At 40.1% G+C, this 61,885-nt stretch overlaps 2 protein-coding genes across 2 annotated transcripts; both read left to right on the top strand.

Annotated features, from left to right (window-relative positions):
• The first annotated feature begins 17,866 nt into the window (after positions 1 to 17,866).
• On the top strand, positions 17,867 to 19,109 carry LOC116409538. Its single transcript, XM_031898208.1, has 2 exons — positions 17,867 to 18,147; positions 18,239 to 19,109. Exons 1-2 carry the CDS (start codon positions 18,104 to 18,106, stop codon positions 19,107 to 19,109), a joined length of 915 nt encoding a protein of 304 aa, XP_031754068.1. The 5' UTR covers positions 17,867 to 18,103.
• Positions 19,110 to 22,953: 3,844 nt separating this feature from the next.
• Positions 22,954 to 56,516, top strand: mkln1 (muskelin 1). The gene is made up of 18 exons (XM_002931849.5): positions 22,954 to 23,175; positions 27,299 to 27,368; positions 28,365 to 28,507; positions 28,965 to 29,053; positions 29,736 to 29,845; positions 33,865 to 34,057; positions 35,148 to 35,225; positions 37,449 to 37,514; positions 37,998 to 38,110; positions 38,896 to 39,108; positions 39,863 to 40,084; positions 40,506 to 40,635; positions 41,048 to 41,195; positions 47,965 to 48,079; positions 49,135 to 49,274; positions 51,156 to 51,258; positions 53,619 to 53,673; positions 54,071 to 56,516. The coding sequence occupies exons 1-18, from the start codon at positions 23,102 to 23,104 to the stop codon at positions 54,190 to 54,192; spliced, it is 2,184 nt and encodes a 727-aa protein (XP_002931895.1). The 5' UTR covers positions 22,954 to 23,101; the 3' UTR covers positions 54,193 to 56,516.
• Positions 56,517 to 61,885: the final 5,369 nt, after the last annotated feature.

Genomic DNA, 61,885 nt, shown 5'->3' on the forward strand with positions numbered 1-61,885 from the left:
TTATCTTAGGCTGAGATATGTAACTGTCCCTGCCCTGCAATGGTATCTTCCAGCCTTCTCCAGGCTGTGATATGTAACTGTCTCTAGGCTGCAATGGTATCATCTATCCATTTCCCATGCTTAGATATGTAACTGTCTCTGGCTGCAATGGTATCTTCCAGCCTTTGCTGCCTAGGCTGAGATATGTAACTGTCCCTGTACTGCAATGGTATCTTCCAGCCTTTGCCTAGGCTGAGATGTGTAACTGTCCTTGCACTGCAATGGTTATTTCCAGCTTTTGCCTAGGGCTGATCTATTTTTACTCATCCTATTTTTGGCAAAAATATGGGGGGTGTGTGGGGGGGCCTAGGCAAAGGCTGGAAGATACCATTGCAGCCTAGAGACAGTTACATATCTCAGCCTGGTCAATGGCTGGAAGATACCATTGCAGTGCAGGGACAGTTACAACATCTCAGCCTAGGCAAAGGCTGGAATATACCATTGCAGTGCAGGGGACAGTTAACATCTCAGCCTAGGCAAAGGCTGGAAGATACCATTGCAGTGCATGGACAGTTACACATCTCAGCCTAGGCAAAAGCTGGAAGATACCATTGCAGTGCAAGGACAGTTACACATCTCAGCCTAGGCAAAGGCTGGAAGATACCATTGCAGTACAGGGACAGTTACATATCTCAGACTAGGCAAAGGCTGGAAGATACCATTGCAGCCTAGAGACAGTTACATATCTAAGCATGGGAAAAGGATGGATGATACCATTGCAGCCTAGAGACAGTTACATATCACAGCCTGGGAAAATGCTGGAAGATACCATTGCAGGGCAGGGACAGTTACATATCTCAGCCTAAGAAAAGGCTGGAAGATACCATTGCAGCCTAGAGACAGTTACATATCACAGCCTGGTCAAAGGCTGGAAGATACCATTGCAGGGCAGGGACAGTTACATATCTCAGCCTAAGAAAAGGCTGGAAGATAACATTGCAGCCTAGAGACAGTTACATATCTCAGCCTGGTCAAAGGCTGGAAGATACCATTGCAGTGCAGGGACAGTTACATATCTCAGCCTAGGCAAAGGCTGGAAGATACCATTGCAGCCTAGAGACAGTTACATATCTCAGAGTGGTCAAAGGCTGGAAGATACCATTGCAGTGCAGGGACAGTTACACATCTCAGCCTAGGCAAAGGCTGGAATATACCATTGCAGTGCAGGGACAGTTACACATCTCAGCCTAGGCAAAGGCTAGAAGATACTATTGCAGTGCATGGACAGTTACACATCTCAGCCTAGGCAAAAGCTGAATATACCATTGCAGTGCAAGGACAGTTACACATCTCAGCCTAGGCAAAAGCTGGAATATACCATTGCAGTGCAAGGACAGTTACACATCTCAGCCTAGGCAAAGGCTGGAAGATACCATTGCAGTACAGGGACAGTTACATATCTCAGCCTAGGCAAAGGCTGGAAGATACCATTGCAGCCTAGAGACAGTTACATATCTAAGCATGGGAAAAGGATGGATGATACCATTGCAGCCTAGAGACAGTTACATATCACAGCCTGGGAGAAGGCTGGAAGATACCATTGCAGGGCAGGGACAGTTACATATCTCAGCCTAGGCAAAGGCTGGAAGATACCATTGCAGTGCAAGGACAGTTACACATCTCAGCCTAGGCAAAAGCTGGAATATACCATTGCAGTGCATGGACAGTTACACATCTCAGCCTAGGCAAAAGCTGGAATATACCATTGCAGTGCAAGGACAGTTACACATCTCAGCCTAGGCAAAGGCTGGAAGATACCATTGCAGTACAGGGACAGTTACATATCTCAGCCTAGGCAAAGGCTGGAAGATACCATTGCAGCCTAGAGACAGTTACATATCTAAGCATGGGAAAAGGATGGATGATACCATTGCAGCCTAGAGACAGTTACATATCACAGCCTGGGAGAAGGCTGGAAGATACCATTGCAGGGCAGGGACAGTTACATATCTCAGCCTGGTCAAAGGCTGGAAGATACCATTGCAGTGCAGGGACAGTTACACATCTCAGCCTAGGCAAAGGCTGGAATATACCATTGCAGTGCAGGGACAGTTACACATCTCAGCCTAGGCAAAGGCTGGAAGATACCATTGCAGTGCATGGACAGTTACACATCTCAGCCTAGGCAAAAGCTGGAAGATACCATTGCAGTGCAGGGACAGTTACACATCTCAGCCTAGGCAAAGGCTGGAAGATACCATTGCAGTGCAGGGACAGTTACATATCTCAGCCTAGGCAAAGGCTGGAAGATACCATTGCAGCCTAGAGACAGTTACATATCTAAGCATGGGAAAAGGATGGATGATACCATTGCAGCCTAGAGACAGTTACATATCACAGCCTGGGAAAAGGCTGGAAGATACCATTGCAGGGCAGGGACAGTTACATATCTCAGCCTAAGAAAAGGCTGGAAGATACCATTGCAGCCTAGAGACAGTTACATATCACAGCCTGGTCAAAGGCTGGAAGATACCATTGCAGTGCAGGGACAGTTACATATCTCAGCCTAGGCAAAGGCTGGAAGATACCATTGCAGCCTAGAGACAGTTACATATCTAAGCATGGGAAAAGGATGGATGATACCATTGCAGCCTAGAGACAGTTACATATCACAGCCTGGTCAAAGGCTGGAAGATACCATTGCAGTGCAAGGACAGTTACACATCTCAGCCTAGGCAAAGGCTGGAAGATACCATTGCAGTACAGGGACAGTTACATATCTCAGACTAGGCAAAGGCTGGAAGATACCATTGCAGCCTAGAGACAGTTACATATCTAAGCATGGGAAAAGGATGGATGATACCATTGCAGCCAAGAGACAGTTACATATCACAGCCTGGGAAAATGCTGGAAGATACCATTGCAGGGCAGGGACAGTTACATATCTCAGCCTAAGAAAAGGCTGGAAGATACCATTGCAGCCTAGAGACAGTTACATATCACAGCCTGGTCAAAGGCTGGAAGATACCATTGCAGGGCAGGGACAGTTACATATCTCAGCCTAAGAAAAGGCTGGAAGATACCATTGCAGCCTAGAGACAGTTACATATCTCAGCCTGGTCAAAGGCTGGAAGATACCATTGTAGTGCAGGGACAGTTACATATCTCCGCCTAGGCAAAGGCTGGAGGATACCATTGCAGCCTAGAGACAGTTACATATCTCAGCCTGGTCAAAGGCTGGAAGATACCATTGCAGTGCAGGGACAGTTACACATCTCAGCCTAGGCAAAGCCTGGAATATACCATTGCAGTGCAGGGACAGTTACACATCTCAGCCTAGGCAAAGGCTGGAATATACCATTGCAGTGCAGGGACAGTTACACATCTCAGCCTAGGCAAAGGCTGGAAGATACCATTGCAGTGCATGGACAGTTACACATCTCAGCCTAGGCAAAAGCTGGAAGATACCATTGCAGTGCAAGGACAGTTACACATCTCAGCCTAGGCAAAGGCTGGAAGATACCATTGCAGTACAGGGACAGTTACATATCTCAGACTAGGCAAAGGCTGGAAGATACCATTGCAGCCTAGAGACAGGTACATATCTAAGCATGGGAAAAGGATGGATGATACCATTGCAGCCTAGAGACAGTTACATATCACAGCCTAGAGACAGTTACATATCTAAGCATGGGAAAAGGATGGATGATACCATTGCAGCCTAGAGACAGTTACATATCACAGCCTGGTCAAAGGCTGGAAGATACCATTGCAGGGCAGGGACAGTTACATATCTCAGCCTAAGAAAAGGCTGGAAGATACCATTGCAGCCTAGAGACAGTTACATATCTCAGCCTGGTCAAAGGCTGGAAGATACCATTGCAGTGCAGGGACAGTTACATATCTCAGCCTAGGCAAAGGCTGGAAGATACCATTGCAGCCTAGAGACAGTTACACATCTCAGCCTGGTCAAAGGCTGGAAGATACCATTGCAGTGCAGGGACAGTTACACATCTCAGCCTAGGCAAAGGCTGGAATATACCATTGCAGTGCAGGGACAGTTACACATCTCAGCCTAGGCAAAGGCTGGAAGATACCATTGCAGTGCATGGACAGTTACACATCTCAGCCTAGGCAAAAGCTGGAATATACCATTGCAGTGCAAGGACAGTTACACATCTCAGCCTAGGCAAAGGCTGGAAGATACCATTGCAGTACAGGGACAGTTACATATCTCAGCCTAGGGCAGGCAAAGGCTGGAAGATACCATTGCAGCCTAGAGACAGTTACATATCTAGGCATGGGAAAAGGATGGATGATAACATTGCAGCCTAGAGACAGTTACATATCACAGCCTGGTCAAAGGCTGGAAGATACCATTGCAGGGCAGGGACAGTTACATATCTCAGCCTAAGAAAAGGCTGGAAGATACCATTGCAGCCTACAGACAGTTACATATGTCAGCCTGGTCAAAGGCTGGAAGATACCATTGCAGTGCAGGGACAGTTACATATCTCAGCCTAGGCAAAGGCTGGAAGATACCATTGCAGTGCAGGGACAGTTACATATCTAAGCCTAGGCAAAGGCTGGAAGATACCATTGCAGCCTAGAGACAGTTACATGTCTCAGCCTGGGCAAAGGCTGGAAGATACCATTGCAGATTAGGTACAGTTACATATCTAAGCCTGGGCAAAGGCTGGATCATACCATTGCAGCCTAGAGACAGTTACATATCTCAGCCTGGGCAAAGGCTGGAAGATACCATTGCAGCGCAGGGACAGTTACATATCTCAGCCTAGGCAAAGGCTGGAAGATACCATTGCAGCGCAGGGACAGTTACATATCTCAGCCTGGTCAAAGGCTGGAAGATACCATTGCAGTGCAGGGACAGTTACATATCTCAGCCTAGGCAAAGGCTGGAAGATACCATTGCAGTGCAGGGACAGTTACATATCGAAGCCTAGGCAAAGGCTGGAAGATACCATTGCAGTGCAGGGCCAGGTTACATATCTCAGCCTAGGAAAAGGCTGGAAGATTCCATTGCAGTACAGAGACAGTTACATATCTCAGCCTAGGCAAAGGCTGGAAGATACCATTGCAGCCTAGAGACAGTTACATATCTCAGCCTGGTCAAAGGCTGGAAGATACCATTGCAGTGCAGGGACAGTTACACATCTCAGCCTAGGCAAAGGCTGGAATATACCATTGCAGTGCAGGGACAGTTACACATCTCAGCCTAGGCAAAGGCTGGAAGATACCATTGCAGTGCATGGACAGTTACACATCTCAGCCTAGGCAAAGGCTGGAAGATACCATTGCAGCCTACAGACAGTTACATATCTCAGCCTAGGGCAGGCAAAGGCTGGAAGATACCTTTGCAGCCTAGAGACAGTTACATATCTAAGCATGGGAAAAGGATGGATGATACCATTGCAGCCTAGAGACAGTTACATATCACAGCCTGGGAGAAGGCTGGAAGATACCATTGCAGGGCAGGGATAGTTATATATCTCAGCCTGAGAAAATGCTGGAAGATACCATTGCAGCCTAGAGACAGTTACATATCTCAGCCTGGTCAAAGGCTGGAAGATACCATTGCAGTGCTGGGACAGTTACATATCTCAGCCTAGGCAAAGGCTGGAAGATACCATTGCAGCCTAGAGACAGTTACATATCTAAGCATGGGAAAAGGATGGATGATACCATTGCAGCCTAGAGACAGTTACATATCACAGCCTGGTCAAAGGCTGGAAGATACCATTGCAGTGCAGGGACAGTTACATATCTCAGCCTAGGCAAAGGCTGGAAGATACCATTGCAGTGCAGGGACAGTTACATATCAAAGCCTAGGCAAAGGCTGGAAGATACCATTGCAGCCTAGAGACAGTTACATGTCTCAGCCTGGGCAAAGGCTGGAAGATACCATTGCAGGGCAGGGACAGTTACATATCTCAGCCTAAGAAAAGGCTGGAAGATACCATTGCAGCCTACAGACAGTTACATGTCTCAGCCTAGGGCAGGCAAAGGATGGATGATACCATTGCAGCCTAGAGACAGTTACATATCACAGCCTGGGAGAAGGCTGGAAGATACCATTGCAGGGTAGGGACAGTTACATATCTCAGCCTAAGAAAATGCTGGAAGATACCATTGCAGCCTAGAGACAGTTACATATCTCAGCCTGGTCAAAGGCTGGAAGATACCATTGCAGTGCAGGGACAGTTACATATCTCAGCCTAGGCAAAGGCTGGAAGATACCATTGCAGCCTAGAGACAGTTACATATCTAAGCATGGGAAAAGGATGGATGATACCATTGCAGCCTAGAGACAGTTACATATCACAGCCTGGTCAAAGGCTGGAAGATACCATTGCAGTGCAGGGACAGTTACATATCTCAGCCTAGGCAAAGGCTGGAAGATACCATTGCAGTGAAGGGACAGTTACATATCAAAGCCTAGGCAAAGGCTGGAAGATACCATTGCAGCCTAGAGACAGTTACATGTCTCAGCCTGGGCAAAGGCTGGAAGATACCATTGCAGATTAGGGACAGTTACATATCTAAGCCTGGGCAAAGGCTGGATGATACCATTGCAGCCTAGAGACAGTTACATATCTCAGCCTGGACAAAGGCTGGAAGATACCATTGCAGCGCAGGGACAGTTACATATCTCAGCCTAGGCAAAGGCTGGAAGATACCATTGCAGCGCAGGGACAGTTACATATCTCAGCCTGGTCAAAGGCTGGAAGATACCATTGCAGTGCAGGGACAGTTACATATCGAAGCCTAGGCAAAGGCTGGAAGATACCATTGCAGTGCAGGGACAGTTACATATCGAAGCCTAGGCAAAGGCTGGAAGATACCATTGCAGTGCAGGGACAGGTTACATATCGAAGCCTAGGCAAAGGCTGGAAGATTCCATTGCAGTGCAGAGACAGTTACATATCTCAGCCTAGGCAAAGGCTGGAAGATACCATTGCAGCCTAGAGACAGTTACATATCTCAGCCTGGTCAAAGGCTGGAAGATACCATTGCAGTGCAGGGACAGTTACATATCTCAGCCTAGGCAAAGGCTGGAAAATACCATTGCAGTGCAGGGACAGTTACATATCTCAGCCTAGGCAAAGGCTGGAAGATACCATTGCAGCCTAGAGACAGTTACATATCTCAGCCTGGTCAAAGGCTGGAAGATACCATTGCAGTGCAGGGACAGTTACACATCTCAGCCTAGGCAAAGGCTGGAATATACCATTGCAGTGCAGGGACAGTTACACATCTAAGCCTAGGCAAAGGCTGGAAGATACCATTTCAGTGCATGGACAGTTACACATCTCAGCCTAGGCAAAAGCTGGAAGATACCATTGCAGTGCAGGGACAGTTACACATCTCAGCCTAGGCAAAGGCTGGAAGATACCATTGCAGTGCAGGGACAGTTACATATCTCAGCCTAGGCAAAGGCTGGAAGATACCATTGCAGCCTAGAGACAGTTACATATCTAAACATGGGAAAAGGATGGATGATACCATTGCAGCCTAGAGACAGTTACATATCACAGCCTGGGAAAAGGCTGGAAGATACCATTGCAGGGCAGGGACAGTTACATATCTCAGCCTAAGAAAAGGCTGGAAGATACCATTGTAGCCTAGAGACAGTTACATATCTCAGCCTGGTCAAAGGCTGGAAGATACCATTGCAGTGCAGGGACAGTTACATATATCAGCCTAGGCAAAGGCTGGAAGATACCATTGCAGCCTAGAGACAGTTACATATCTAAGCATGGTCAAAGGCTGGAAGATACCATTGCAGGGTAGGGACAGTTACATATCCCAGCCTAAGAAAAGGCTGGAAGATACCATTGCAGCCTACAGCCAGTTACATATCTCAGCCTGGTCAAAGGCTGGAAGATACCATTGCAGTGCAGGGACAGTTACATATCTCAGCCTAGGCAAAGGCTGGAAGATACCATTGCAGTGCAGGGACAGTTACATATCTAAGCCTAGGCAAAGGCTGGAAGATACCATTGCAGCCTAGAGACAGTTACATGTCTCAGCCTGGGCAAAGGCTGGAAGATACCATTGCAGATTAGGGACAGTTACATATCTAAGCCTGGGCAAAGGCTGGATGATACCATTGCAGCCTAGAGACAGTTACATATCTCAGCCTGGGCAAAGGCTGGAAGATACCATTGCAGCGCAGGGACAGTTACATATCTCAGCCTGGTCAAAGGCTGGAAGATACCATTGCAGTGCAGGGACAGTTACATATCGAAGCCTAGGCAAAGGCTGGAAGATACCATTGCATTGCAGGGACAGGTTACATATCTCAGCCTAGGCAAAGGCTGGAAGATTCCATTGCAGTGCAGAGACAGTTACATATCTCAGCCTAGGCAAAGGCTGGAAGATACCATTGCAGCCTAGAGACAGTTACATATCTCAGCCTGGTCAAAGGCTGGAAGATACCATTGCAGTGCAGGGACAGTTACATATCTCAGCCTAGGCAAAGGCTGGAAGATACCATTGCAGTGCAGGGACAGTTACATATCTCAGCCTAGGCAAAGGCTGGAAAATACCATTGCAGTGCAGGGACAGTTACATATCTCAGCCTAGGCAAAGGCTGGAAGATACCATTGCAGCCTAGAGACAGTTACATATCTCAGCCTGGTCAAAGGCTGGAAGATTCCATTGCAGTGCAGGGACAGTTACACATCTCAGCCTAGGCAAAGGCTGGAATATACCATTGCAGTGCAGGGACAGTTACACATCTAAGCCTAGGCAAAGGCTGGAAGATACCATTGCAGTGCATGGACAGTTACACATCTCAGCCTAGGCAAAAGCTGGAAGATACCATTGCAGTGCAGGGACAGTTACACATCTCAGCCTAGGGAAAGGCTGGAAGATTCCATTGCAGTGCAGGGACAGTTACATATCTCAGCCTAGGCAAAGGCTGGAAGATACCATTGCAGCCTAGAGACAGTTACATATCTAAGCATGGGAAAAGGATGGATGATACCATTGCAGCCTAGAGACAGTTACATATCACAGCCTGGGAAAAGGCTGGAAGATACCATTGCAGGGCAGGGACAGTTACATATCTCAGCCTAAGAAAAGGCTGGAAGATACCATTGCAGCCTAGAGACAGTTACATATCTCAGCCTGGTCAAAGGCTGGAAGATACCATTGCAGTGCAGGGACAGTTACATATCTCAGCCTAGGCAAAGGCTGGAAGATAACATTGCAGCCTAGAGACAGTTACATATCTAAGCATGGGAAAAGGATGGATGATACCATTGCAGCCTAGAGACAGTTACATATCACAGCCTGGTCAAACGCTGGAAGATACCATTGCAGGGTAGGGACAGTTACATATCCCAGCCTAAGAAAAGGCTGGAAGATACCATTGCAGCCTAGAGACAGTTACATATCTCAGCCTAGTCAAAGGCTGGAAGATACCATTGCAGTGCAGGGACAGTTACATATCTCAGCCTAGGCAAAGGCTGGAAGATACCATTGCAGTGCAGGGACAGTTACATATCTAAGCCTAGGCAAAGGCTGGAAGATACCATTGCAGCCTAGAGACAGTTACACGTCTCATCCTGGGCAAAGGCTGGAAGATACCATTGCAGATTAGGGACAGTTACATATCTAAGCCTGGGCAAAGGCTGGATGATACCATTGCAGCTTAGAGACAGTTACATATCTCAGCCTGGGCAAAGGCTGGAAGATACCATTGCAGCGCAGGGACAGTTACATATCTCAGCCTAGGCAAAGGCTGGAAGATACCATTGCAGCGCAGGGACAGTTACATATCTCAGCCTGGTCAAAGGCTGGAAGATACCATTGCAGTGCAGGGACAGTTACATATCTCAGCCTAGGCAAAGGCTGGAAGATACCATTGCAGTGCAGGGACAGTTACATATCGAAGCCTAGGCAAAGGCTGGAAGATACCATTGCAGTGCAGAGACAGTTACATATCTCAGCCTAGGCAAAGGCTGGAAGATACCATTGCAGTGCAGGGACAGGTTACATATCTCAGCCTAGGCTATAATGGGAGTCATTTGCCGACTCCCATTATAAACACCACATGAATTTGGGCAAGATAGTTCCTTTTAAATAACTAACAAGCTAAGTATTTTACAGTTTTCCTTAGTAAACTAGATCCTCACATCAGGGATTGTTGTTTGGGACAACATTGTTGCATTATTTTAATCGAATTGAAAAAAAAGAGAAACCTTATATTATTAATGTAAAGATATACTTAACAGGAACAGCAGCTAATGCAAGGCCATGCGAACACTTGGGAAAACAAAGCTTTGGATCAGAGTTCAAATGTGTTACGGAAAATCTTTCAAATCTACCAACCATTCTTTCTTCCATCTTCCTTCCCCCACGCCAAAGAGTCTCTGATACTCCAATGGACTAACTGAGGTGGCTGGAGAAACTGAAGGTCACCAACAAAGTGTAGGGGTGCCCAAACTTTGTCACCCTGTGATATACTCTTGCCACCTGGCCTCCATCATGAGATCTACCACAGTTAAAATAGTGTGACGTCTATCATTTGGCGCAATAAGCAAGAAAAAGTATCAATTGATGTTTAACAAATATACTTAGCAATATACAAGTGCTGTGCCAAATTCACATTTAATGCCCACATAACATTTTTCAAGTGCCAACTTCAAGTTTAATGTGAAAGGATTGTAGTAGTTTTTAATTCCCTTCTTCTATTGGGATCAAACTGGGGGGAATCTCATCCCACTGAATTCAACCTTGAGGTCTACCAGAAACTTTAAAGTGATCTACTGGTAGATGCATTCTAATTTGGGCACCCCTGCCTTAGAGGAAAAGTGGGAGACCAAAGTGAGCATATTGTGCGAGTGTTCTATCCTGCGTGTGGAATGTAAGAATAGTCTACACAGGAGGATGTAACTGAATAGCACTGACCCTGCTATGGGGCACAACACACTCTCCAGTAAAGTTAATTCTGGAATAAAAAGTATTAAATATATTTAAAAATAAAAAGAGAGAATTTGCCTTGTAAGTGTATCTTTCCCAATACATATAGTTACATAGTTACATAGTTAGAGCGGCTTCTTCAGTTCAACTGAGTAGCAGGGAATTCCCCAGCATTTAAACCATTAAAGATAATACAATCACCTGTGACTGAAGAAGCACTTGGATAAGCAGTGAAACACTTACAGAAAACCCATACAGTCCAGTTGCTTTTGACTTATTTCTGCTAGACACTGTGCATTTATAAAATGTTTATTACACTTCTAATTTTTTATTAGAGTTTGGCTGTGTTTAGATAAAGCAGGAAATGTCAGCAGGAGAGGCCAAATGGAATTGTGATGTTAGGGCTAGCTAAAGCCCTGCTTCTAATAAAAAATAATAATGTGTGCACTTAGCATTTACTGGAACACTAATTCAGTGTTAGAAGCTGAAAAAACAAGGTATTGTTATCCCAGGGCACGTCATGCTCAGCTAAAAAAGGTTTCATAATCACTCTACATAAGATACAGGAAACACCGAAACAGGACTCAGCATATTTTAACAATGGTTTTACAACTAAGGCTGCACCGAACCCAGTTTTTCGGGTTCGTCCAAACCCCCGAATACTGAACTGAATCCGACTCCTAATTAGCATATGCTAATAAGGATTTGGAATAATTAAATGCTGGCTAAAAATGTTATACTTCCTTGTTTATGCAGCGACATTAACACTTCCAAATCCTAACTAGCATATACTTATCCGAACCCTGCCGAAAAAAGCTGAATCCTGGTCAAATACCGAACCAAATCCTGGATTTGTTGTATCCCTAGTTACAACTCAATAGCAGCATCTTTTTTTTTTGTTTAGGTGAGTATACTAGAAGTTAGCATGCACACGTTACACAATAAACAAACATTCTACAACAGCAAATATATACAGTGGTGTAACAGTGTATATTACAGGTACATCTTTTATGGTTCCATCCAGATAGGGAATATTAAACGGATTCCAGAATCCACAATTGCCACATCTAATGTTGTTCGAAGGTACCATTATGCTTAGCTATTTGTTGTTCTACACTGATTGTACATTTCTTGAACTGATTTTTCCCAGGCGGAGTATGTGGGGGAATGGTCCAAGCTTGGAAAAGGATTTGTATAAATACCAGCATCTTATATGTGAATACATGTTTATAGATGTATTTTTGTGCGGCAAACAACCATTCATTCTAATATCTTTTCATAATTTAACTTTCTGTTCAAGCTGTTCCAATCCGCCATTCAAAACATTGCCTGATTGTTGGGTATGTGGGATCCTACCACCCAAACTAAAGAGCTGCAAAATAAAAAGTTAAATAATTCAAAGCTACAAAAAAAATCATATTGTCATAGGATATTATGTATTATACTAAAATGTAATTGCTGGGTAAACTGCTCCTTTAAATTTTTCATGTTAAATCTTGTAAAAAAGGGAGGCTGCCAATTTATTATCTACAAATCAAACTGTTTATATTTAAACTAAATATCACAACCTTTTAAACATGAATAAATTCCCCTGAATTTAACTTCCAATTATGGTTGTAGAGCTTTTGGCTAAAGTCAGATGGGACATGCAAGGAAACACAGTAGCATGTGTGCCTGTGCAATGACCTCAAATTAGAGTTGTATGGATTCAAAAGGTGTGGTTGTTGGAGGATTTTACAGCCACAACTACTTTAATAAATTTGGAAAATAACATTTAACCAATGCCCACCAACAGGGCCATATTTCTATACAAATGTCCAGGGGCCAGTGTTTAAAAGCAGCAGCTTAAGGGGGCTGCCCATGAGTGCCTATATATGAAAAAGCTTCACAAAGTCCCCCAACCCATTGCCAGACATATCTGGCTAAATCTGGTAGGGAGTGCCATTGTCCTGGGCATGTGTCCATCAGGAGTGGGCAAAGTTCTGGTACCTAAGGCAGCACCAGCCCAGAATACAGCCCTGCTCACCAGACCAAGGGGCCCTTTTATCTGCAATACATTTTGGATGGAGCATCACCTACTGGCTGCTAAAAGCTAAAACATTCTTTCTTTTACTTGAATCTATGGGTGGTGTTCTTCCTCTCATTGGCCAGCAGATCAGAGTTCCTTTCTCTGTTGTATGTAGAAACTACAGAATTATGTTGTCATACAAGCATGTGGAAGATTTTATCCTCTGCAGAATTATTATTTTACATGTATGGGCTCCCTAATCAGTTATCTGGAAAGCTCTGAATTACAGGATGGCTATAAACCAATAATTCCAGTTATTAAAAATACCTTACTTTTTCTCTGTAATAATAAAACAGTTCCTTGTAATTGATGGTAAGTATTCTGCATGAATCCATATTGGTGGCAAAACAATACTGTTGGGTTTATAAGTTTTAGCAGGTTTAATATATCGTGGTTTAAATCATCTAAGGAGCATAGGGCTCAGTTCAAAAAAGGGGGCTGTAAAACTAATTAAAATTCTAGGGATTAAGATGGATTATAGAAACCTATTAAGGTTTCTATATTCCATCCTCCTGTGATGCATCAGATGGCCACAGGGTGGTGATCTCTCCCCTTCATAAAAAATATAATATTCAAATCATCTCATCTGCCGTTTTAACCATTATTTCCTTAAGTCAGTTTTATTTTTACCCCTTTATTCCTTTTAATTTCTGACCTCCGTATTGCTGAAGTTTTCTCTGACTTCTTCATTCCTCTCTCTCTCTTTATTTGTTTCCTTTTTTGATCCTAAGAACAAATGATCTCTTCTTTCCCTTGCCATTATGATTTTCCCTTTTAGGTGGCAAATGGGGTGATTTCTTGTGTTTTGTTACTCTAACATTTTGTCAATACATAAGCGGGGGGGGACAAAAATGCTAGAAATAGCCTTCTGTTCAAAGTCAAAGAGAATTGTCACCAAGTGCATGGTCCTGTCTAGTGACAGGTGCATACTGCTAGAAAATGAAGCACTGGGCAGTTTCTAGTATTTTGTTTCCATTTCATGGGGGATTTGCATAAACTATTTGGCAGGAGAAATATGCCACATCAGCAGCTTTGCGAGTGATCATTTTTGCCATTTAAAAAATGGTGCTTGGATGCAGAATTAAACAGGGCCAATAAGTAATTTTTTTATTCACTTTGCATGCATTTGCCAGAATAAGGGGAGGAATTAGGCAGTGGGCCAAGCCCTGTTGTATATGCATTACCTTAACTGGTGCACAACATTGCAATAGATGGTAACCTGATTTGTTTTTCATGGCGTACAAAGTAGATACTATAAGAATTTTGTGGGGAAAAAAGCAGAGTAAGTAACATTTGCTTATGGTATGTAAGTGCTGAGGGATGTAGAACCCAATATAATGGTGCTAATCCATATACATGCCACTTATAAGATTTGCAGGTTGCACACTGCCCTATTATAAAGAGAAATCTTAAGGAAAAATATATCTTTATCTAAGCACACTAACCATATAAACATATTTTCACATTTGTGTCAAAGCACATGATTTACTTTTTATACCAGCATGTTTGGAATTTTTTAATCATAGCACATTGCACGCTCTGTAAAATATTAATATGCAACAAATGTAATGCACTCTAACACTGGCAGTTGAGCATGTTTATCTGTAATGTGAGCAGTGTGCTGTGATACAAAAACATGGCAATATTGGAATTATAACACTAAATAATATGCTATGAAAAACAGACATTTCCATTTCACATAGTGGAGTATCTCTTTATCTTAACAAATGTTATACTGTTCATATTCAACTCTTGTTTATTTGTCTCACAGCACATTTTCTAGATAAATATATTGTAGATTTTTTTTAATTAATAAACAGATGTAGTGATGATAGAATTTGTCCTGTTTTGGTGAAAAATGTGGGTACCCTTGTAATTTTGCTAATTTGAATGCATGCAACTGCTCAATACTGATTACTGGCAATACCAAATTGGTGGATTAGCTCGTTAAGCCTTGAACTTCATAGGCAGGTGTGTCCAATCATGAGAAAAGGTATTTTAGGTGGCCAATTGCAAGTTGTGCTTCTGTTTGACTCTCCTCTGAAGAGTAACAGCATGGGATCCTCAAAGCAACGCTCAAAAGATCTGAAAACAAAGATTGTTCAGTATCATGGTTTAGGGGAAGGCTACAAAAAGCTATTCCAGAGGTTTAAACTTTAATAATCAGGAAATGGAAGGCCATAGGCACAGTTGCTGTAAAACCCAGGTCTGGCAGGCCAAGAAAAATACAGGAGTGGCATATGCGGAGGATTGTGAGAATGGTTACAGAAAAGCCAAAAATCACCTCCAAAGACCTACAAGAACATCTTGCTGCAGATAGTATATATCTGTACGTCGGTCTACAATTCAGCATAATTTGCACAAAAAACATCTGTATGGCAAGGTGATGAGAAAGAAGCCCTTTTTGCACTCACGCCACAAACAGAGTCGCTTGTTGATGCAAAAGCTCATTTAGACAAGCCACAGTCATTTTGGAACAAAGTGCTTCATGTTGTGGGGCTGTGGGGCTAGTTCAGGGACTGGGGCCATTGATAAAGTCGAGGGTCAGCATCAGTCACAAAGTTACACAGGGTTTGGATATTCCAACAAGACAATGACCCTAAACACAGTTGGAAATCTACATAGGCATTTATGCAGAGGGAGAAGTACAATATTCTGGAATGGCCATCACAGTCCCCCGACTTGAATATAATTGAAATACTATGGGATGATTTGAAGCAGGCTGTCCATGCACGACAGCCATCGAATTTAACTGAATTGGAGAGATTTTGTATGGACGAATGATAAAAATACCGCCATCCAGAATCCAGACACTCATCAAAGGCTATAGGAGGCGTTTAGAGGCTGTTACATTTGTAAAAGAAAGCTCAACTAAGTATTGACGTGATATCTCTGTTGGGGTGCCCAAATTTATGCACCTTTATCACTGCTGAAATACTACTGATCCGTAAGGCATGTTTTATATTAAAAGGAAGTTGCTACACTGAAAGCTCAGCCAATGATAAACAAAACTCCAAAGAATTAAGAGGGGTTCCCAAACTTTTTCATATGACTGTATATCATGTTCTATATGATACAGCTATTATGCAGAAATCACAGCATTCAAAGCAAGCAAAGCTGTGTTCAAATTAATGAGCATTTTCAAACTTTATAACATTTATGAAAAAAATCCCTGACATTCAGTAAAAGTAAATGCTTTTGATCATTTGTCATTTGTTGGGTTGTCTTGATGCCTATTCTATTTAATGGAAAAAAAAACCTTACCAGCAGTTGTGTAACTACCACATAGCCCTTTTACCTAGCCTCTTGCCTGCACCCATGTCATCGGTCTATAATGCAACTGGTTTGTCCAAAAAATAAGCAGAAAAAGACTATGGGGCACTGGTTTAGAAAGTAAAAAATCCATTTTGCAACATAATTTCACTGTTCTAGTGTTATTCAGAGAGGGGTCAGCCTAGTTCCAAAAGTGGCAAAATATTTGGAATGTGAGAATTTAGATTTATAAGCATCAAAATCGATGCATCAGTAATTCTGAAGCAATGATTTTGCAGCAAGTTTCCACAGTGATATTACAGGTTTACTCAGAGGTGGGTCAGCTTGGTACCTGCAGCAGATGATTTTACAGAGAATATTATTATTTGGTGCTCTTAGTACTATCAACAACTGTTTTGCAATGTCTGATGCTGTTTTGGGACAAAGTTCCACAGTGAAATAGTACATAATTTGCATAGTTTACTAGGAAGAGTCATTTTCATGCCAAAAATAAAGACAGATTCATTTCCTTGTTATAAGCATCAGAGTGACAAAATGTTGCTTTTTTTAATGTTTTTCCCGGTGTTTATGCCAAATTTCTCAGTGAGCTTGCGCATTTGCATTGTTTAATGAATGTGGAGAATTTGGTATTATAAGCAGCATATTTGATGCATCAGGATTATAAATTGCTGCCTTTGCAAAGTTTGTTGCAGTTTTAGGAAAAAATTCCACAGTAAAATTAATCAATATTTGCATAACTTGATACTCTTGATGCCAGCAGTGGAGGAATGTACAGAATATCAATACATCATGGCAATACATTTCTTTTGGCAAAGTTTGGCATGGATTTGGGGCAAGTTTCCAAAGTAAAACTGCACAAACTTTGTATAGTTTTCTAAAAAGGGTTAGCTTAAAGCAAGCAGTGAAGCAGTGTATGGATAATATTATAATTTGTTTTTAAAAGAAAACATCAGTGTGATGCGGCCAACTTAAAGAAATAGTTACATTTAAAAATGAAACTGGGTAAAATAGATAGACTGCGCAAACTAACTTTACTTTTCAATATTGTTAGTTAGGCAAAAATATAATCTATAAAGGCTGGAGAAAATGGATGTCTATTATGTTAGACATCTGCTTACTCCAGCCTTTATAGATTAAATTTTTGCCTAACTAATTATATTACAAATATTTTTTATTTTGTGCAGTTCCTTTAACATAGCTCCCAGCTGTCCCGATTTTCACTAGACAGTCCCTCTTTTTTTGTCAGCTCAACCCGCAGTCCCGGATTCTTACTGAAAATTCCCTTTGATCCCCTGCAGTGAATGCTAAAAAAGATACAAATTTAATCAAAAAGTAGCATTTGGCAGAGAGCCCAGAAATCTTAACAAACTTCACCCGCACTTAGAAACATTGTTTCCTGGCCTTCACCCATCAACATGAAAAACTGATGGGTTAATTCCCTGCTGTTCCCAGCCTGGACAGAGGAAACAGTTAATTTTCAGTGGCTATAAAGTCCACCCCCTTTGAATCCACAACAGTCTTTTTTTCTGTCCCAGCCTGGGCACAGCAGGGGAATGATTCCCCTTTTTTACTATTTTACATTAGCTGACACTTCCTCCATTTGATGACCGGGCATAGTTCTTAGGGGTTCTCTCTGCCCGTAGCCTGCTCCCTATATGGCAACTGCATTGTCTGGGAGAGGACCCTGTGCAGCCGGGGTATTGTTGCTGTGGCTCCTCTTCGCGCTGTGCGCACCTTCCCTCGTGCAACGACGTCATCTTGCGCCGTCTGGCAAATGTTTAAAAGTGTTTGCCGCCGATCCACTCTTGCCCTAGTTGCTGCCTGTTTGCGAGCATGGATCCGGCTACCACTAAGAGAGCCGCTCCCAAGTCAGCTAAGTGAGTACGTTTTTTCTCTTCTACGAAAAGAACCCTTGCTAATTTACAAGCGCTTCCTGTACTTATAGTTTCCTCTATCCCTTTATCTTAGTGGTTCTGCCCCTTCTGAGGAACCCGGCAGGAAGAAGGATAGACTGGAGGAGAAGTGCTGTAAGGCTTGCCATAAGCCAGCCATGAAAGATAAAGGAATCTGTGGGGATTATTTTTCTGAATACATGTCTAAGGAGCTGGATGCCTCTACCTCTAAGGAGCCCCTGCAGGAGTCAGCCACTCCATCTACCTCTGTTGCATTTCCATACAAGCAGTCCTTGATGCTTTGGATTAATAGTGCAGTGTCACAAACTCTTAAAGAGACAGTACTTTCTACTGCAGATTTGTCCATTTCTAATAAAGAATCCTCTATTCAGGAAATTTCATCCGAAGATCTCTCTTCATCTGACGACGAGGAGACAGGGGAGGAAGTCTCAGTGTTTGATCAGAAGCATCTGCATTTTCTTATGAGAGCTATTAAGCGCACCCTTAATGTGGAGGATACTGAGCAACCAACCACTTCTATTCTTTTTTCTAAAAAGAAGAAAACAGTGTTTCCTATTCACAAGGAGGTACAAGATTTGGTCCGGGAGGAATGGACCAAGGTGTCTAAAAGCATTCCAGTGGAGAAGCATGTAGAGAAGTTATATCCCTTCTCAGATGATATGCAGGAGATCTGGAATACTCCCCCTTCAGTGGATGCTCCAGTAGCAAGGCTGTCTAGGAAAACAGCTCTGCCGATAGATGACGTCTCGGCTTTGAAGCATCCTATGGATCGCCGCATAGAGACAGAGTTGAAAAAATGTTACATGTCATCTGGTGCAGCTGTAAGCCTGCTGTTGCTTTGGTGTCAGTTACTAAGGATCTTTCTCTATGGGCTGAAAATCTGGAACAAGCCATTAAGGATAGAGTTTCTAGTGAAGAAATCCTAGAGTGATTGGAGGACTTCAAATTAGCATCAAATTTCTGTCTCCAAGCCTCCTTAGACCTTGTTCAACTATCTGCTCGTTCTATGTCCTTTGGAGTCACAACCTGTAGGGCCCTTTGGCTGAGATCCTGGTTCGCCGATACAGCCTCCAATAATTTTCTGTGTAAGATCCCTTATGAAGGCAAGAGATTGTTTGGGAAGGCATTGGATGACATCATTTCCAAGTCCTCTGGGGGGAAAAGTACTTTCCTTCCTCAAACAAAACAATTTAGTGACGATTCCAAAAGACAGGGGGCAGATGCCACCTCCAGAAGAAGGGATGAACCAAGAACTTTCTGATTCGGAAGAGAGTACAGAACCTCTACCTGGCATTCAGGACAAAGCTCTTTTAAGCCTAGAGTTGAAGTGCCTAGATCTCCCAAACCTCAATGACGGTCACTCCGTCCATCCTTCTGTAGGAGCAAAATTGTTTTCCTTTCGAAAGGTTTGGGCAAAAGAGATTCACGATTCGTGGGTCGTCGCAACAATCCAAAGAGGCTACCGTTTGGAGTTTCAACAAAAACTATAGACCATTTCTTTTCTACTACCATACCTCGAGATTCAGGAAAAAGACAGGTTCTTTTTCAGTATGTTCAACAACTCCTGTTAAAGCAAGCAATTTCTATGGTTCCATCTCAGGAGGAAGGAAGAGGTTTTTATTCCCCCCTTTTCTTGGTTACAAAAGCTACAGGTGACCTGCGTCCCATTCTAGACCTCAGGAAGATAAACAAATTTTTGAAGCAGCTAACTTTCAAAATGGAGACCACATCCACCATAAAGGCTGTTATTCATCCAGGAGACTGGCTAGCGTCACTAGATTTAAAAGACGATTATTTTCACGTCCCCATAGCCTTGCAGCATCAAAAGTTTCTATGTTTCTCGCTTCAAAATCAACACTACCAATTTCGTTGTCTTCCTTTCGGCCTCACCACCTCGCCCAGAGCTTTTACCAAGGTTCTTGTTGTTTTGATGGGAGAACATAGAAATTTACCATTACTTGGACGGTTTACTCTTAGTAGCGAGAGATCCGATGACGTTGCAAGCCAGCCTCGAGAAAACCAAGGAGATGTTGGAAAGATTTGGTTGGATTATAAATATGGCAAAAAGTCAGATCTCTCCTTCGCAGAGAATGATATACCTCGGAGCCCAGATCAACACTCATCATATTGCTCACAAGGTCTCTCAGTTTCAGCAAATTCAGTCCACACCGGCCAGGAAATTTATGAGTCTTTTGGGCCTCCTAACATCGACTATAGGCCTAGTCAAATGGGCCAAATGGAGGATGAGGCCTATCCAGCTATCCTTCCTGAGGCAGTGGAACTTAGTGACTCAGAATTGGTCACAGAATATCCAAATTACCAGGGATTGCAGGAAGCATCTAGAATGGTGGAAAGTATCCAGAAATCTTGGGGAGCTCGTCTCCTAGATCTTTATGCTCAGGGAAGTTGGTCGGAAGATCTGTCCGAGACTCCTTCCAATGTTCTGGAGCTCAGAGCGGTTTTTCAAGCACTCCTGTCCTTCAGAGAGGCCCTTCTGGGTACTGCTGTGAGAGTCAGAATGGACAATGCTGCGGCTGTAGCGTATATCAGAGGCCAAGGGGGAACAAGGAGCAAGACCTTATTCAGGGAGACAGCCCCAATCATGGAAAGGGCACAGAATCACCTTTTAGACCTGACTGCTCACCATGTCCTGGGAGCTCAGAATGTAGAAGCGGACTATTTGAGCAGACATCTCCTACCCTATGGGGAGTGGGAGTTGGACCAGAAGATATTCAGCTGGCTAGTGTCTGTTTGGGGCTGCCCACAGGTGGACCTGATGGCAACAGATCTGAACTGCAAACTTCTGATCTTTTTCTCCAGAGCCCCTTGTCAAGGTGCAGCAGCGGTGGATGCCTTCTCTCAGGATTGGGAGGGCCTATTCGCGCATATCTTCCCTCCAATCTTGATTATCCTGAGAGTTCTGCAGAAGATCCTATTAACCAGGATGGAGGTCATCGATATTCTCCCAGATTGGCCGAGGAGACCTTGGTATCCACTCCTGAGGCATTTGCTAGTGGCAGACCCTCTGCCACTTCCGAATGTCAGGGACCTTCTTCTTCAGGGCAGATGGAGACACCAACATTTTTTCTAGTAGCTCTCACATTGGCCCGCCAGATCAGTGAGTTGCAAGCGCTTTCTGTTGACCCTCCTTATACTGTTTTTCATGGAAAAGAAAGTGGTTCTCAGACCTATCCTTAGTTTTCTACTGAAAGTAATTTCTAAGTTTCACAGCAGGAAATTAACCCATCCAAACCCCACCCAAATAAGTGGGCTTTTGGCAGAGAGCCCAGAAAGTTAACAAGCCACACCTGCACTGAGATACAGTTGTAACTAATAAGCTAAACAGGTCTCATGGGGGAACTAAGGCTGATGCCACACGAGGCGTAGGGCTGATATTTTCGGCAAGCGGAAAAACCCTTGGCGAAAATTCAGCCCTACGCCTGCTACTTGTGCCTGCACCCAAATGAATGGAATACGCTCGGGTGCAGGCACATGTAGCCGATATACGCATGAAAACGCGAGACTTTGCATTCTCACGCGTTTTCATGCGTATATCAGCTACATGTGCCTGCACCCGAGCGTATCTCATTCATTCGGGTGCAGGCACAAGTAGCAGGCGTAGGGCTGTATTTTCGCAAAGTGTTTTTCCGCTTGCCGAAAATATCAGCCCTACACCTCGTGTGGCATCAGCCTAAAGGACAAAGGGCAATTTCAGCTTTTTTTAACAAACCTCTAATAACACATAAAACAAGAAGCCAAAACCCCAAGAAATGTGTTCAAACTTTTAATAACCTGCCAAATTTAGTCAAATGGGAGTGGTATTTAGGGGGTGTGGTTGCAAAAATGGGTGTGGTCAAAAAAATTTGCTGCACTGCTTGGGGCATTTCTTTTTGTCTCTCTTTCCATTTTCAAAATGTTGGGAGGTATGCTTTAATGCCAACAGGGGGAAGTATAGAAAGTGTGAAAATTTGCTCATATATGCATCAGAATACAATGCGGCATATTTTTGCTATACTTAGCAATATTAAGCACGTTTGTGGCAAAAATGGTTGCCACATTTGCTATGGGAAAAATCAAAAATATTGGAAGCAAAATTGTGACATCTAGGGCAGACCAGGGTTGTTTGGGGATAGAGCCATGACAGGGAGGGGCTATGTCACTATTGGGCTGATGTTTGTGCAGGTACACAACACTTATACTGGGCCGGACAGCTGGCAACCCTATTTGCTTCTAGTTGTGTTTCAGTTCAGTAACGTATGGAGACTATGGCGCTATATGCCCAAAACAAATGCATCACGAGAAGAAATTGCTATTTTTGCAAAGCTTTCCTCAGTTTTGTGGGCAATTTCCACTGCAAATTGGAGAAAAGGTTTCATAGTTTACACAGCTCAGCACCAAAGGAGTAAACAAAACAAGAAACTAGTGGATCAGTTTTGCGCAAAACGCATAATTAGCAGCTTAGATTACTCCCTAAAGAAGAGGACAGTATGGAAAATATGAGACTCTGGTGTTATAAACGGCTTAATGCAAGCAGCAAATGTCTGTGTTTTACACTGTTACTTCCGTTTGCAATAAATTTCCACATAAATTGCTGTAATATGCATGGCGTTGCTTTGGCACCAGTGAATGTGCTTTTACGTACAGCCCCTGCTACTATTCAAGCAGAGCATGCCTGACTTCACTAACAAAAGCAACGTGGGGGAGTGGCTTTCGGCCATGTGTATTCACCGACGTAGACGCACAGTTGTCACTTGCTACGTACGTGGCGTGGTAAAATGACCCAGCCGTCACTATTGTCTCAGCTAAGCGAACAGACTGTGAGGCGGGCAGACGTCAGCTTTCTTCTTTCCCTTGCAATTGCCTTTGAGCACCTGTGTCTTTAAGAGACGCGCCCCGCCCCCGTCTTCCCGCTGACAAGATGGCGGCCGAGATTAGAGGATTACCTTATGCTGTATTTAAGTGGAGCTCGTTTTCTTCCAGTTATTTACCCGAGTAAGTACGAGAAGCTTCGTATGTTCACGTTATGCGGGCAGGCTTGCAGAGTGTAGTTGCTGTACGTCAAACATGACTTTGTGCATTAAAAGTTATGTTTACCGCTGGTATTCATGCATACACCGTATGTGTTTTGCCCCTATAGCCGTGTGTTATTTGTAAACAACCATAGCTTTAACATGTTAGTATTTATATGTCAGTAGCAGTTTATATATGTAGTTTATATTCTGTCTAAACATAAATAGCTTTTATGTTAGTTGTTTATTTGTATTATAAACAACCATATTTTATTCAAAGTACCAATTCTGTTTTACCTGTTAAGTGGCCTTCTAGAACTGTTAATTATTGTTAAAGTATATATAAAACCAACATATTCCTTAGTGTTGTACAGTAAATGGGTGTATATGTTACAACATACAATACGAATAATAACCAATTCAAGAGATAGAGCCCTGCCCAAAAGCGCTTGTAGTACATTTGTTAATGGTTAGTACATCCCATGTAGTTAGTTATTATTTCTTTTATATAACTTAGGCGTTTCCATCAGCATCATGCATAAGGGTGGGGACATGAAAACAAGTGCAGTACAGGCTTGTTTGTTAGGAACCTATCTGCAAGTTATACATCTGTTTAATAAGCACCGTTTTACTATTTATATAGCACCTATATATTAATAATAACTTTGTATATTGGACTTTACCATATGTGCAATGGTTAACCTTACCGGTATGTTTTTGGTTTGTGCCATGGTTAACCTGCCTGTGTTTTTCGACTGTGGGAGGAATCTAATGGAAGCAGAAGTAAGGAGAAACTTAATGCTGATAGTAGTTAGATAGTTAGAATTGAACCCAACTGCCATATCCACATCAGTATCAAATCTGGGCAATATTTAATGGGGGATAGAAATAGCTTGTATTACTGCTCATACATTCTGCAAGTTTTGTCTGGAGTTCCGACATGAAGCATGCACAGTTATTTACTTCTGAGTAGGTACACTATATGAACAAAGTGATCTCAACATCTGCCTGTCCAATATCTCTTTCCTAAATCAAATAGATTCTCCCTCTGTTCTTATAACATCCTCTACTCTTCTGGAAGACATTACACTAGATGTTGGAACATTGTTGGTGGGATTTGCTTTCATTCAGCTACAAGAGCATTAGTGAGGTTAGACATTATATCAAGGATCCCCAACCTTTTATACCCGTGAGCCACATTCAGATGGAAAAAGTTTTGGGGAGCAACACAAGCATGGAAAAAGTTCCTGGGGGTGCCAAATAAGAGCTATAATTGGCTATTTGGTAGCCTGTATGTAGACTGGCATTCTATAGAAGGTTCAAGGCCAGGGACAAAAGGATTGGGTTAGCCTGATATGGCAGCCAATGTGGCTCGCCAAATCGACAAAGATCATGTTGTTTGGTGGGTTCGCTAAAAGAGCTGAGTTCTCCTATTGCCAGCTTTTAGAATCCTTTACAAACCTCATGGTGTGGTCAAGGCACCTATATATTTAGTGTATGTATGTGTGTGTATGTGTATATATATATATATATATATATATATATCTCCTATCTATCTATCTATCTCAAATCAAACACAACCAGCACCAAGGGTCTTGTGGTTCAAACAAATATTAGTGTATTATACTTGCATGTACAACCGATGTTTCGGTCCCTTTTGGAGTATATTATATAGTAAAACACACAGACGCTAAATAAGTATTTTATTAAATGCAGTACATTAACTATTATCCTTTAGACACCCGAGTTAGTGCTGGAAGTTGAATTAAATAATTAACCCAGAATTTTTGGCTAGAATATCTTTGTGTTCTCAGTAAGATGCACAGACATCCCATTGGCACATCTGGCACTAACCCAGACCTGACCTTGTCAAAAGAACAAGAGTTAGATGAACTTCAATGGTTTGAAAAGTAAATAACCTCTGCAAACAGCAATGCTGAGAAGTTTTAATGCTCATTGAACAGAAATAACTTCTGTACTTTATTTCCTTGTGTGTTATGCAAATTAAATTTAATAACTGTAGTAATCGTTTGTGATAAACAAAAGGACTGGTGAAATTAGCATATATTGAGGGTTTTTTTGTGTATACAGTAAGTATTCTGTGTACTCACTCACTTGTGTAGCTTTAACCAGAAAGCTGCATGCTTTAGAATTTCAATACAGTAGTAGTTTTGTTTTGTTTTATTTTCCTACTTTTATAAAGAATACCAGCCTCTGTTGTGCACCTGTGTTCGTTTTTTGTGATTCTTCCATTAAATAAAAAACTTTGCATCAAGGTGACCACAGCATGCTTTTTTAAGTTCACCCTTATCCTTTATTTAATTAAAAAGAAAGTAATGCACTCAGAGGAAATCCACAAAAAATATTTGTAATAAGTGTTGTTAGTGATGCAGACTTTTCAGCCTTATGTCCCTACATGCCTAATTCTCAATGCGAATCTCAGAAATCCCAACTATGAGTTGAATCTCTGCTGTCTCAAGGTTGAAGACACACGGAGCTACTAGTAGCAGCTACTTTTTGTGGCTACTAATGCCAGAAAATATCCTGCCATAGACAATGCTAAGAATTGTCTCTGCTAAAACACGCTTAGAGACAATTATCAGTAAATGATCAGCATTGTCTATTTCAGTAGCCACGACAAGTAGCTGCTTTTAGTAGCTCCATGTGTCTTCACCCTAAGGGGGTATAATTAAAGATTTGTGGGCTGCTTCCTTGTTTTTTGTAGCAAGAAGTTGTATTGATTAAGTTACATTCAGCCTCAAAATATAAATACAAATAAAATATTGACAAGGTAACCAGTTTCCAGGTCCTGTTGTTGGAAATAGGATTTCTCAAATGCAGGACTGGTGCTACGCAGTTAGGTTTCTGTAAGGTGAATTATACTTGTGTTTTTTTTTTTTTTTTTTATATAGTCACACAATGGTTATTGGGGCATAGTATAGAGGCAGAGTCGGACTGGGAAACCGGAAAAAAACCCTTATGCGTGCTCAGGGAAGGACATCCGACAGGGGCCCTTGCAGGGGGGGGCGGGGGGTTAGGGAGGCTCGGGGGGGGGGACACCCTGTGGGGCTTAGGGGGTACAGCGGCAGCCCCTAGGGGGTACGGGGACGTGGCCAGTGGGGGCACCATGCCCTGCACCCCCCATTCCGGCCCTGTATAGAGGCATCTTTCCATATCCTTTGTCTTTATGACTTTTATTCTGTAGTGCAGCATTTCTGATGCATCTTGTGTTATGCATCCTCAGGCACACTGAATCCTTCCCTACACTGTAATAACAAAATCTACAGTGCTTTCAGTTGGTGCCACTGCAAGAGGCGATGTTTTTAATTTGACTTACATTTATTTTCTTACAGGTTTTAACTTGATAAAGAGCCAGACTTAGGCTACACCTTATAATACAGTGCCACAGATCACAGGCTAAAACTATATTTAACTCTGTAATATAAAACCCTCGTGCTTCATAGGTTTAATGCCAAATGCCCTATGATCTATCTATTTAATGAATAATCTGAGAAGTGCATGAAATATACTAAGCAGTTTAACATCTTACTTTATTCCACTGGCCATATACAAACTAAATTCTTTTAGTATGACTGTTATAAAATCAAACTTTATAATTTTTTTTCTGTTTCAGTCACACAAAAATGATGAGAAAAAATGATATACAGCTTTATTTAATAAAAGGCACTAACTTTGCCCAGTAGCAATAACCAATAGCAAATGTTTATGTTTAAACAGGTGAACAGTAAAATATACCTGATGCATATGTCTATACTGGTAATACAGATCATACCTAGAAGTGCACGTATGCCTGGGTGCGCACCACTTTGTAGTCATTAAATTTGTGATAAATGTCTAATGACTGAAGTTTTGGCTGATGCCCACACCCCTTATTAGAATACCAGCTGGAATGTCTGTGGAGGCAAATAAGTATCAAACTTTATCATCTTTTTAAAAGGGCACTATCCCTCGTTTGGTGTGAGATCAATGAAGTAACATACTTTTTGCCAAACAAAAAAACTTTTTTTTACCCACAATTGCCTTTTGTAGTTCTGTTTTTTTTTTATTTTTGCATGCTAAATTTATTTTTATTTCTACTTTCTCAGAAACATTCTAGTAGATAAGCCCAATGATCAGTCTTCAAGATGGTCATCAGAAAACAATAATCCACCTCAGGTAAGTGTTGGCTTCAAGCATTATCCTTTTTTACTTGACTTTTACTAGATGGCTACAGGGTATTGACCAATTGGAGCAAAAAAAGGAATCCTTAAAGGCATTGGTACATAAGGCAATTTCTTATGATTGCCTGCACCCCCCACCTGTCTGGCTGCTGTGACTGTTTATCTTTGTGTAAACTTTTAAATGGTTTGAGTACTGAGATTAACTGGCCCCCTGCATGGTTCACACCTCAGATTCAGACTGTAATCCTCTGTATTGTTTAAACATGTTATCCCCTGTACTGTTCACACCTTTTAATCCCTATATTCTTCACCCTCTGCATTGTTCACACCCAAGAGTATGGCACACATACACAGGGTAGGGCAGGCAGAGTATTGCGCACACACAGGCAGTACACTGCCTGCCCTATGCTGCCTGTGTGTGCCATAATCTGCCTGCCCTATGCTGCCTGTTTGTACCATACTTTGCCTTCCCTATGCTGCCTGTTTGTACCATACTTTGCCTGCCCTATGCTGCCTGTTTGTACCATACTTTGCCTGCCCTATGCTGCCTGTGTGTACCATACTTTGCCTGCCCTATGCTGCCTGTGTATGCCATACTCTGCCTGCCCTATGTTGCCTGTGTGTGCCTTACTCTGCCTGCCCTATGCTACCTGTGGGAGGTGAATCTGGCAAGGGTTTGTTTGAATGAAGGTTGATGACCCTACACTAACCATTTGTTTTTTTGCTGAGCTACCAACATTAATGTAGGTATGGTCTTTAAAAGCTCTTGTGATGTTGTGGGTGTGGTTTAAAAAAGGGAAGTGGTCAAAACTGGTTTCTATTATCGGCCCTCTACCATGTAGGCCAGAAAAATTCCCTCCCTCGTTACCACAGAAGTTGGACAGCACTGCTCTGCAGTATCAAAACAACACAGATATATTTAGAGGTGGAAAAAATATACAATAATGTTGCCTTTTTCTGTCTAGTTAATCTTTTTTTCTTTTCTTTACAGTATCTGATATTAAAACTGGAAAGGCCAGCAATTTTACAAAGCATAACGTTTGGAAAGTATGAAAAGACTCATGTTTGTAATTTAAAGAAATTTAAAGTCTTTGGTGGAATGAATGAAGAAAACATGACCGAGCTTTTATCTAGGTAAACCAAATAAAGGACGTGTGGCATGAATAAGAGCTTTGGGTGATAGATACTTTTATTTTAAGTGTCATTTGCAGTGAAATACCCTTTTGCACAACAGGCTTGTAGTTTTCCTCACCCTTAAAGGTGTTCAAAGTTAAAATATTTTCATAGTAACCTTAGCTAATTTGGGTTGAAAAATACATCTTATATTTCCCAGCATCACCGACCCACATAACTAATCACATTCACACACAAAGTCATGTGAAAAAGTAAGTACACCCCTATATATGTGTGTGTGATATAGACATAGCTGTTTTTAAAATTAATCTATTATTTAGTATAATATATATTGTAAAATGTCATATATCTTGTACTGTAGTGGTTACCCTTCAGGCTCACCATGTATAAATATAGTTGTAACTTATACTTCACTCTTGCAATATTGTTTTCATTTGTATCATTTTCTTTTATACAGTGGCCTGAAAAATGATTACAACAAAGAGACATTTACATTAAAACATAAAATAGATGAGCAGATGTTTCCCTGTCGATTTATTAAAATAGGTAAGCCCATTTTTCTACTTTAGCTTTCTTTGTTTAGCTGTCCTCGTAGATATTTTTTTATCTTGACTATAGAGGAGAGTAAATGTAGCAATATCTCTAGTTATCAACATTGCTGGGTTTTTCCTAGTTAAAAAAATAGAATTAGAAAATAACGGTAATTTTCCATTTATTTTATATGTGCGAAAATACAAAGTACATGTAATTGGCTGTAGCTGACATATCGTTCTGTTGATTGTTAAAGGAAAATTAACACTAAAAATTTTTAAGGAAAAAATCTATTCGACGATCAATTGATCGATCCTAGCCTTTCTTCTGTATTGGAAGGAGTCGGGCTAGGATTGATCAATCTATCCCCTGTATCGCCTTTTTTAAAATGACTGGAAGCCAAGTTTTAACAGGTATTTTCTAATAAAGCACTCAAAATAATAAATGGTTTGCAGGATAGGGCAATTATTGGGGCAGGGTAGAATAGATTTTTTACTTAAAGATTTTTAGTGTTACTTTTCCTTTAATAATAATGACAAGTGAACATAAGGATTTTCTTGCATATTGGTAACATGTATTACGCTTGTGTTTCCTGATTAAATCTGTTTTTATATAAGATGCAAACTTTTAGAACTCAAATATTTTGTTTCAGAATGCAACAATTATTTATTTTTATTTTTATTTTTTGTTTCCACAGTGCCACTCTTATCCTGGGGGCCAAGCTTTAACTTTAGCATCTGGTATGTTGAAATCAATGGCATTGATGAGCCAGATGTGGTACAGCCCTGTCTTCACTGGTACAGTAAGGTAAAAACACTATTTAATTAAGAATATAATGTAAAATTTGCTGCACATTTCCCATATTTACTTTATTAGGACATGGATGTAAAACTCTTGCAAAATAATTTTTTTTCTGGGTATTTCTATGTCTTTATGTTGCATTTTAGATAACTTTTTTGTATTTCTGGTAAACAGAACCAGTGCAGCTAGATGCCAGGCATTCCTTATTAATCTAGTGTATTTGTTTCACTGTGTGCATATACGTGTCAATTATAAAGAATGATGGCCCATTTACTGACAGTGTAGATAAATTACCAATCGCCAAAGCAATGATCTGATTGGCTGCTATTGGCAACGTCAAAGTTGGGTAATGTTAGGTAATGCTCCTAGGTCTCTATATTTTGCTTTAATTGCTTTACTGTGTGTAAGTTATATGGTGACCTTACTGCCATAGCTGTCCAGTCGTTAACACGCTACATCTAAAAGAAAAAAAAAATTACATGGTATAAAAAGAACTTAAAACCATAGGCCTAAGCCAGACATACCAACAGTAGGTCACATACTTGGTGCAGTTATTGTTTTAATAGGATTTGCTGTTTGATAAAATAATTTAATTTACAGTACTGTTCTTATGTCTCCATCTCTCTTTAAAGGAGAAGGAAAGGTAAAAACTAAGTAAGCTTTATCAGAAAGGTCTATGTAAATACAGCCATAAGCACTGATAGAAACGCTGCACTGACTTCTCTGTGAAAAGATTTCTTGTGTCTGTAATTCATGTGCCAGAGACATGCAGCTCTCTGTCTCCTCTCTCCTGCTCCCCCCTACCTCAAGAATGCTAAGAACTCCCCCCCCCCTTAGGAATGTGGATCTGAGCCAATCAGCAGGAAGCTGACTCATAGGGGCACATTCATGAAAACATGAGTTCGAATCCCGAATGGGATAAATTCGGATTGGATCAGAAAATTTCTGAAGATTGCAAATATCACAAATATGCTTACAAAAAAATCGTATTAGTCATGATATCATATTGGCGATCCGAAAGTCACGAAATTTTCGTACCAAACGATTGTAAACTGCGGGGAAAACCTTTCCGATTTTTTTTGCACAAGCGTACGAAAAAGTTGTGCAGGCGTTGAAAAAGTAAATTTAACGCTCCAAGCGTTCGTGTCTTAGTAAATCTGCCCCATAGTCTAACTAACTTAGCATGTTCACTTGGTCTAGGTGTCTGTGCATGAGTGAGGCATTATGGGAACTTTCTTTACACAGCTCAGCGTTTTTTCTTCCTGTTTGGCTTCTGATCTTCTGAACAGGTGAAATATGGGGAGACTTAAGGGCACTATTGTAACTGAAGGTATGCCTGCAGCTTGAGATGAACTCTTCATTAGCCTTTCCTTCTCCTTTTAATAAACTAATTGAACAAGTATTTACTTTATTAAAGGAGAAGGAAAAGGTAAACACTAAGTTGTCACAATCTCCCTGAGGAGACGCTGTGGAGTACCAGGAAGTTGGGAGCCTGAAGACTGGGTAACCCAGAGTGTAACCATATATTACAGGACTAGTGTCAGAGGCCATGATGATTAGAACTTTAATAAACGTAGTGAAGTAACAGTGCACACTTAGGATATACACACTTGAATATATGAATCGGCAGGCAGAGACGTAATCCAATTCAGGCTAAAGGTCAGGGCTAGCAGCAAACAAGCGAAGTTGAGGACAGGCCAAGGTCAGAACCAGGAAACGGATTAATGATCAAGCAAGGGGCAATGGTCAGGGACAGGTTTATAAAGGGTCAAGATTAGAAGATGGGAAACACATGAGGATAATGAGGTGGGCGGAGGAAAGGGAGCAGACAGAAAAGTAGAAAAAAAACAAGAGAATCAGACAGAACCGGACCAAAATGCCTCCAGTGGCTCAGGAGGTAAATGCAGTTTTCCAGAACCACATCAAACAGTGTTCGAAACCTGACTGATCCTGACATACTGTAAGTAAGCTTATGTAAATACAACCATAAGCACTTATGGTTATGCTGCGCTGAGTCCTCACAGGATTTTTTGCTTCCTTCTTTGTAAGCATGTTCTTACGGTATATGACCTTCTCTCAGATAAATCCTGGGGCCAAATTTCTGGGGCCAGAGTCTGCCCAGTTCTCTCCACTCTCTCCTCCCTTAAGAATTCATAAAACTCACTCCCCCCCCCCCCCCCCCCTTAGGAATGTGTGATCTGAGCTATAACTGTTAGACTGCAGACAGGAAGCTATGAACACCAAGCTAAAATGGCAGCTGCAATCAGAGAAAGCTTCTAGGGTATGATGATGTTTTCTGCAGAATAAATATAGTGTTCTTGGTGGCACTAATGTGGCGAATCTATTGGCAGTAAAATGCCAAAATGACTTTTCTTCTCCTTTAAATAGAATGAACATAAGAATTTTGCAATATGAATAGTAGATTTTTTCAATGTATGACTAAGTTCCCTAGAGGTTTGTTAATGTGGTTATTGAATTGACGCCATTCTCAAAGATCTAATCTTTAATGGTTATTTTGATTGGGACAGTGGTTATCCATAATGCTTTTTATTTATAATGATTGTAAATGTTCATGTACCAAGACTGAGGTATTTGTCAGTTGAAGAGTTAAAAGATGTGTACTTAAATATGGCATAGGTGCAACACCCCTTGACCTCCCCAGGAAGCCCTGATGGAGGATGAAACATGTTGAGGCTGAATGGGATATGATTTTACTATAAGCTTTTCAGGACTGGAATTTTTCTGGTCTACATGGTGGAGGGCCAATAAGGGTTAAAAACCACACCCACTTTAAACCACACCCATGTTATCATACAAACCTTAAATACATTTTTTAATATATATTCTACTGTTGCCCTGCACTGGTAAATGCTGTTTGTTTGCTAAAGTAACACTACTTTAGGTTATATAAATAAGCTGCTGTGTAGCCATGGGGGCAGCCATTCAAGATGAAAAAAGAAAAGGCACAGGTTACATAGCAGATAACAGATAAAACACTATTGTTTTCTACAGAGGTTATGTCTTATCTGCTATGTAACCTGTGCCTTTTCTCCTTTAAATGGCTGCTCCCATGGCTACACAGCAGCTTTCTTTATATAAACTTTCTGAGGCAAACACACAAGTTGTACTAGCACAGGGCAGCAGTATATTATAGTCTGATTACACTTTCATTTTTTGGTGTTACTTTTCCTTTAAGACCATACCCAAATTAAAGGTGGTAGCACATAAAAAAAGTCAGTGCTCACTGCAGGGATATCACCCTTCACTCGTATATGAAAGAAGTTTATTATGCCATTCCATATGGCTCCTCTTCCTCTGTGGATAGCACAGCAACCCCCAGCACATAGTTTTTAGGGGGTCCCTTAACTATTTCCAAAATGCTAAGAAACTCCCAGAAATATCCCCGCCAGGTTCACCCCCACAGGCACCATATGACAGGCAGAGAGTATGGCACACGCAGGCAGAGAGTATGGCACACGCAGGCAGACCTGTCATGTGTATTTAAGTATCTAATCATCACGACTAATCAGTTTGTACTGCAGTATATGCAATAACTCAGTGCCAGCATTGCTCCTGTAGTCTGCCTGAGGTGTGAATAGGTACCTACAGTCTGAGTCCAAGGTTGTACAGGTGTGAACAATTCAGGGGCTAGTAAATCTCAGTACTGATACCATTTAAAGTTTACACAATGGTAAGCAGTTACAGCAGCCAGACAGATGGGGAGGGCACCCATGGTAAGGGGGGCAAATTCAGCCTACGGGCAGCCGGTTGTACAGCACTGTTTTATTATATAACATGACCATATATTTAGTCAGCAGCATGGCTACATTTACAGAACAAAGCAAATGGAAAGTGATTGAGTTCAAATATGGACAAACTTTAAAAGAAAGGTGTGAGTATTTTATTTATAATAGTAACATTGTGCACACAGATTTTGCTGCACTACATTGTGTTTTCATAAATTATTGTGCCTGCAGTAATCCAGCATAGTAAATTTGCTCATCATTTTCCTTGTGTTCCAGTAGTACCGTGAACAAGAAGCCATACGCCTTTGTCTGAAGCACTTTCGTCAGCACAACTACACAGAAGCTTTTGAATCTTTGCAAAAGAAAACCAAAATTGCCTTAGAACACCCCATGTTAACAGAGTTACATGACAAACTGGTGCTGAAAGGAGACTTTGACAGTTGTGAGGCCTTGATTGAAAAGGCTGTCAATGGTGGGTATCCTTCTATTAAATACATTCTGTGATTCAAAGAAAAATACATATTAGCTGTTTTGGTGTCAGCTGCCTTGATGGTACTTATGTAAATTCTACAGTTGACATATGGTATATATTTTATTGTACACCATGCCTATTATTCTCCATGCCTATCGCTAACAAAACTGCATGTATTCTTTATTAGCAAATGAGTGCTGCAACAGTGAAATTTATGGTCCATGCTTTAGAATTCAGTGTTTTGAGTATACATACAAATAGGCAAATATAATAAAAGGAGAGTTAACTTTGCTAATTGTCTGATCACATATAGCACATCAGCAGGTAGCATGTACTGGTCACCTTTTTAAAAGCAAACATCTCATTTGTTTCCATGGGTTACTGCACCTGGAATATGTCAAAGTTATGGTTCATTTGTAATTTCATATTATACCTTCATACTTTTAGTCTCAATATACTGTACTATTTACTTCTCTCCAAAATTAAGTGGAGCTGGAAACTGAGGCAGGGAGTTCTGTCCATTCTGGATGCATAGTTGAAAATATAACCACTATGCCATCCCCCACTTCCTTTTTTTTTATTAGTGAAATAAATTGGTCTTCTACTGATGCAGTTGGGAAATTACAGACTTAACCCACAAATGGTCAGCTGTGATAGATTCTAATCATAGGTAGCAGCCTTCACAGGTGCTCAGATGTATCAGTGGCTTATTTGTTACCAAGTGGGAAAAACCCCAGGCAATGGGTTGGGTATTTGTCTACCTTGGGAAAGTGACAAGTCCCTTCCTACATCTACATGGTCTCTTCTTAGATAGAGAATATATTTGTGCCCAGTGTCGGACTGGAATGACAGTGGCACATCAGAAAACCCTAGACCTTGGGCCCTCTCTCCAAACTATTTTTCATCCTCTCATCTTTATTTTCACATACTAAAATCTAATCTTCTTTATATTTTGACTCTTTGGTCATTCCCTATTTCTCTATAGAAACAATTAGGCCAATGGTAAGAGGCAGGAAGTGAACATTTAGTGAATGACCTGTGTGCATACCGGTAGTTATAGCGCTTTGACAAAAAATGTGTTTTCTTTCAGACGGACTCTTCAGTCAGTACATCAGTCAGCAGGAATACAAACCACAGTGGAACCAGATAATACCTAAAATCACCAAAGGTAATATTTAGTTACATAATTGTTAAATTGCATTTACAATACTAATTGGAAACTAGAGCTGCCCACCCATTGATAAAGAGAGCTAACAGAATGTGGGGAGAGGTGTGCATTTATGTCCAAAAAATGTAATTCCAATTATATTTGGCAGCAGAAAGAGAAAAAAAAACCTCTATAATGACAATTAGTGTTGTACCATCAGTTTAAGTAGAACACGTGATCAACCAATAAAACCAAACCTTTATTGTTCTTTAAAAGAGAAGGAAAGGCTAATAAAGAAGTAATCTCAAGCTGCAGGTATACCTTCAGTTGTCTCAATAGTGCCCTTAAAGTGGACCCGTCACCCAGACATAAAAACCTGTATAATAAAAGCCCTTTTCAAATTAAACACGTAACCCAAAGTCATTTTGTTATTAACACATTCATACCCATTATATAAGCATTTAAAAGTCCCAGCTGTCAATCATATATTGCCTGACCCGCCTCTATGCCTTAGGCATAGGGGTGGGGCAGACAGTTACTTTCACTTTCAATTCAGAACTTCTTAGATATCAATGCACTCCTCACATTCCCCCTCCCTCCTCACCATTTAATTGTTTAACCAGTGCATGGATATGGGTATCAGGTCCCCCCATACTGGCACAGAAACAAGATTTTAGCAGGATACACAGCTTGCCTTAACAGTGTCCACAAATGGTGCCTGCCTGTTTTCTGCAATTGTGAATTCCAGTGCTGAAGGAAATGAGTTTAAAATAATTTATATAGTGTAAGTGAAGTTTATTTTGCTTGACAAACACAATAGAAAACAATTTGTAATTATTTGTTAGGGTGACAGGTCCCCTTTAACTCTCCACAAATATCACCTCTTCAGATGATCAGAAGCCAAACAGGAAGAAAAAACGCTAAGTGTGTAAAGAAAGTTCCCATAATGCCTTGCTTCTGCACAGACACCCAGACCAAGTGAACATGCTCAGTTAGTAAAACTGTGAGTCAGTGAGTTCTTAGCATTCTTGAGGGAGGGGGAGCAGGAGAGAGGAGACAGCAGAGAGCTGCTGTCTCTGGCACAGGAATTACAGACACATAGTTTTTACCTTTCTTTCTCCTTTAAAACCCCTAAAGTATAATTGGTAATCTTTAGTATCCTTAAAGAAGTAAAGTAAAATTTTTTCCCTTTGGGGAAAAAGTAAGGATGATTGCGAGATATGGGGTATGAATAAATGGAGTCACCTTAAAACAAGAATTCAAATATCTATACCAATATAGTAGACATTTTTGTTGCACCTTCCATTAACGGCCCACTATGAAGAGATTTGCATCCCAGTCTTTCTTATACCTAACCCCATGGTGATCAAGGTGGTTCACAGCAACCTGGCTAGACTGTACAAATTTTGCATGAGCAAAATTCTGGTCGGATGGGTTCCCTCATGGTCTTGATTTTAACTTGTTAGTTTTCTCAGACTTCATTAGTATATTTGCTTTTGGGTTGCTAGCAACATATTGCCAATGTTTCCTTGGTGTTTTTAGGTAGCTGTCAACCACTGGGGAGGAGGGTATTAAGTACACCGTCTATCTCAATCCATATGACCGGATATACAGTTTTAATTGCCTTTTACAATTGTGTGGTATACAATTACTTTCTTTTTAATTATTTATAAATAAAAGTATTAATCCTATACAATAGCAGCCAGTAACATATGTAAACAGACAAATATAAGGCTTACCGAATTAATTTCCTACGTAAGAACCTTGACAATTGAATTGCCATTGTGGCCACTTTACAGGCAGGTGCGTTCTTCAAAAGTGGGGGGCGCAGGATTGATTTCTTGTCTGTCTTTTTTCTTCTTCAACATATTGGTGTATACTGGAGTTGAAATCTGTTCATAATGGGCTGCTATACTCATTGTGGATGCAGCACCTATTAAAATCCTCTTGATGTTGCTATGAATTTTTGGCTTCTTGGATGTAGATGAGAATTTATGTCCCAAGTCTCCCAACCATCCTAATATTTTAGGAGGTAATGAGCGTTAATTCGTTAGTTTTTGTGTTTGGAGGCTAATTTAAATGTAGGATAATAAATATTTTATTGGTTGATAACTTGTCTCCTCTATCATGTTACATTTAAAGTGATAGATGTCAACATTTTATAATAAACTAGAAATAAGGATTTAGGAAACAATGTTTTTTGAAAAATTTATTTTTTAATTAATCTCTGGGATACCTTTTTAGGAGATGGAGAGGACAGTAGACCAGGAATGAGAGGGGGTCATCAAATGGTCATCGATGTACAGTCTGGTAAATATATTTTTATCTGTTTATTGCTTTCACATTTAGAGCTGTAAAAGTAAATGTAGTTTTGTGCTCAGTGAAAATGACACATTATAAAAAAGTATCATCCACAGGGCCCAAAGAATAGATTATCTCTCCTTGTACAATAGGTGTTTTTGTAAGCTGTTATATATAGGGAGAGGGAAGAGAAACAGATCATTTTGTTTTTTAGGTACTGTCAGCACAAGTCATTTAAAAAAAAAAAGTGTTTTCCCATATAACGCAGAGTAGCTTTTTTTACATCGACTAGTAGTATTTTATAGGTTTTTTTTTATATGTATATAACTTTATATGTTGTAGTGTGTGTAACATTCAGGATAAACTGACCGGCTACTTTCAGAATGTGTATTTCCAGTTGTAGCTTGTGCAATAAATTTTAGACTGTATGTTGTGTGAAAGGATTTTTCTGATTGCTCATGTCTTATGCAGTTATGTTTTGTCTTTTGGTAGAGATGGTGTATTTATTTGGCGGTTGGGATGGAACTCAAGATTTGGCAGATTTTTGGGCTTATAGTGTCGGAGAGAACCAGTGGATATGCATTTCAAGAGACACTGAAAAAGAGGTAAATATTTTTTTCCGTTGACACATCTGGCACACACGATATAATGTATTGCAGACAACAGATTTTCTTAATGAAAAGCAAAACAACTGGGACCCGATATACTGGGTGTGATTTCTTTTTAAAGTTATGATGGTGCCATCTTGTATGGGCTAATGTGCACAGCAGTCTGTTAAAAGTGTCATATTTAGGACACTTGGTCCTGGGGATGACATGGCAGTTACTTTTGTAACATTGTACATTGTTTTCTCCTGATTCAGATTATAGTAGAAATTATGATAGCTCTGATAGCAGCAGATAATATGTAACACAAATTTTGTCTATTTATTGCAACTAAATAGATGGCTAACCTGAAATGTTTGGCCTGAAATTAGATTTCTCTGAACTTGTGCAGGTGTGTTCAAATTTTTCCTGCCAGTTAAGGACTAATTTATTAAACTTTGCAAGGAAATAAAATGGATAATATACACTTCACATCACTGTCTGTTCAGCAGGAACCACCATGTAAAAAATGGCATATTCTATCATATGGAGTATTCATATTTGGCATAAAAATTTTCCTTGAAAAAGCTGTAGAAAAAAAAAGTGGTGATTATCGATCAATACCTTTTACAATGTTTTTAAATATTATATTAATGCCCCAGAATTTTCATGGACCCTGCATTTTTCTCAGGTTAGAATCATTAGCAGATCCTAATTTTATCCCTGTGGTCCCATGTTTTAAGGATGTTAGTATCATGTTTGGGTGACCTTTGCTGCATTAATTAAGAAACTTTTTTTTCTTACAGAATGGTCCCAGCGCTAGGTCCTGCCACAAGATGTGTATTGACACCCAACGGAGGCAAATTTACACCCTTGGTCGATATTTGGATTCTTCTGTAAGAAACAGCAAGTCTCTGAAAAGTGATTTCTACTGCTATGATATTGATACCAACACATGGACATTGTTAAGTGAAGACACATCTGCAGATGGGGGGCCGAAGCTAGTATTTGATCACCAGGTTAGTTGAAGTAACTTAACTAATAAAGTGATTTTTCATAGCGGTTGGAAATTTTATTTCTAATAACCCAACAGCTAATGGTTTGATTTTAATAGTATTTTAGCATAGTTGTCTCTCTGCTTTTGTATTACAAGGCTTCATATTAAATACCAGCAATCTAACTACAGGACCACAGGCCTGGGTACAAAACAAGGAGGAAGTAGAAGCTGGCAGGAGTTTTGTCTGTAAGGGCAATGCTACCTATGGCAGAAAAAAACACCATTCTAAACTGCAACATGTCTTTAAAAACATGCCTGCCACTCTGCACAAATGAAAAGTTAATTTCTAAGTGGTAGTGGATAACTGATGACAGAGAAATACCATGTGAGACAAAGCTCTAAAATGTGTACTGAATTGTGGCAAAATTGATTTTAATATTTTGCTCACAATTCTAGGAAAACCCCTTAACCAGGAACCTCCGGTCCCAAGGCTTTTGAAGAATGGGTCTGATATCCTTTTCTCAAAATAAAAGTAAATTGTTTCTCCCACACTGCTGTGCTTAGCATAAAACTTTGTATTCTGGCAAAAATAAAAAAAAAATTGATAATAGTGAAGAATGTGTGTTTTATGGAAACCATATTGCTGCAAGTAAAGAGCATGTTAGTCATGGTGATGCTTAAAAATAAAAAAAAAAAAAAAAAAAGCATGCAAAGTGTGATAATTTATTAGTGTGTGTGTGTTTTAATAATGATAAAAATTCTTCTCAATATTGCAGATGTGTATGGACTCTGAAAAGCATATGATCTATACATTTGGGGGCCGTATCTTGACTTGCAATGGCAGTGTGGATGACAGCAGGGCCAATGAACCCCAGTTTAGTGGGCTTTTTGCGTTTGATTGTCACTCGCAGACATGGAAACTGCTCAGAGAGGACTCATGCAATGCTGGGCCTGAGGATATCCAGTCACGGATAGGACACTGCATGCTTTTTCACTCTGTAAGACTTGGTTGAATGTTTTTTTTTAATCTTTTTAATCCTAATGTTTCTGTGAGGGAGGGAAAATTGGTTCAGGATAGTTGCTGGAAAGTGGCCCTGAAAAAGTTGGCTAGAAATCAGGATTGTGTTGTAAAACTGGTAGCTAATGTTCTGCTGACTTTTTTGCTTGCCTTGTCCTGTAACTGGTAGTCCAGGCTGGGCCTTATAGTTGTCCGTTTCATCCTTCTGTTCTGGGTTATGTTTTGGTAAAATGAATAGCAAGATACCATATATGAGGATAACATTTTGGCCTGTTGAAGCCCAATGGAAAAATGTGTGAACAATTACAAAAAAAAAAAAATATAGCAATGTAATTCTTTTCAATAATTTCATATTTTTGTATGTTTCATAGAAATTTTATTTTAGTATCTAATTTTCCTAGAAAAATCGTTGTTTGTATGTGTTTGGTGGGCAACGATCAAAGACTTACTTAAACGACTTCTTCAGTTATGATGTGGACCGAGACCATGTGGAAATTATATCAGATGGCACTAAAAAAGATTCTGGCATGGGTAAGATTTAATTTAAGATAAGTATTTTTTTAACTGTTTTTAACTGCTTTGAAATGTTCATATTAATAAGCAGATGGAAATGTATCCCTCTATATGAAAGAGAACACTTAAGCTGCAATATTTGCATTTGTATGGACTGATATGTTATGTGCTATCTCTGTATATTCTTTAATTTAACTACAAAGCGAAGGCGTCGCACACTGGTACTAGAACCATTTAATCATTATCTACATTAAGGGGGCAGGATTACAATTGTCATTTGTAATGTATTTGCAGCATACTCCTTGGGAGTTCACCCCATCTTTTTCTACACAGCCAGTAATCAGCACTTTATGTAGCCTAAACCTGTTCCTGGTGCTTCTCAGCACTTCTGTGTGTCTTATGAGTTTTTGTCATGTTTCATTTTCCACAGTGCCTATGACTGGCTTCACACAGAGGGCCACCATTGATCCCGAGCTAAATGAAATCCATGTTTTGTCAGGACTCAGTAAAGATAAAGAAAAAAGGGAAGAAAATGTTAGGAACTCCTTCTGGATTTATGACATTGTTCGAAATAGCTGGTAAGGTAACTTTTTTTTCCCCTCTGGGTCCTAGACATAAAAGGCCCACTGGGGTTGATTAACAGTGCTGTTCCCATAGAAGAACAGTTTCATCTTTGATTTCATCTTCTAAATTGTGTTAGACTGCTCAAAACTAAATGTAGATGTGTTCATATAGGCAATGCAAAAATTATCCTTATTGACTTCTTAAAAGTTTGTATTTTATTTTGTTTTTGTATTATTTACTATTATCATGACATTAACTTTGGTGGCCTGAGATTAGCAAAAAGTTATGAGAATGTTCTTACAGTACTTGCTGAGAGCACCCTCAACAATTAGAAAATTCTTTACGAACCATTGTTTAAACAGATGTACTATATACAGTGTATATAAAAAGTCTACACACCCCTGGTAAAATATCAGGTTCCTGTGCTTTACAAAAATGAGACAAAGATAAATAATTTCAGAACTTTTTCCACCTTTTAATGTGTCCTATAAACTGTACCACTCAATTGAAAAACAAACTGAAATCTTTTAGGTGGAGGGAAGAAAACCAAAAAAACTCACAGCATTTTGCTGGCTTCTGTCACATGATCTAGGACAGGGCTGTCCAACTGTTGGCCTGCGGCCCCCCTCTGTGTGGGCCCCCCCCCCCCCCCCCACCTGTCTGGCTGCTATGACTGGTATCAGTAATGAGATTAATTGACCCCCTGCATTGTTCACACCTCAGATTCAGGCTGTAAATCCCTGTATTGTTTAAACATGTAATCCCCTGTACTGTTCACACCTTTTAATCCTGCATTATTCACACCTCAGGCTCTGACTGTAAACCCCCACGTTATTCTCCTGTTCACACCTCAGACTGTAGGAGCAGTGCCAGCATTTTGTCACTGTATGCACTGCCTGTTCTATGCTACCTGTGTGTATGGCACACCCAGACAGCATAGGGCAGGCAGAGTATGGAATATATATATATAGAGATAGAGATAGAGATAGATATACAGTGGAGGAAATAATTATTTGACCCCTCACTGATTTTGTAAGTTTGTCCAATGACAAAGAAATGAAAAGTCTCAGAACAGTATAATTTCAATGGTAGGTTTATTTTAACAGTGGCAGATAGCACATCAAAAGGAAAATCAAAAAAATAACTTTAAATAAAAGATAGCAACTGATTTGCATTTCATTGAGTGAAATAAGTTTTTGAACCCTTACCAACCATTAAGAGTTCTGGCTCCCACAGAGTGGTTAGACACTTCTACTCAATTAGTCAACCTCATTAAGGACACCTGTCTTAACTAGTCACCTGTATAAAAGACACCTGTCCACAGAATCAATCAATCAAGCAGACTCCAAACTCTCCAACATGGGAAAGACCAAATAGCTGTCCAAGGATGTCAGACAAAATTGTAGACCTGCACAAGGCTGGAATGGGCTACAAAACCATTAGCAAGAAGCTGGGAGAGAAGGTGACAACTGTTGGTGCGATTGTTCGAAAATGGAAGGAGCACAAAATGACCATCAATCGACCTCGCTCTGGGGCTCCACGCAAGATCTCACCTCGTGGGGTGTCAATGATTCTGAGAAAGGTGAAAAAGCATCCTAGAACTACACGGGAGGAGTTAGTTAATGACCTCAAATTAGCAGGGACCACAGTCACCAAGAAAACCATTGGAAACACATTACACCGCAATGGATTAAAATCCTGCAGGGCTCGCAAGGTCCCCCTGCTCAAGAAGGCACATGTGCAGGCCCGTCTGAAGTTTGCCAATGAACACCTGAATGATTCTGTGAGTGACTGGGAGAAGGTGCTGTGGTCTGATGAGACCAAAATAGAGCTCTTTGGCATTAACTCAACTCGCTGTGTTTGGAGGAAGAAAAATGCTGCCTATGACCCCCAAAACACCGTCCCCACCGTCAAGCATGGGGGTGGAAACATTTTGCTTTGAGGGTGTTTTTCTGCTAAGGGCACAGGACAACTTATTCGCATTAACGGGAAAATGGACGGAGCCATGTATCGTGAAATCCTGAACGACAACCTCCTTCCCTCTGCCAGGAAACTGAAAATGGGTCGTGGATGGGTGTTCCAGCACGACAATGACCCAAAACATACAGCAAAGGCAACAAAGGAGTGGCTCAAGAAGAAGCACATTAAGGTCATGGAGTGGCCTAGTCAGTCTCCGGACCTTAATCCAATAGAAAACCTATGGAGGGAGCTCAAGCTCAGAGTTGCACAGAGACAGCCTCGAAACCTTAGGGATTTAGAGATGATCTGCAAAGAGGAGTGGACCAATATTCCTCCTAAAATGTGCGCAAACTTGGTCATCAATTACAAGAAACGTTTGACCTCTGTGCTTGCAAACAAGGGTTTTTCCACTAAGTATTAAGTCTTTTTTTGTTAGAGGGTTCAAAAACTTATTTCACTCAATGAAATGCAAATCAGTTGCTATCTTTTATTTAAAGTTATTTTTTCGATTTTCCTTTTGATGTGCTATCTGCCACTGTTAAAATAAACCTACCATTGAAATGATACTGTTCTGAGACTTTTCATTTCTTTGTCATTGGACAAACTTACAAAATCAGTGAGGGGTCAAATAATTATTTCCTCCACTGTAGATATAACCTTCTCCCTAGTCCGGTTAAATTCACTGTTGAATTGAGTGCTGACAGTTTACACTTCCTTGACTTAGAAATTTTTAAGGTTGGGGACAAACTGGGCACTACACTCTTTCGCAAGGCCACGGACCGTAACCCCATCCTACACGCACATTCAGATCACCCTAGTTCAACCTCAAGGGGGGTCGTGTATTCGCAATTTCTAAGGGTCATTCGAAATAACTCTGATCAAACAGTGGCATTACTACAATTGGAATCTATGGCAGAAAGATTTCTACAGCGTGGCTATGATCCAAAACTTATACTTGAACAGAAGGAGAAGGCAAAAAAAGTTCACACAGGAGGACCTATTAAAACCCAGAACTAATGCCTCTGCGAAGGAATCTCCCCTGATTTTTACTAATACATTTGCAGTTGAAAGCAGGGGGCTTCAGAAGGCCTTGTACAACAGATGGGACATGTTATCTTCTGACAGTTCACTCCCTTTTGGGGGGATGAAAAAACCTATTATGGGCTACAGGAGAGCCAGGAATTTGGGGGACATGCTTATGATTAAGGATTTAAAACCTCCACCAGCTCCCTCTACCTGGTTGAACAAACTACAGAAACCTGGATGTTTTAAATGCACTGGGTGTCAGACATGCAATGGTATGGTACAGGGCTCTGTCTTTAGACATCCACATACTGGCCAACGGTTTAAAATCCGACATCGACTGACCTGCACCAGTGAATATGTTGTGTACATGGCTTGGTGCCCCTGCGGTTTGGCGTATGTGGGAAAGGCGTCCACCGCGTACAGAGACAGAATGAACAATCACAGATGTGCTATCCGTTCAGCTCTCTCCTCAGGTTCGGCTGACCAACCAGTAGCTAAACATTTCTTGATGGCTAAACACTCGCTTCCACAATTCCGGCATATGCTGATAGATCATGTACCCATCCCAAGAAGGGGTGGGGATAGAGACTTGGACTTACTCAAGGTGGAGGCAAGATGGATCTTCAAACTGGATACTGTTGCCCCGCGTGGTCTAAATGAACTACTTCCTCTCTCCATTTTTATCTAAACAAGGAACAGGATTTACTTGAATGTCTTTCAATAACTTGCAACATTGTGGCCTCTAACATTTAATGACAAAAAATTTTTGTAATCCTTAATAACTAATATTGGGGTTTCTAACCTCCAAGTATTAATGGTTTATGTCCAGATTTATGGTCTCCACGCTGTTTTGGTTATTGCCATTTTTAATTATTTTCATTTTTTATTTTTATTTCACCTTGGGTCCTTTAGCCCTTCTTGTTCACCTGGTTATGTGCACTCCACACTTACCCATTTCTATCACATTAATTACCCACATAGTAACCTTCTGTTGAGGGTACAATACCTTTTATATTTTTCATGACCCTTTTGTTTGATTCTAATTGCCCTATACGGTGGGCACTTAATATATATACCCTCTGCTAGTATGATTTGCATTCTTTTTATTCTTACATGGATGCTGTACACAAAGTCTCTGTATTTCTTCTGTCACCTCACCTTGTGAGGTTTGGCTCAACCCTAAAAAACCTATTGTTATATATAACAAATTTATGTTACCAGTCGTTCTATACATGTATGCTGTGCTTAACACACCCTGAGTGTTCCCCCCTCAAGGTCCTTATTGGACGGGTTGTGCTTGCATGATTTATTTTATGAGACTTGGTTGCATGTCTTTTTTACTTTTACTTTCCATTTTGATTTTTCTTTATTCTATTTTTTTGGAGACACACAATTAATGGGTATTGACAAGTCTACCTGTAACCCCTAATCTAGGACCATACTACATGACAGGCTCGCACCAGGTGGCTATTGAACTATCCACTTCTGCTGAACCATATATATCAGTGTTTGTAATATATATTCTAATGGAGTAAACCAGGGGACATGCCAACTGTCACTACCTGAATATGGGCTATAATTCTATGTAGGAGCGGGGGCTGGTGATGTTACCGTTTTACATACAGTAGATCTGGTTCGGCATACTTGAGCGGCATGTGAAATTCCTTTGGGCTCACTTTGTGGGTCCTTATTGCTCTTATGAATATCCCTAGAGTGCTTTTGCGGGCCTTTCCAATTGGCCCTATAGGTCCTGGTCCTTTTTGAAGGCGGTTTGCATTAACTTGGACTGGACACGTGAGAGTTGTAGTTGCACCCGAACGTGCTCTCCACCACTCCGTGTAGCCCATTGGCTTCACTTCATTTCCCGCAGATCGCCAGGGACCGATGCAGGACCCTTGCACTCCCCACTGTCTGCCAGCCGAATCTAGATACTTGTGTTGGTTGCCTATTGGGCACATCTAACTTGCACTCCTGGTGCGTTGTATACATGGTAACTAGGCAAAAGTGCGCCCTACGCTCCCTACAATTCGGCACGCCAATTGAACACGCCCGACCAGCTTCCGCAGCATTTGACTGGGCATTGCCTCTGTGGGTGATATGTTCTGCTCCACATGATGATCATATTTACACACTGTAGTTCAGAGGTCGCTGGGTACTGGTGACAGGTGGTGGTTCCTCTCTGTGTGCGTTCCTTTATATTCCTAGCTTCTCTGGTGCGTCCGGACATGGGTCCTGGGTTTAATACCTGATGCCTGTCTCCTACAAATAATCATCCGCTATAACCTTTTGCTCCTAGCAACTAAGGCATTCATCACTTAGCCCAGTGAAATGCTTGCTATCTGACTGTGAACATTCTCTGTATAGTTTTTTGTAACATTTTTTGTAACTGTTCTTTGCAACGTATGTCTTTTACAACATGTATCAATTTGCCTACTAGCTACAGGATTTTAAACTTAACCTTGTTTTCTAGCACTGCACTCCCATTCTATTTGCCTGTATGTGTTGACATTTGAATTTACCTTGCTCTGGTGGGTGTGGGGCTTGTTTACACTGGTTGCCATGGTAACCAGGGCCGTTTTTTGGCGCCATTTTGTGTGGTGGGGGTATTTACTGTGGGTGCTGGGATATGGTCTGTTGGTTTGTCCCTGAGGAAGAGCACAGATTGTGCTCGAAACGTTGGAATTTTTTCAATAAAACCACTTTTTCTTTTGTATCAAGTCCCTGTGTGTGCGGCACTCTTTCTACTATATATATAGATATATAGATATAGATATAAGATAAATTAAGTTCTTATCCAGTTCTAACTATGCCATTTCTTACAAACTCACTAGAGCCAAATTTTTCCCATACACTTTTACAGAAGAGTATGATTTTGGCTTAATTTTTTTATCGGTCTAAGGGACCGATATCTGAAGCTAGAATGGGCCTGTGTATGGGGACCTTTACTCAGAGTGAACCTTTGAGTACTTTAGCAATTTACATAATAAATTGCTGAAGTGCTCAGGGAAGCACCCTGAGTCAGTTACCACAAATTAATTGTTTAAAACTATATTGGTGTCTATTCAGAGCATAATATCCTATGGTGGGTATCGAGAGACTGAAGGTCACATTTATTGATACATATAGATGACAGTTAGGCTTCCACCCCTGCTTGCTGCTTGCCTAATATTAAAGCAGCTTTACCACCACAAAAAAAGAATAGCTGCTTTATTTTTTGTAGAGTATAGATTTTTTTTTTGTTTGTATTTAAATTGTTTTTTTATGGAGATAATTAAGGTGGTAAGCACTGCTCATAAAAAGGTTCTATGTTTAGTGTCATGCAAAACTATTCAGTCCCTAAACCAGTTATTTTTTAAAATTACATTGTGATTTCAATCCTACACTAATATTTTGAAGGGCTCTATAAAAATATATTATTATTAATATAATGTATATTGCAAGATCAACAGTTTTTTGAAGGTATGTATCAACTTTTTGGCCTGTCCTTCCAGGCAGATTTACTGGCCAGTGGTTGTGCATGTTAGATTTGCGATTAGGCTTTTTAAAGGACCGCTGTAGTACATTATCGAATTATTGTATAATTCCACATCTGGAACAAGAAATATTTTCCTAAAACATTAATACAATTGTTTATACTGTAGAGAAATAACACTCCAAATATTTTTTTATATGAATAATAATGCAACTAATTTACAAAGCTCCATTTTTCCCAATAACCACTCCTAAAATATTGTATAATGCATATACAAGTTTCAAAGTTCTTTTTTGTCTTAATCAAAGCAAGGATTTCTTTAACAGGTCATGTGTCTACAAGAATGATCAGGCATCTAAGGAAAACACTAATAAAAACGCCCAGGAAGAGGAACCATGCCCCAGATTTGCACATCAGTTGGTTTATGATGAACTGCACAAGGTATCCAACTATTTTGTGCTTTATCTAAAAAATGTAATGCTTTGTCCATGTGCAAAACTAAAAAAAAAATACATTGTAGTTGCTACATCACTGTAAAGTTCGTTTAACACGGATCTGTATACAGGGATGTGAGAGAAGCAAAATGGCACATCAAATTTAAACTTTATTTATTTTTTTTAAAACTTTTTTTTTTTTTATCAGAAGACATGAAGAGCACAGAAAGTCTGATGTGTTGTTTTAGGCTGGACAGGCTATAACCATAGTGGTGTGTGTGTGTGCTTTTGGTCAGGACTTGGTTGTCAGGCAGTCTGTGTCTATCCATATAAGTGTGTTTGCATTTTTCTCATTTTCCCTAACACTGAATTTGCAATCCCTTAAATATTGCTGATGGTCAAGTTTGTTCTTCACCTCGTTCCCTTAATTGGCCAGGCTGTAGGTACTCTTGGTAACCATGAGGAAAGAGACAACTACATCTCACTGTCTCAAGTTCAGAGTGAATTGTGGCTACTGTGTAAACTTGGTATAATCAAAGGCACTGCATCCCTAGAATTTATGCCCTCCACATTGTGTGCTTAAAACTAGAGTGGTGCTGGGGACCTGGTGCCACAGAATATAAATATCTCTAGGTGCACAACCACATGCCACATTTATTGTTAAATACAAATTTCCTGGGACCCTTCATAAAGGTTAGCACTGGGAAAACAAGCTGAAAAAAACTTTTATTTAGTCAATACATGTATACTTACACAGTATTGTTAATAACAATGGGGATAAGTACAGTAAAATAGAGCTAATTACTTGTCAAAGTGGTACAACCTTGTGCAGCACAATATTACCTAATTATAACATGGCACCGACATTCAAAATTTTAAATCCGTAACACATAAAATTATTTTTACTGATTGCTGGTGTAATAGATGGTGGCCAATTTTTAGAGTCATGGCTTTAGTTTGCATGCTGCAATGTGCAGCTAAAGTTTGGTTCACTGAAAGTTAGATTGCAGTTATCAAATGCCAATCAGACTGAGACTTGGGTTAAAGTTTACTGTTTTACAGGTCCATTATCTGTTTGGAGGAAACCCAGGGAAGTCGTGCTCTCCGAAGATGAGACTGGATGACTTTTGGTCATTAAAACTTTGCCGACCTTCTAAGGAATATTTGTTGAGACACTGTAAATACCTAATTCGAAAACACAGGTATTGGAAGCAGACATCATATCTATTTATTAGAGAACTGTGGTGTTTTAAAAAGGGGGAAGAAGTAGAAAAATTCCTTTTTCAGTTATGGCCTTAGATGTTGCAGAGCAGGAATCATTTTTGAGTGCTTAACTCATTAATTTTTTTCCTTTAAATAAGCTACGGTTTATTATTAACTTGTTTTCATTTAGCTATTGGTCTTTGTGGGATATTGCTACATGATGCAAAAATTATCATGATAAAGGCTGCTAATGTAATGCCTGCTCAATACAGCATATTTTCTTCTCTGTCAGCAAATTGCTGTGGTGGAAATAACAAAAAAAATAATTAATACATATATATTAATTATTATATATACAAGGAAGAGTGGAGCACACCCTATAAAAGTTCAAATGCCCTGGGTGCTGGCTAAAATGAGGCAATATATGGACAGAGAGCCGCACACACAAGGACTTAACGATAAAGTGAAAAAATTTTATTCAAAAAAATCCAACGTTTCAAGTACTAACTGTACTCTTCCTCAGGGACAAACCACATATATATATATATTAAATGATGTAAGGAAACAACAAAATAGAGGTAGACAAATTTAATGAAAGGTTTCATGGAATTAAGTGGATACTGTTGTCTACTTTAGTCTGCAAGTTGTGTAATATTCTGTACACACACAAGTAAATTGTCACACTTTCTGTCCCGTGAGTGCTTTTCAAAGCATATAACACAAAAATGCTATATGCTTTTGGGAAACTAGGGTACAGGTATGCAATCCTTTATCCAGAAACCCATTATTCAGAGAGTTCTGACTTATGTGATGGCCATAGACATTTTAAGCAAATAATTCATGTTTTCAAAAAATTGCCTTTTTCTTTGTAATAATAATACAGTGCTTTAACTTGATGCCAACTAAAATACAATTAATCCTTATTGGAAGCAAAACGATCCTATTGGGTTTAATTAATGTTTAAATAACTTTTTAGTAGACTTAAGGTATGAAGATTCAAATTATGGAAAGACCTCTTATCTGGAAAACTCGTGGTCCAAAGCATTCTGGATAACGGATACCATACCTGTATATAAAATGTCACACTTTGGCCAGTGTAGTATCAGATTATATGATATATTTTGAGGTGCTATTCTTTAACTGAAGCAGCCCAAAGTGATTTGACCTTATTATTTTCATCCAGATTTTGGTAATTTAGTGTATTCCATTGGCACCACTGAATGTAAGGTAGCTGCATTCATAAGATATAACTTAGGTCAATGAAATTTAAAATAACCCATTGCCACAACTTCATAATATCAAAAACTGTTTTATCCAGTGTAGGTAAAATAGCGTAGCTAATGGTAATGCATTGGTGAACATGTTCTCTTAATTGTATTCTGAATGGCAAACACATAGTTAAGCTCGAACACAGGGTTGGATGCTTACATGTGCCTGTGTGAGTACGGGCGCATTAGGAAGAATAAGGGTGTGTTTATTTCTGTGCTTCCCTGCGGTGGAACGCAGCAGAGGAAAGCACAGGCACAAATGCTTGTGTGTTTGATCCCTTATACTTTTACTAAAAAAAAAAAAAAGGATTGCTTTAGTTATGATCCATTTGTTAACTAGTGTAAGTCTACAAACAGGAGTAACTGTGGCTGTGGCTCATAAACCGCAGCCAGTGAATCAAGCCAGACACATAATGGAAGAAGAGTAAAATGCATTTTTTTTTTTATAAATACTCCCTCCAAAAGAAATATATTTTGCTTGAGACTTCTTTTGTATGTTAGGGTAGATTTATTATGCTGACCTTCAGTTAATTCATCTAGTGCTGTGTTTTCTCCTAGTTATGAATGTAAGGTGTTTAAATGTGTAAGCTAATACAGACATGCCTTACACAGGTTTGAAGAGCGTGCCCAGACGGAGCCCCTCAGTGCACTGAAATATTTGCAAAATGATTTGTTTGTCACTGTGGATCACTCAGACCCTGAAGAAACTAAAGAGGTGAAAAGTACATTTTTATTTTAGTACCAGCCGTCAGCGTGTGACTAAAAATCAGATTGCTATAATTTAAAGTAATACTCTCGTACTGCCCATAAACTCAGAATGCTCTGCAGCCACTAGTGCTAGTGTAGAATGGGGAGTAAGGATTCTCATGCAAAAGCAGATTTATTTATTTTTTTTTTTTTTGTTATATTTGTAATTTTACAAACATATATTAAAACTATTAGAAAGTGTCTTAACCAGAAACTACAGTAATGGGCTACCCCATAGTTTGGAAATCTATGCTCTAGTTAGCATTTGAGATCACCACAGATCTGCATCTCTGTTCTTTAGTGGAAAGGGTTTTTCTTGTGCACTGCTTCTGACAGACAGTAATGTTGTTTAAAATGATTTATACCAAAAACTGGTGTATTTTTTATAATAATTTAACAGTGGACTGCGGGCATGAATATGATCCATTACAACCAGCTGATTGTTGCATTTATAAAGATGAGCTAAAGTGGTTGTAATCTACTGCAGGTTTTACAGCTTCCTCTCCTAACTTACACATCTTTCTGCATCCCCAACTTTTACACACTGCTACATATGTCCAATTCCATTACACATCTTTGTAACTATTAAGTGGCAATGTGGAATGTATTCTAGTGCAACTTATTTACCTAGCTTTATAAATAACTAGGGATGCACTGAATCTATTATTTTTGAGTTCAGCCAAACTCAGGATCAGTCACGAAAGATTCGACCAAATTGAATCCGGACCCTAATTTGCATATGTAAATAGGGTAAAATAAAAGCGCACAGTCCCCCGAACCGAATCCTGGATATTCGGTGCATGTCTTTAAATAACCCCCTTACTATTGTTTGTACACTTTTACGCTATATGCACGACCTGTGGGTATTTTTATGTGAGAAATCACCTGCTATTTCACATCTTGCTACAGGGGAGTGCAAGAAAACCGCACCAGCCCGGGGTACCTGTGGCGAGTGTTTCCCCCTCCTTCTCGCTCGCTTGCGCATGCACAGTAGAGGGAAAAGCCGAACGTTAACACTCTTTTCACTCTACTGCGCATTCGCCGGCCCAGGGATTTTGCGGACAGAAGGAAGAGGAAACGCTCGCTGTGGGTACCCCGGGCTGGTGTGGTTTTCTCCTAACAGGGGCACCAGCCCGGGGTAAAAGGTAAGCGATTAAAGTCACTTGGGGGTGCCTAACATTTTGGCACCCCCAAGTGACTTAGCCTTTCCTTCTCCTTTAATATGCATAATGCTTTTTCCAAAGATGATCTGAAAATTAATTCTTCATAGCTGATGTCCGAGCCTTCCATACTTGGCCGGGTTAAAGGTCGCCTTCTTCTATTCAAAGTGCAGAAATATTTCCTGTACTGCATCTCTAAGATGAAGCATGGCCTTCACCCTATAGTGTCCTAACAATATTCAATTATTACTGTGCATGTATTCTGGTGAAATGTTTGTCTGTATATGAACTGGTGTGTTTTGTATTTGTATCCCTTTACTCTTCTAGAGACATTGGTGCTATAAATAAATATGATAGTACTCTTGCCATCGTCACAGTATTCATTTTATATTTGTCAATACGAATACTCAGTCTCTTTGTGCTTGTGTAATGCACATTCTTGATTGAACTACATAGGTTACAATGTACATTTGAATGCACTGAACTTCTGGCCAGTGAGGCATTAGGGCTCGCTTATGAATGCAGTGTGCAAAGTGCAATTTTGAGAGCAAGTAATGGTTTTTATCCACAAGGCAGCATTTTTAATATATGCAGACTCCACGGGGGAGATGTGCAGCTGGTGCTTGAAATGCATGCAATTGCATTTAGCTACATAACAGACGTAGTTAATAGCAGAAATTGCAATGTCACTTTCAGAATTCAATATTAAAATACCATGTGCACCCAATTTTGAGGTGTAAGTACACTATGGGGCATATTTATTATAGTGTGTAAGCCAACATCACTGGCAATTCTATTTTAGCAGTCGCCTACAAGTTGGGAAAGAAAAGCAAAGATCTAATTGATTTCTCTGGGCAACTTCACCGGTGATGTTGGCTTACACGCTATATTAAATATGCCCCTATGTCTACTAAGCACTGTTGTATATTCCTCTGTTAGCTCAAACATGCTTATTACATGAACAATTGTGTGTCATCTCTCCAAGTCATCAAAAATAGAAAATAATGACAAGGAGGACATGGTACAGTCATTCCTGTGTTGGGAATAGGTTTAGTAGCTTGGGTACTAAAGGGATTGGGCTTAGATGGGAAGTAGCTCTCTCATTTTTTCACTTAATCATCTAAATATTCAATTTTGTTTTTTTGTTTTTTTTGTTTTTTGTTAACAGTTTCAGCTACTTCCTTCAGCACTTTTCAAATCAAATAAAGACTTCACCCCACTTGGTAGGTAAAAAACAACAAACATATCTGCTTTTTTAACATATTTTCTATAGACCTCTGACAGCAACCAAACTCAGTACAGTGAATGTAAAAGGGCTCCAATTGTACCAAATGCCCTGTTCACCAAAATAGTCAGAATGCCTCAGTACAAAGTCTATGTCTGAATGCAATATAAACAAGTTACCCATTTTGGACAGTGGGACCTTTTGCTTGCTTCCTGACAGTTCTTGTTAACAATTGCTACCTTGTTCACCCCTCCGTCCCTTCAGTGAGCAGGGCACTACTGCTGTGCCATTATTTGGTAAAGCTAATATCATTGCAAGCTTGTGGAGTGTGAGCATGTACAGATGTGCAACATGTGACAACTGACATCCTCTTTATTTTGTTTAATCCTTGCCAGGTTTCTCCGATGTTGACCACACTTACTTTCAGAGAACTCAGCTCTTTGATGTTCTAGTCAACTTTTTCCCAGATTCCATGACTCCTCCCAAAGGCAACCTTGTTGATCTTATTACTCTGTAAAGAAAAATAAAAAGCAAGACAACAACAACGGACACAGACACAAAGCAGAACAAAGAATCCCAGACTGATAATCTTTGTTTTTGGCTTTTTTATGTTTTTTGTTTGCACTGGAGATTGACTGTGATATAGCAAACACTTGGTGCCATGCTTGAGTGGTAGCCTGATTGTACCCAGTAGTACCTGAAAGACAAACACCCCACTTTCCCCTCAAAAATATCCATACATTTTTAGGAGTGGCCTGTGAAATTATTCACAATAGAGAGCCCCCCCCATCTCTTAATGCTCAACGAAATGCATTATTATGGGGGCATATGTGTATGTTATAATAACATGAAAAATGCTTGCATCTGTGCTGAACAGGAATAAGTCCACAAGAAGACTTTGTGGACCAGGACACTACTGGATCTCCTCCTGTACAGCTTCTGTATTTTCTGTATAAAGAAAATAAATACTTTTTTGCCATTTTTATTTTTTTTTCACAGCCTTACACTGAATTTCTAGTCATGGCTTGTAAAATAAATAAATAAATAAATAAATGGACATGTAACCCAAAGATTATGGGCACTGTGGGAAACTGGGCTAAAAAGTCAATGTTAATTTATTGTTATTCTTATATTGAATATTGTCAAAATGGCTAAAAAGTTTAATGTGGTATGAGAAATAAATCATACATTCTGTTCTAACATCGGTCGCTGCTTGGGATGAATGGTAACAACTGGCCAGTGCTCTTAGAAAGCTGCAAGGGCTCATTTAAGCAATAAGTGGCACCAATGCATAGATAACACCATGCCAGCATACTGTACATCCCGGGTTGTGAGCAGAGTCTGTGCAGCACAGCATGTGTCCTAATTGTTATTCCCTTTTTAATCCTTATCCCTTTTGTCATAAGGTTTGCAGCAAATGATAGCTTTTGTATGGATACCAGTCAGGTACCATTAGTTGTCCATGAACCATATTATTCGTTTATTGGTGAGAGGTGCAAGTTTTGTAGGATTTAAGATATTGTTTGTTTTTTTTTTCTTCTCCATTTTAAATGGTTTTCAATTCATTTCATAAGAAACCTAAATTTATATCCTAAAAGGCACAAAGAGAAGAAACTACTCTAGGGCTAGAGCACATGTGGGCTTATTGACTACAGTGCAAATTTTCTCCTACGTCAATAAGCCAGGTAAATTTTTGCAACAACATTATGTATTTGCTTAAAATTATGCAACAGTACAAACATATGGGGAAAATATCCTGGCGAGTGAACACCAAAAAGCAATCGTACATAATGAGAAGTGTCTGCTGTATCCTAATAATGATAGTTGGCCGGTATGGACTTGGCGAATTTACTGTACTGTGTAGTTTCTCAATGGCAATGTAATTATGTTTGTGAAAAGACACAAATGTTTGGCAGCGTAAAGATAACATGCTGAACTTTGTTGTGCCTGCATTTAAGTAAATTACTTGTATTATTTAGAATTTTCATTTTTTGGAGAAAGATAATCAAATTTGGCATTTTCCACTTTAATAAATAGTCCAGTGGTGTCTATTCTCTGCTAGCATTCTTTAGTGGTGGGGAAGTACCACACAAATGCTTCAGCCTCATGGGTCAATTATACATAGGCTAATATACAAGTCGCTGCAACTAATTGCACACAGATTTGCGTTGTGCTAATAAGTAGCAGTGACTAATCGCCCTGTGTGTGTTTGCCCTAAATAGGGATATGCAGGCAGCTCTAAAAGTAGCGCACAGTTGGAAAGCACCATCTCCCAAGCCAGCCAAGTGTCCTATTTAAGTGAATGGGAATCTTATTTAGGATTCTGATGGAGCTCTATTTATCCCATGAAATCACATCTATCCTGTTTAATATGAGAGGCAGTTCAGATCTATTATTATTTTTACTTATGATTTTTCCTGACAAATGTCATGTAGATAGACTATAGACAGATCTTTAAATATGATCTTGCCTTTACCTACATTACTGTGGTGTAGATAGGAAATGTATGTATAGCATGGGTATGCAGCCCTACAGTTGGAGGCTGGTTTCTTTTATACTGAAACACTTTTAGCCATTCTTAATATTTCATTATAATTTACATAAATTGTACCAGGTAATAATGGTAAAACAGGGTTATTTAGTATAAAATGCAGAATTAGTGGTGCTGCTGCCCAGTTACAAACTAAAGGCACGAAGTGTGTTGGAGAAAGTCACAACCCCCGTGTTCTTCCATTTCTGGCCACCTATTTAAGGCCACCATTCATTTTGAAAAGTTTGTAAATCTTTGCATAAAAATAGATGTATTATGTACCAATAAGTATAAAAATTGTCTTATATGTGTCCAATGTGTTTCTTTCCTTCTTTAGCGCGAGTGAAATCTTGTTGGCTTGAAACCAAAATGTTGCTAGTTTACGGGTGTGTTTTGTGTCATTGTCTTGTTGAAACACCTATTTTAAGGGTATTTCCTCTTCGGCATAAGGCAACATGACCTCTAAGTATTTTGATGTATTCCAACTGATCCTGATATGCGTTAAATAGTAGGGCTGCACCAAATCCAGTATTCAGTACGGGATTCGGCCAAGATTTGTCCTTTTTTGGCAGGATTTGGATTCGCCTGAATCCACGCTCCAGGCCCAACCAAATGCGAAAAATCACATTTTTTTTGTCACGTAAACACAGCCAGATTTAACCCTTCCCTTCAGTTCGTTATTCAGCTGAATCCATTATGAAGGGTTCAGGGGTTTGGCTGGATCCGAAAAAGTGGATTTGGTGCATCCCTAATAAATAAGCCCAAGACCATAGTTTCCACCGTGCTTCACTGTCTTCACAGTGTACTGGGGCTTGAATACAGTGTTTGGGGGTCATCTGACAAACTGTCTGCGGCCTCTAGAACAATGTTTTGCTTTCATCAATCCACAAAACGTGCCATTTCTTTCTTTGGCAAACTGTAACCCCTTCAGCATGTCTTTTTTGCAACAATGGGACTTTTTGGGGGCTTCTTGCCGATAGCTTGGCTTCACATAGGTGTCTTCTAATTGTAACAGTAATCACAGATAACTTTAGACCTTCGTTGATCTTGTTGGAGCTGATCATTTGGCTATTCTATGAATGATAGTTTTCCATTTTCTTCTATGTCTTTCAGATTTTAGTTTGAGATCATTTTTAGTGGAGCAGTCTATCATTTTCTGCACTTCTTTTTAATCAAAGTACACTGTTCTATTGAACAATGTCTGGAATGACCCATTTTACTCACAGAGAAATGCACTATAACCAGCATGCACGACATTTGGACATTTCACAGAATGCATGGCCTCACTATCTGAACTCCACACTGCTATTATTTTCAACAATAATCTATTGTTATAAAAAAAATTTGTGTAATTGAATCAATTAATGATTCAATTACACAGATTTAGCAGCATGTGTGTCATGACTGTTGGGTCTGTTTGTTTTCTATTACAGGTATGGGATCTGTTATCCAGAAAGTTCTGAATTGCGGAAAGGCCGTCTCTCATATAAAAAAATAATTTTTAAAAATGATTTCCTTTTTCCTCTGTAATAATAAAACAGTACCTTGTACTTGATCTCAGGTAAGAATTGTTTTGTCTCTAATAAGGATTAATTTTATTTGATGTAGTTAATATTTAAATGATTTTTCAGTAGACTTAAGGTATGCAGATCCAAATTACAGAAAGACCCCTTATCCGGGAAACCCCAGTTCCCGAGCTTTCTGGATAACTGGTCCTATACCTGTACTCTACTACACCTATTAGTAAATTATTTGCCGTATAGAAATGGCAAAAACAGTGACTGATCAGGGTGGTGTCAGACTGCTATTATTCTGAACACAACTGTACCACACTCCGGGTTTAGCAGTTTTCTCGGGTACTGCAGCAGAAATCCAATGAGGACAAGAAAAGAAACCGTGTTGGAAAAAACAGGTTTATTTTCAGTTTATATTTTTAAAATATAATTTGTAAGAAACTATTATCTTTACAATCCAGTTCTTGGTCATTTCCAGTGTTTAACAGACCCCTGTTCCTAGAAGAGCCGTTTAGCAAGGCAGTGCCTGAAATGTTCCACATAAAACGCATATAAAAAAACAAAAACAAGAAAAAGCAGCACAGATGCAACACTGACAGTCAAAATGTTCCCTTTAATTATTACACCCTCATATCTTCTGAGGAGAGTTTGGCAGAGAAAAATCAAGTTAGTGCAAAAATACTTTTATATTGAAATAAACTAGAAGTAATCACAATACATTTCAATTAGGGGGAGAGAAAACAGTCAAATAATTGTGTTTTCTTTATCTTGAAGCTACCCCCTCCTCCCCCCCGACCATTCTCTACAATGCAGGCAGTGCATACTTAAACAGAGAACCGCCACTGCAATAAACATGCAAGTGCTCCTACTGGTCCAGCCTTCTGCCATTGTCGCTTATCTAACAGACTTTTGGCATTGAGCAATCTCTGCTCCCTTTGTGAATACTGTAATGTGACGCTTCCAGTGGCCACTGCATGGAGTTTCTTTCCGACAACCAATGGTGAATTACAGTACTAGGCCAAGTATGGTGCTTGGCATTCTGCTAAACCTGAGACTCGAAACTTGAGTTTCACCCTACAATCCCTTTCAACAATCCCCATCCCACCAGTGAGTTTGTGGCCTCCAGGTCCTGGATCAGTGCTGTTCCCAGCTGTGCATATGATTGTATCCTTTTATAATGATGCTTAATTGATAAGAGACTACCAGTGACTTATTAAGATGATTGTCTTCAGTGGCACATTCTCTGGCAGGCAAGGATATCTACAACCTTTTCTTCATGGGAGCTTAAACACACACTTTTTTTTGCAGTTTTGTTTTGTGATGGTAATGAAATGCCCTGTGGGTCAGTACCTACAAGAGTGACCAGCAAAGATGAGCATAGAATTAAGTGGCCTTGATCTGGTTTCATTTTTGGTGTTTACTCCTATGGGTACAAATATGTAGTGGAATTCTGAAATGGGTATATATATAAGGAACTCATTTGGTGCCTCTAGCATTGAAATATAACTTTTAATTCATATTGTTAAAAAGAGAATCAATATCTCATTAAAAACGGGACCCACAAGAAAAAAGATAAATCAATGATTCATTAAAAACAATTAGTTCATACAAGCGCGGATATTATCTGTTCTGTGTTAACATGATTATTTCCTTTTTATCAAATTTAATCATTTGCCCAAAAAATAATAATTCATTAATTCTCACACAGAGGATCCGCTGCTCAGGAGCGCCAGTGCTAATTCATCAATCTATTTACACCAAATCAAAAATGCTGAAATGGCCACCCTCTCTTTTTATCTTTCTATACAATCTTTTTTTCCCTTTCTTCTTTCATCCTTTGAACTCATCTATCCTCGTTTACTAAAAGCAAAATGAGAAAGGCAATAAAAGATGCACGTAACATTTACTTATTCATTGTTTTAAAGATAAGTATCTGGTTGCTGTAGGTTACTAGACCTGGCCAACGGCTGCTACTGTTATACTGTGAATGCTGGTTACAAATACACACTAGAAAAAATAAAGATGTTTCCCAGTGAGGAGAGCACAGCTCTGTAGTGATTATAATGGCACATTATAGAATAAAAAAAAGTAAAGACTTAAACACAATCTTTATATACACACAGAAATTTGCATATGATAAATGTATATTCAGTATCCCAAAACTATAACTGTAAAATGTTTCTTGAAGCACAGCAGGACACTACAATACAACGTTACCTTCTTATGATTGCCATATCTCTTAATAGATCTGTAAGAAATTATAACAAATCAAAGGCATTTATTTCTACGATATCTATTCACAAGAACTATACCCCCCACTGAAAAATGCTGTTTAATTGAAAATACCTCATGGCTTAAAGAGTTTCTGGCTTTGTTGAACAGCACTGGGCTGCTTTTGCTCCTTAAAGATCATGCTGGACTGACTGGCACACTGTGCATTCCAAGTGATAGGCCTAAGAGGGGTGTCACAGATTCATTCACTCCTTAGTTCCCTAATGTCCACTCATTTACTTGGCACATACTCTACTCACTACTGCAGAAGTTTTCTTTCCAAGTCTTATCTGTGTGTCAAAGAAACCTGGTTACTTCTGCATTAGTTATACCCCACAAGGCCATGGTGTAAAATATTGCCTAACGTTCCATTTAAAATTTAGATTAATCAAACTCCAGCAACGTGATAAGAAAGAAATATGAATATGCTTGGGGGGTAGCTACAGGGCTATTGATGATAGGCACAGGGTAGCGATACCTAGGTCAATGCTGTGCATAGGCCACAATACTTTAGCTTGCAGCAGTGCACTGCTGCAAAGGCTTCCAACATCATTGAAAGGGCACTCTTAACAACTGTACCTTGAAGGATTTTGCCTTCATAGGTGTGACCTGAAGTGGTCTATGGCAAGAGAATGCAGATAAGAGAGAAGCAGATGCCATGTTCACAACTAGGCTACTGTCCATACAGCACTAAAATAAAGCTCACATCAGAATTAGGGGTAATTATTGTACACATGGAATGCTGGCCCTTAACTGAGCATGCAGGAGGGCACAGAAAGCTGGGAGAGGGGGGTCATTTAATCATTGCAGGCTGTGCAGCTGGTATTGGAAGGTAAGGCATACAAAATTCTCTATAACACAATAATAGAACAACCCCCTAGTCTTTAGAACAAATACTTTTAAGGAATAATTTTAAAATAGAATGTTGGGTTACTTTTCTTCATTGATAGATTTCTGTTTTATAAGATTAGGGGGCACATTCATTAAAGTATAATAGGTCCGATTACAAAAAATTCATATTTTTTCTCAAGTTTACAACTTTAGCGTATTTTCTGCAATATTTTCGTTAATTTGCACTACTTTTCCGTACTTTGCGACAATTTGTGCGACAAAATCGTATTTGACGCAACGAGTATGAAAGTTTCAAATTCATTCAAGCTTCAGTATCGTGACTTTCCTTGGGCCAGTTTGGAGCTGCAGAGTGCCATTGATTCCTATGGGAGACTTTCCTTGGGCCAGGTTGGAGCTGCAGAGTGCCATTGAGTCCTATGGGAGACTTTCCTTGGGCCAGGTTGGAGCTGCAGAGTGCCATTGAGCCCTATGGGAGACTTTCCTTGGGCCAGGTTGGAGCTGCAGAGTGCCATTGAGCCCTATGGGAGACTTTCCATGGGCCAGGTTGGAGCTGCAGAGTGCCATTGAGCCCTATGGGAGACTTTCCTTGGGCCAGGTTGGAGCTGCAGAGTGCCATTGAGCCCTATGGGAGACTTTCCTTGGGCCAGGTTGGAGCTGCAGAGTGCCATTGAGTCCTATGGGAGGCTTCCAAAATCATGTATTGAAGTGTCAAAGTCAGAAAGGTTTTCCCGCCATTTATGATCGTTCGGATACGAAAATTTAGTGACTATAGGATCGCCATTTGCAAACGATCGTTTCAATACGAAATTTCTGAACTTTTGCATCGTAAGTACGAAATCTTCGTATTCAAACAGAATTTTCATGACTTTTGCAATCATCAGAAATTATTGGATTTCGTGATTCAGATTCGTACTTTAATGAATGTGCCCCTAGATCTCATATCCATTTTCTAATGGCTTGCTGCATATAGGTGCATCCATATTCGGAATGTTACATATTGGAAAATCTGTATATTTTGATACCTCATGAATGCAACTTTTAGT

Source organism: Xenopus tropicalis, chromosome 3 (genome assembly GCF_000004195.4).
Source record: "Xenopus tropicalis strain Nigerian chromosome 3, UCB_Xtro_10.0, whole genome shotgun sequence".
NCBI lineage: Eukaryota > Metazoa > Chordata > Amphibia > Anura > Pipidae > Xenopus > Xenopus tropicalis.

Excerpts from the sequence above, each read along its gene's own strand:
- LOC116409538 (XM_031898208.1), top strand. The coding sequence starts at position 18,104 with ATGGATCCGGCTACCACTAAGAGAGCCGCTCCCAAGTCAGCTAA. Across the intron at positions 18,148-18,238 it reads GCCGCTCCCAAGTCAGCTAA|TGGTTCTGCCCCTTCTGAGG; the intron begins GTGAGTACGTTT and ends CCTTTATCTTAG.
- mkln1 (XM_002931849.5), top strand. The coding sequence starts at position 23,102 with ATGGCGGCCGAGATTAGAGGATTACCTTATGCTGTATTTAAGTGGAGC. Across the intron at positions 39,109-39,862 it reads AGCTAGTATTTGATCACCAG|ATGTGTATGGACTCTGAAAA; the intron begins GTTAGTTGAAGT and ends TCAATATTGCAG. Across the intron at positions 48,080-49,134 it reads TTTATGATGAACTGCACAAG|GTCCATTATCTGTTTGGAGG; the intron begins GTATCCAACTAT and ends ACTGTTTTACAG.